The 72,089-nt window shown below is 47.5% G+C and overlaps 1 long non-coding RNA gene across 1 annotated transcript; it reads right to left on the bottom strand.

Annotated features, from left to right (window-relative positions):
• Positions 1-39,358: 39,358 nt before the first annotated feature.
• On the bottom strand, positions 39,359-45,544 carry LOC143958256 (uncharacterized). Its single transcript, XR_013270104.1, has 2 exons — positions 45,468-45,544; positions 39,359-39,687 (listed from the first exon to the last, which is right to left on the bottom strand). It is a non-coding gene; the product is annotated as an uncharacterized LOC143958256 (long non-coding RNA).
• Between the last annotated feature and the right edge of the window lie 26,545 nt (positions 45,545-72,089).

Raw genomic sequence — 72,089 nt, 5'->3', positions numbered from 1 at the left:
AAAGTGGGAAGTTGCAGAAGGTGCGTTCAATTACTTTAAAGGATGCACCAGACTTGGTTGAGTGGCTCGCTCAGCCTTACTCTTCTGCACCCTCCTCATCCTCTCGATCTGCACCCTCTTCTTCACTCTCTGCTATGTGCACCCCCAAAGACACTACCACCAACAACACGACCATCACCACCACCACATACCTTCCGCTTGAGTCACTGGAATTATTTTCCGATCCATATCAAGAGGACATTTCTGATGCGCAGCCACTCTTGGTATTGGATCAGGAAGAGGAGGTAGCAACAAGCGCTACTCAGCAGTCTGACGCCAGTACCCAGATCAGCCCAAGGAGGAGGTTGGTCCCCGGTGTTGCTGCCTACTCCGAGATCTCTACTTATAGCGGTGGGGAAGGTGACGTTGATGATGACGTGTCTAGTGATGTCACGTGGGTGCCCACAAGAGAGGAAGAGGAGGGGAGTTCAGAGGGAGATATGGACCAGCAGATAGGGAGGAGAAGCAGCAATGACTTACATTGCACAGCAGGGACAAAGCAGACTGCAAATGTATCAGGAGCGAGTCATCGACCATGTACGGTCACATCTGGCGCTCCCAGGACACCGGCACATGGCTCCGCAGTGTGGGCTTTTTTTAACGTGTCCGCTGCTGACAATAGCGTTGCCATCTGCAATCTTTGCAGTCAACGCGTTAGTCGCGGTAAGCCCAATACTCACCTAGGGACGACCGCCTTAAGAAGGCACATGAGCAGCCATCACCGAGCCCAGTGGGAGCAACGGAACACACAAAGCCACACTGCAGGCTCTCACCGTCCAGCCTCGTCTTCTACTTCTCCTTCTCCTCTCTCCTCACAATTGTCCTCCACTCCACCTTCCATCACGCCAAGCTCACATTTTTCTGCAAAAAGGCAGGCTTCCGTGGGCCTAATGTTTGAGCGTAAAAAAATGATGACGCCGGATAACCCTCTTGCCCAACGGTTGGCGGCTGGCTTGTCAGAACTCATAGCCCGCCAACTACTGCCATATAAACTGGTGGACTCGGAGGCCTTTCGCAAATTTGTGGCCATTGGAACACCACAATGGAAGGTCCCAGGAAGGAAGTATTTCTCAGAGAAGGGCATCCCAGAGCTATATGGCCATGTTCAGCGGCAAGTGAATGTATCTCTGGCACACAGTGTCGGTGCCAAGATACATCTGACCACAGACACGTGGTCTAGCAAACACGGGCAGGGAAGGTATATCAGTTTTACTGCCCACTGGGTGAACCTTCTGACGGCCGTCAAGCATGTAACCCGTGGCACCCGTGTAGATTTGGTTTTACCGCCACGGATTGCATGCAGGCCTGACTCTTCTTCTCCTCCTCCTACTCCATCCTCCTCCCTCTCCTCCTCAGCTGCCTCCTCCTTTTCCGCTGCTAGCGTCTCTTCCACTGCACCGCCCAAGCTCCCCAGAACCTATTCCACATGCCAGGTGAGACGTTGCCATGCCGTGCTGCGTCTGTTGTGCCTGGAAGCAAAGAGCCACACTGGCCCGGCACTCCTTTCAGCTTTGCGTTCACAGGCAGATGAGTGGCTAACACCGCTCAATTTGACAGTTGGTAAAGTGGTGTGTGACAACGGTGCCAATCTGCTTAGCGCATTGAAACAGGGCAAAATCACGCACGTGCCGTGCATGGCACACGTCTTAAACTTGGTCGTGCAGCGATTCCTTGTCAAATACCCTGGGGTCCAGGACATCTTGCGGCAGGCAAGGAAAATCTCGGCCCATTTCAGAAGATCTTACACGGCCATGGCTCGCCTTGCTGACATTCAGCGGCGACACCATCTGCCGGTCAGACGTCTTATTTGCGATTGCCCGACGCGATGGAACTCAACCTTCTATATGCTTGATAGGCTGCTCCAGCAGAAACGTGCAGTTAACGTCTACCTGTATGAACTCTGCGAAAGAAACGGTTCTGGGGAGCTGGGTTTTTTTTCACCGCGCCAGTGGCTGCTCATGCGCGACACATGCAGACTTCTGCGGCCATTTGAGGAGATCACCAAACTGGTCAGTCGCAGCCATGGCGCCATCAGTGACATGGTACCTTATGCCTTCTTTCTGGAGCGTGCATTGCGTCGTGTCATTGATCAGGCTGTGGAGGAGCAGGAGCGGGAAGATGAGGAAGTCGCAATGCTGGATGAATTCCCAGGGGGGGCTACTCTATCTGAGACAAGTCAACAACAGGAGTCTGATGAGGAGTCAGAGGAGGATGGTGCCGGGGCGGATGAGCAGGAGCAAGAAGAGCATGCTTTAAACCTTTCTGGGATCCCTGTTGTGCGAGGATGGGGAGAGGAGAATGAAGAGGACGACATTATCCTGGATGATGAGCAGGAGCCAGGCCACCACACCGCTTCCACTTTAGTGCAAATGGGGGCCTTCATGCTCCAGTGTTTTAATAGGGACCCCCGTATAAAAAGCATGAGGGTCAAGGACCAGTACTGGGTGGCAACGTACTTAGACCCCCGGTACAAACACAAAATGGCGGAAATGTTACCGCCGTCGCAGAGGGCTGTCAGAATGCAGCACTTCCAGGCCTTGCTTCGAGAAATGCTGCATTCTGCTTTTGCGTGCGCTGGCAGAGGAGCAATTCCCACTCCCAGAGAAGGATTTGCGGGTACCAATCCAACAGCGCCTGCAAGAAGAGGCCGGTTTGAAGATGTGTTGGTGACTTCGGATATGAGGTCATTCTTTCAGCCGACCCATCGACAGGTGTCATCCGGATCCAGCATCAGGGAACGCCTAGACCGTCAGGTGTCCGACTACATTGGGTTAACGGCCGATGTGGACGCTCTGAGGAGTGATGAACCCCTAGACTACTGGGTGGGCAGGCTTGACCTCTGGCCAGAGCTTGCCCAATTTGCAATCGAACTGTTGGCTTGCCCCTCATCCAGTGTCCTGTCCGAAAGGACGTTCAGCGCAGCAGGGGGGATTGTGACCGATAAGCGTACTCGCCTAGCTCACCACAGTGTTAACTACCTCACATTTCTAAAAATGAATGAGGCATGGATCTCGGAGGAATTCAACACATGTGACCAGTAGACCATGTATATGTCTATAAACTATTTTTTTAATCAAGCACACAGACCTTCTTAATTCATTTGGCTCACTTCCTTGACCCAAAAAAGCACACCGTACTATATGCCCCTACCCTCCTCTTTGAAGAGGTTGAGCGGTGTCATATTTCTACTGGGGCTGCTTATGATATCCCTGTGCTGTGCTGACTTCCTCCTGGGGGTTCTTATTATGAAGGGATCACACTATCCCTGTGCTGTGCTGACTTCCTCCTGGGGGTTCTTATTATGAGGGGATCACACCATCCCTGTGCTGTGCTGACTTCCTCCTGGGGCTGCTTACGGTGCTGCTGTCAGCGCTGTATGTCACGGTGCTGCTGTCAGCGCTGTATGTCACGGTGCTGCTGTCAGCGCTGTATGTCACGGTGCTGCTGTCAGCGCTGTATGTCACGGTGCTGCTGTCAGCGCTGTATGTCACGGTGCTGCTGTCAGCGCTGTATGTCACGGTGCTGCTGTCAGCGCTGTATGTCACGGTGCTGCTGTCAGCGCTGTATGTCACGGTGCTGCTGTCAGCGCTGTATGTCACGGTGCTGCTGTCAGTGCTCTGTATTACGGTGCTGCTGTCAGATGCCTCTATCACGGTGCATGTGTCATTCCGGTATGTCACGCTGCTGGTGATCATCTCCTGCACCCTCTTCTTTGCCTACCCTGGTCCCTGACCTTCCCTCTCCTCCATTGCCTTCATTAGCTCCATAGTCCTGAATTGTTAGAACAATTTCCCAAATAAAATAAAAATGCTTGTAGTTATCGATCCCAAATTCACCTCATACATGTATTATGTCATTGTCCAGATGGTGGGACTACGTTTTACCCCCTAATAATTACCACGTGGCCGCAAATTCGACATGAAGGTTTGCAAAGTTCGCCTCCCATTGAAGTCAATGGGGCCCGCGGCGAACGTTCGGTTTCGCGAACGTTTGGGTCCGTTCGCATTTCGCTTTCGCGAAACGTCCCGTCGGAAGTTCGTCCATCACTACTCCTGCACATACCACCCACCCCCATTCACTCCGTGCCCCCCTCCTGCACATACCACCCACCCCCATTCACTCTGTGATCCCTCCTGCACATACCACCCACCCCTAGTGACTCTGTGCCCCTTCCTGCACATACCATCCACCCCTAGTCACTCCGTGCCCCCTCCTGCAAATATCACCCACCCCTAGTCACTCCGTGCTCCTCTCCTGCACATACCACCCACCCCTAGTCACTCCGTGCTCCTCTCCTGCACATACCACCCACCCCTAGTCACTCCGTAACCCCCTCCTGCACATACCACCCACCCCCAGTCACTTTGTGCCCCCTCCTGCACATACCACCCACCCCCATTCACTCCATGCCCCCTCCTTCACATACCACCCACCCCCATTCATTCTGTGCCCCCCTCCTGCACATACCACCCAGCCCCATTCACTCCGTGCCCCCTCTTGCACATACCACCCACCCCTAGTCACTCCGTGCTCCTCTCCTGCACATACCACCCACCTCCATACAATCTGTGCCCCTCTCCTGCACATACCACCCACTGCCATACAATCTGTGCCCCTCTCCTGCACATACTACCCACCGCCATACTACCTTTTCTTTCCTTCTTTCCTTTCTTTCCTTCCTCCTCCCTGCCAGCCCATTTGCTTGGATTATACTATAACTATTCCTCACCAACCTACAGTATCCCCCCCCACTCATGCCAGCACAAATCCTTCTCCTTTTTTTTCCATATACAGACCAGGATCCCGCAGTTTCACTCCAGTTCTCCTCTAAGCATCACTCATCTCCTACCCACACCCCCTTTTTACCACCTCCTTCTTCAGGGGCTAAGGAAGGACCCTGAGGCAGAGCATCTTACTACTGCTGCTGCTTGTGTGGGTGGGATGTGTACTGCGCCAATCCTTGCTGACCCTCCTCTCCTATTCATCCCATGTGATTGGCGCAGTACACATCCCACCCACACAAGCAGCAGCAGTAATAAGATGCTCCACCCCGGGGTTCTTCCTTAACCCCTGCAAAGGGTGTGAGTAGGGCCTCATGTCTAAATTTTGCCTAAGGCCTCACAAAGCCTAGAGCCGCCTCTGCTCCTGTAGTATGTGTATTTATGTGCCCCTTTACTTGCTCAATTATTTAGGATTGCTCCACTGCTCAGTGAGAGGTAATGATGTGTATTAACCTGTAGCAACCAATCAGCGAACAGTAGTGATCTGCTTTAATCTCTAGCAGCCAATCATTAAGTGGTAATGATGTGCATTAACCTCTAGCAACCAATCAGCAAGCAGAAATTATGTGTTGTAACCTCTAGCAACCAGCCAGCGAGCAGTAAGGATAGGCTGTCACCTCTGGCAAACAATTGCAATCACTGCGTGATCTACTGCAGTAAACTGATTTTGAGTCTACCTGCTATTTTTTGTATGTCTCAGAATGGAGGGAGGGCCCCAAGAAAATGTTTGCCCAGGGCCCAATCAAAATTAAAGACGGCCCTGGCCAGAAGAAAGACATTATTTTCAGCAAAAAACAAAATGGCATGTTTTGCGTTCGTGAAAAGGTACGTGGGAGACTCCTAAAATGTATGGAGGAAGGTGCTCTGGTCTGATGAGACTAAAATTTTACTTTTTGGGCATCAAAGAAAACGCTATGTCTGGCGCAAACCCAACACATCACATCACCCAAAGAACACCATCCCCACAGTGAAACATGTTGGTGGCAGCAACATGCTGTGGGGATTTTTTTCAGCAGACGGGACTGGGAAACTGGTCAGAGTTGAGGAAAAGATGGATGGTGCTAAATACAGTGATATTTTTGAGCAAAACCTGTACTACTCTGTGTGTTATTTGAGGCCCTTTAGAATGTGATATTTTTGATTAACCTTAAAACTTAATGTCTACATTTGGACAAACAAGACAATTGGCTGTTCCTAGAAGAAGACTCAACAAAAAGTCTGAGGAACCTTCCCAGGGACCAGGTACGGCTGTACCAACACAGTTCCTTACACTGGTGGCGGCTGCCACTCCAGTAACTTGAGGGACTTCCCATCAGCACTCGATTTCCCTTTCTGCAGCTTCTGAATCACTATCAATATAGTTGGACATGCAGGATAATTGGCTGTTCCTAGAAGAAGACTCGACAAAAAGTCTGAGGAATAATCCCAGGGACCAGGTACAGCTGTACCAACATAGGTTCCTGCTCTAGTGGTGGCTGCCACTCCAGTAACCGGAGGATCCTCCCATCAGCCCTCCATTTTTGTTTTTGGAGCTTCGAAATCACCAACTATCAATGTAGCTGGACAAACAAGAAAATTGGCTGTTCCTAGGAGAAGACTCAACAAAAAGTCTGAGGCACCTTCTCAGGGACCAGGTACAGCTGTACCAACACAGGTCCCTACACTGGTGGCGGCTGCCACTCCAGTAACTAGAGGGACTTCCAATCAGCATTCTATTTCCCTCTCTGCAGCTTCTGAATCACTATCAATATAGTTGGACATGCAGGACAATTGTCTGTTCCTAGAACAAGACTCAACATATAGTCTGAGGGACCAGGTACGTCTGTACCAACACAGGTTCCTACACTGGTGGCTGCTGCCACTCCAGTAACTGGAGGGACTTCCCATCAGCCCTCTATTTACCTTTCTGCAGCTTCTGTAGAAGCTTTAAGGTTAATCAAATATATCACATTCTAAAGGGAAAGGTAGAACAAAGGGAGGGGAAGTATGGAAGAGGGAGAGAGGGAGGAAAAGAGAGGGGGGTTGGGGAAAAGGAAGGTGTGTAGGGGTTCCCCCCAACACTCATCCCCCTTCTTTCCTCCAACCCCCCCTCTCCTTTCCTCCCTCTCTCCCTTTTCCATACTCTCCCTCCTCTTCTACCTTTCCCTTTAGAATGTGATATTTTTGATTAACCTTAAAGCTTAATGTCTACATTTGCACAAACAAGACAATTGTCTGTTCCTAGAAGAAGACTCAACAAAAAGTCTGAGGAACCCTTCCAGGAACCAGGTACGGCTGTACCAACACAGGTCCCTACACTGGTGGCGGCTGCCACTCCAGTAATGGGAGGATCCTCCCATCAGCCCTCCATTTTCATTTTTGGAGCTTCTGAACCACCGACAATCAATGTAGCTGGACAAACAAGACAATTTCTAGAAGAAGACTCAACAAAAAGTCTGGGGAAACCCTCCCAAGGACCCGGTATGGCTGTATCAACACAGGTCCCTACACTGGTGACGGCTGCCACTTCGGTAACCAGAGGATCTTGCCCTCAGCCCTCCATTTTCATTTTTGGCGCTTCTGAATCACCAACCCTCAATACAGTTGGACAAACAAGACAATTGGCTGTTCCTAGAAGACTCAATAAAAAGTCTGAGGAACCCTCCCAGGGACCAGGTACGGCTGTACCAACACAGGTCCCTACACTGATGGCAGCTGCCACTTCAGTAACCGGAGGTTCTTCCCATCAGCCCTCTACTTCCCTTTCTGCAACTTCTGAATCACCAACTATCAAAGTAGTTGGAAAAAGAAGACAATTGGCTTTTTCCTATAAGAAGACTCAACAAAAAGTCTGAGGAACCCTCCCAGGGACCAGGTACAGCTGTACCAACACAGGTCCCTACACTGGTGGCGGCTGCCCCTCCAGTAACTGGAGGGAATTCCCATCAGCACTCGATTTTCCTTTCTGCAGCTTCTGAATCACTATCAATATAATTGGACACGCAGGACAATTGGCTGTTCCTAGAAGAAGACTCATCAAAAAGTCTGAGGGACCAGGTACGGCTGTACCAACACAGGTTCCTACACTGGTGGTGGCTGCCACTCCAGTAACTGGAGGGACTTCCCATCAGCCCTATATTTAATTTTCTGCAGCTTTTGTAGAAGCTTTAAGGTTAAGCTTTAAGATTAATAAAATATATCACATTCTAAAGGGAAAGTGTCAGGAAAGGTTCCCTCCGCTGGTAATATCAATCATTTGGCATGCAGTACTGCGATCCACCAGCAGGTGTCTCCTGCTGGAATTATGTAATCTTTGGTCCGCAGTACTGGTGTCCACCAGCGGAGGGATCCTGGCAGTGTGGAGCAGGTTTTGCCTTCTACAGTCAGGCGTCACATGACTGACAGCAGCCATTATAAATACCCGGCAGGTGCACACACACCTCGCCTTGGTATTGTTCCTTGTGCCCTGACCTGCTGCTGGCGATCCTGATTCTGAACCTATTCCTGTGCCCTGAACCTGTGACCCGTGGTTCTGATCCTGTTTCCCTGTCCTGGTCCCTACCCTGTCCCACCTGTTACCATTATCCCTGTCCTGCAGTCTGATCCGTCCATCCTCTCCCTGTCCTGTGTTCCTTACCCCATTTGCTGATCTCCCCATGTATGACCTTGGCCTGGCTCGTGACTCTGATTCTGGACTGCCCTTGTTTATTTGCTGATCCTCTGTGTATGACCCTGGCCTGCCTATCGTTTACGGTCCTTGCATTTCCCATTTATTGTACATATCTGTCTGTTGTTGTTTGGGGGTCTTGTTGGTTGGTTTATTGCACTGTGTGGTTGTATTTATATTATTAGAGAAAATGGTCACATAGAAAAGTCCATGATCATGTGAGAAAAGTCCAATTGAAATTTTAATTTAATTTTAATTTACCCATTTCAATTGGACTTTTCTCACATGATCATGGACTTTTCTATGTGACCATTTTCTCTATATATACATTTGTTTGTTTATGTGTGTGTTTATCACATTCACTACTGTAGAAGCGCTACACTATTTTTACCCCAAATTGTTGAACTTTGTTTGTTTTAAGTGTTGGCAGCTGTTCTTTTTGTTTAGTTAAGTTACAGCGCAGTGTTTTCCCCCCTTTCCCTGTATTTATATTATTCACTTTCTTTAATAAATCATATTTCTCTTATACACGTTTGGGTTTCCTCTGTTGCAGTCCACACAGTTATGGTCTTATCTGATACATGACAGAAAGGTAGAACAAGGGGAGGGGGAGTATGGAAAAGGGAGAGGGGAGAGGTGGGGGGAAAGGAAGGAGTGTGGGGGTTCCCCCCAACCCTCATCCCTCTTCTTTCCTCCAACCTTCCTCCCCTCCTCCTTTCCTCCCTCTCTCCCCCTTCCATACCCATCCCCCCCCGTTCTACCTTTCCCTTTAGAATGTGATATTTTTGATTAAGCTTAAAGCTTAATGTCTACATTTGGACAAAACAAGACAATTGGCTGTTCCTAGAAGAAGACTCAACAAAAAGTCTGAGGAACTCTCCAAGGGACCAGGTACGAACACAGGTTCCTACACTGGTGGTGGCTGCCACTCCAGGGTCCTCCCATCATCCCTCTATTTCCCTTTTGCACCTTCTATAGAAGCTTTAAGGTAAATTAAAAATATCACATTCTAAAGGGAAAGGTAGAACAAGGTAGGAGGGGGGGTCCAGAAGAGGGAGAGATGGAGGAAAAGAAAGGGGGGAGGTTGGGGGAAATAAAGGGGTGTGAGGGTTCCCGCAACCCTCACCACGCTCCTTTCCTCGCTCTCTCCCTCTTCCATACTCCCCCTACCCCTTGCACTACCTTTCCCTTTAGAATGTTATATGTTTGATTAACCTTAAAGCTTAATGTCTAAATTTGACAACTCTCAGATATAAGGCAGCTTTTGGAAGACTTGGTGCCTAAGATGTTGGTGGTAAACAGCCATGCTAGGCCCAGAGGGAACCTATGGGCCTAGCAGGCTGTTTACCACCAACATCTCAGGCACTTTAACAGGTCATTATGTTTGATTGATGTAATGTCGATCTACAATAAGTAATTGATTATGTTGTGAAGTTTCGAGACCGGTAGGCTTTTGAGGCGTGTGTTGGACCGGCTATAAGAGGAAGTTGGAGGCCTGTATGTTTTTGAGGCGTGTGTTGGACCGGGTATGAGGAGAGGTTGGAGGTCAGTATGTTTTTGAGACGTGTGTTGGACTGGCTATGAGGGAAGTTTGGATGCTGATATGTTTTTGAGGCGTGTGTTGGACCGGCTATGAGGGGAGGTTGAAGGCCGGTATGTTTTTGAGGCATGTGTTGGCCCGGCTATGGGGGGTGGTTTGAACTCTTTTTGTCTTGAGAGACGGGAGGAGTGTTTCCAGCTTTCTTTAGGTTTTCTCTACTGGAGAAATGAGACCTCTTCCCACCAGTGAGGTCCTTCATGGAGAAGTCCAAGGCCTTACTCACATGGGGTGTATGAATCTGTACCCTGTGTGGAGTTAATACCAAAAAGGACATCCATGTGGGTGCAGTTGCGTTCAGGGCTGTGCACCGGCACCCACACAGATGTCACATTGGGTACAGCCGCTGCAACCCAGTTGACAGCAATGGGACTGCCTACATGGGATGCTGGGAACAGCTGTGCATCCCCATTCCAGTAAACATGGCCCTCCCATGGGGTACGGATTCATACCTCAGATGTGAATGAGGCCTATGGGTGAATGGAATATTTAGCTCCATTGTGTTGCTAATTTGGAGACCACTGTACCCCTCTTTATTGTTATTTGGGTGTTTTTTTTTTATAGGAGTGTTATATATTGTAGATTAAGATAAGTTTGTATATGTTGTGGAGGTGTGCATTATTCTTTGGGTGCGTTTTGGAGTGTTATCTATAAATATAGATTGTAGTTTAGGATAAGTTTGGATTTCTTCTGGAGGAGCTTTAAGTGGACATAACTGATTTACTCTGCTCAGCAGGGGTGGGCCTTAGAGAACAGAGGCCGCATATGGGCAGCACAGAGGCTTAGAGGTTAGCCTTGCAGCACTAGGGTCCTTGTTTCAGATTCTGACCAGGACACTATCTGCATGGAGTTTGCAAGTTCTCCCTGTGCTTGTGTGGGTTTCTTCCAGGTACCCCGGTTTCCTCCCACACTACAAAGACATGCTACCTTGTGTTGGTGGTGCAGTGGTGAGCAGAGCTGCCTTCCCAGCAGCTGACCTGGGTTTGATTCCTGGCCAACGCTATCTCCAATACTTGGAGTCCTCAGAGAGAAAAGTACTATACAAGGTCAATGCTGAGTATATATTAGCGGTGGAATAAAGAATGAAGCGAATGTGTGACATGTTTGAGGAAGAAAATGTTCCCCCAGAATCTATAGAAGGTGAACCCAGCAACTGATAGAAGATGCTTAGGCTGTGCTAACACCTAGGCCATCTGGATCGCGGGCAAATTACTGCAATTCCCGAATTGCCGGAAAACACGGGACATGCCTGTGATCCTGTTACTTTCAATGACACCCTAATCATGGGACAATATTGTCACGTGACAAATCATGCAAACAAAATCATGGGATGCCTGTTTCCCAAAAGCAGTCCTGCGATTTGTCAGATGAAAATCGTGGCAAAATCACGCCGCGATTGGGATGATGTTGAAAGTAAACTGATCGCAAGCACGTCCTGCATTTTGCAGTGATTCAGAAGTCTGGAACACCTAGGTGTGAACAGAGCCTCTTCCCTCACTCAGTATCCATGCAGTGAGGGGACAGGAACCGATTGGCTCTGCTGCTACTGACGGCTCCGTTAAGCGGTGGAGACGACAGGATCACTGCAGGAGGGGAGGCCCTCTCCCGCCACCGTTAAAAGTGATCTCTCGGCGAATCCGCCGATGTGACCACTTTTATCCGAAAGAGGACAGTCTGCCGTTTAAAAAAAAACGGGGTTATGGCAGCTAGCTGCTGCCATAACAACAGTATTTAACGTCAAAATAGCGACGTATAACAACGGCGGCTGGTCCGTATGTAGTTAATAAATTTGCAAAGATTTCAAGCAAACTTCTCTCACGTTGTCATTATGGGGGATTGTTTGTAGAATTTTGAGGAAAAGAATACATTTAGTACATTTTGGAATAAGGCTGTAACATAACAAAATGTTATGACATGGATCTATGCCTTCTCCTAGTACAAGCACCTCCCCCACAGTAAGAAAACACCAGCTAGGCACACAGGTAACCCTTTTATCGCCTCTTCTGTTAACCCATTCCCTGCCAGTGTCATTAGTACAGTGACAGTCCATATTTTTAGCACTGATCACTGTATTGGTGTCACTGGTCCCCAAAAAGTGTCACTTACACACAAGCGGAATTTTCGCCATCAAAAGTCCGTGTGTATGCTCGGACTTTTGCTGGCGGAATTAAGATTAAGAGCAGATTCTCTATTTTTCCGATGGAAAAAGTTCCGATCGGAAATTCCGATCGTCTGTGGCAATTCCGATGCGCAAAATTCCAACGCATGCTTGGAAACAATTAGACGCATGCTCGGAAGCATGGAACTTCATTTTCACGGCTCGTCGCAGTGTTGTACATCACCGCGTTCTTGACGGTCGAAAGTTCAGAGAACTTTTGTGTGACCGTGTGTATGCAAGACAAGCTTGAGTGGAATTCTGGCGGAAATACCATCCAAGATTTTTCTGACGGAAATTTCGCTCGTTTGTACGGGACATTAGTGTCTGATTTGTCTGCCGCAATGTCGCAGTCACGTAGATCAGCGCCATTACTAGTAAAAAATAAATAAAAATATCCCATATTTGTAGACTCTATAACTTTTGTGAACCAAAATCAATATACACTTATTGGGATTTTTTTTAACAAAAATATTTACGCTTGTCTGATTTGTTCTCCAATCCTTTCCAGGGAGTTCAATTGCCACACTCGCTTCTAAGCGGACGCCTTCTTCTTTGCACCACCGGTTCACAGTGGCACGATCCATTCTGGTGCTTATAGGGGTGCCCGCTGGGGGGGTTGATTGCAGGATCCCGGACGAGCCCCCACGTGCAGCACTGACCCCTCTAAGGGGCTGCTGGTAATTGATTGGGCCTGCACTCTGCCTCTCAACCCCATAAAATGGCCTCGACCCCCTAGGCACAACTGTGTGTTATAGTGGGTGTAAGACCCAATGGTTAAGAGCAACACAGCAACAACAGAATATACTGTATATTTCCCGTTACCTGAGTATCCGCCACTCCACCAGCTGCAATGAGTAATAGAGTCTCACACACCTTGTAAATTAACCACACAGTTTACAGGAAAACTTGTTCACATATTGGATATAGTAATAATTCTGATATACAGAGTGAGAGTAACATCAATCAACATGTGTGTGTGAACCCAAAACTGTGATGGTCACTTGCTTTAAATATTCAGACAGGCGACAAGTGGGACTTATGCTCAATATGGTAAAACCTTGACTCTGAGCACTTTTCCACCCTCGCCTTAGAGCATACACACACTAAATTAGTAATGCATTATCAGGTGCAACACAACAATACAATACAATGCAGATATTTATATCGCCTACTCAAGGCCCCCCGAGTTGCAATGCAGTTCCAAGATTGTATATCCACAGGTAAAAGTCTCTTGTAGTCCTCTTTCTTCAGATAGCTTATTAGACTGCAGAATTTGTAATCCAAATAGGGAGACAAGTAACTGTAGTTTATGAAGTGAATAATACTCTGATGGTTTTATATTTGTGACAAAAGGGCAATTAGTAGAACTCCTCCTTAGCGGTGTATGTGTTGTAACGTTAACTTATAGCACATGGACAGCAGTCCTGCAGTTCCACTGTGTGTGAGCTATGGCTGAATGAGAATACTTCTGTGGGACTACAAATCCCACCAGCCTTCTGTAACTTTGCAACACAGCAACAGTACTTTCTATTGGTATGGGCAAGTTCCCTCTCACCACTCTAGGTCCAGATGCCTGTAACGTTCCTCTCCTGGGCTCTCAGTCCAGTCCAAGCTGGCATTGTCATACCACACCGCTCCTTCAGATAGCCGGCGGCTGTAATGCAGGAAACCTCAAATGTTCTGTAATGCATACCGATCCTCCTGCTCGATCAGCAGGGCAATTTACAGAGATCCCTCTGGGGTGGGCAGTCAGCGATCCACTCTCTGCTGTAGGCTGCAGGCGCTCTTAGCCCTAGGCACACACACACACACATCCTCCTGCTGTGTCTAAGATGGCGTCTGGAAAGAGAGAGAAAATGTGCCACGACTGTCCCTTTTATTTGCCTACCCAGCTGGCTGTTCTGTGGCCTGGCATTGTGGGTAGGTGAACTGGGCATCGTGGGTAGGTAGTTCCCAAACTGAGTTAAACATATGAGTCACTTCCTCATTGAACTACACAGTCCATAATGCATTTCAGAGCTGTCTCTCAAGCATAGGAAGTTCTAACAGCATTAGCAACAAAAAGGACACTAGAGGGAGCCATTCTCTAACTCATAAACATAAAATTATTCAGCATGATAACTGGTCACAAAACCCCCACTAAATATGTATTAAAGTAAAGGGCCACCCTAAAAAACAAAACAGCATTAATATTCTTAAAAAAAAACACCAGAAATCCCTGTTGCTAGGCAGTCTTCCTAATCTGCCTGTTCCTACTCCGCGGTGATCTTCAGTCTTCTCTCCTCCTCGCGTTGTCTTCTGGGTAATGGGGCGCACTGTGTTCTGCTAACTGTGTGTTTCCTAACACAGCGCGTCCCATTCACAAAGCGCTGCGCGACTCGCGCATGCGCAGTAGGAAACGGGCAGTGAAGCCGCAAGTATCCACTGCCTGCTTCCCATAGTGAGAATGGCGGGGCTGGAATCCGAAAGCCAACAGACAGGTCAGCCTCAGGCGGCCGTTATCGCAGGCGCCCTGGAAAGGTAAGTGTTATTTTTTTTTTTTAAATCAGAGAAAGTTTATTGAATAACAACAAAACATATGAGTACAACTTGCAGCTTACATCTCAAGTACAAATCTTTGTCACAGCGTATAAACTTGTTTACCTCTACAAAAGGAATATGCAGACATTTATTTCACCACTTCACATGCCACATCGTCCCATCCTCCTCATATATTGACACCTTATATTCTAGCTGTACCCTGATTCACCCATACAGAATCATTTACAGTGGGTGTCTAACAGTCACTGCCCCCCCCCCCCTACTCTAATTTCACTTCCCTTGCTCTTATCTCAGCATTCTGTCCATAACTAGATCAAACGGTGAAAGGCCAGGAGTATCCAACCAAAGTGCCCAGAGTTTCTCAAATTTTTCCGGTTGCCCTCTATGTTGAAAAATGTACTTTTCCATCCTAATAGTATCCCCCATTTGGGCGATCCATTCCCCCAGTGTTGGAGGCTCGGTCGTCTTCCAATGCCGAAGAATCATCTTCCGTGCTTGGAACAGGGCCCTGGCCACGGCCTGTCCACTATTGTTCCCCATGGAAACGTCATCTAGGATCCCAAGTAGACATGGTTTCAGGTCTGAGGGTATGGTAATCTGAAACACTCTGTTAATAGTGTCCAGCACCCCTGTCCAGAATAGGTGTAGTTTGGGGCATCTCCACAGCAGTTGGATCAAATCCCCGTGATCTCTTGCGCACCTGGGCAGTCTGGGTCCTGTCGCACCCCCATCCTAAACAGCCTGTCAGGCGTGTAGTGTACTCTGAGCACAATATGTAATTGAGATAGCCGCTGGGCCACATTTAGCGAGCAATATTGTACTGCCTGTAGTGCCTCCTCCCATTGCTCATCCTCAAATGTACCACAATCCCTCTTCCATTTATTTAGTGCAATCTGCGGGAATCCTCCGAGGCAGGCAGTTAGGACCATAGAGTAAGTTCTGGAAATAAAGCTCTGGAACTGTGTTACGTTAGCCATAGATCAGAAGATCGGGGTCGGTGAAAGAGCCCACGGGGTCCCCCCCGCCTGTGCCTTCACTGCATGTTGCAGTTGTAGGTAGTAGAAAAGCATGGACTGCGGTAGGTGAAATCTCTCCCTCAAATCGGGGAAGGGAGTCAGCCTCCCTGCTGTAAAAATTTGTCCCAAATACGTAACCCCGTGTCTCCTCCACCGAGCACCACAATCCAGCAGTAGTAGCTCCTCATAGTGCCTATTCTCCCATATTGGGCTGTACTCAGTGAAGCCCTCCACCCCCTGTATTTGTCGTAGTTTATTCCAGATTTTCTGCATAAGAGCATAGGTGGGCAATCGTTTGTTTGATTTTGCGTAGGCCAAGGCCTCCATTCCCGAGGGTACATCACCGTGGCCAGAGGCCAGGCACATCAGGGCCTTAACTGGGTCCAAGCATATGGTCCCCTCCTCTCCCCCTGTCCCCCCCTGCATAGCCCTTGCTATATGCTGTGCCTGTGCTGCCAGGTAGTAGGCCCAAGGATTAGGGAGGGCGAGGCCCCCCGCCTCCTTGGACCTTTGTAGTTGTTCTAGTTTAATCCGTGGGGGTCTATCTAACCAAATGAACAATCTAAAAATCGAGTTAATAATGCGAAAGAATTTCAGAGGGATTACCATAGGGGTATTGTGCAGAATATATAGAAGTTGGGGCATAAAGATCATTTTTATCAAGTTGACCAAATTTTAGTTTTGTTTCGAATTCTATTTAAAAGTGGGGTTAGGTTAAGGGAAATATAGTCAAGAGGTTCTGACGTGACCTGTATACCCAGGTACTTCATACCCATGGACACAGGCACGCCATGTATTATCCGACCCCCACTGTCCGGATTGGCATCCAGCAGCAGCAGGGAGGATTTGGTCCAGTTTATAGTCAGTCCTGAATAAACACCAAACTTTCCTATTGTCTCCATAGCCTCCCGCAGGGAATCAGATGTGTCTCCCAGAAGTAGCATGGTATCGTCTGCGTATAGCTTGATTTTTTTCCTGAAATCTCCCATACTGGAAGCCACGTATCCTCTGATTTGCTCTAATCAAGGATGCCATGGGTTCGATGGCCACGGCAAAAAGGAGGGGCGACAGTGGGCACCCTTGCTGAGTGCCCCTGTGCAGTGTGAATGGGGCGGAAATGTGTCCCACCTCTCTGATAGTCGCCCGAGGTGAGCAGTATAATAGCTTCACACATGACAAAAACCCTTCGCCGAAGCCAAACTTACCCATGACAGCCCATAAATATTCCCACTCCACGCTGTCAAACGCCTTGTAGGCGTCCAGAGAGAGCAAGGCCCTGTCACCCACATTCTCTACTTGTGTTTGAAGATTTAGGTAAAGCCTACGGAGATTAATGGCTGTAGACTTTTGGGGCATAAAACCTGCCTGGTCCGAGTGTATGATGGAGGTGATAACCCCATTCAGTCTCAAGGCCAAAACCTTGGCCAGGAGTTTGATATCACTCTGTAAAAGTGATATCGGTCTATATGAGCCCGGATCTAAAGGGTCTTTACCTGGTTTTAGGAGGAGAACAATGTTAGCCCTGGTCATGGAGCCAGGCAGGCTCTGGCATTCCCTTGCGTAGTTAAGAACCCTCAACAGGCGAGGCAGAATTGCCTCCCCATATTGTTTGAAGACCTCCATTGGGAGACCGTAGTCCCCTGGGGCCTTTGAGTTCGGAAAGAGGCTAAAAGCCCCTTGTAGTTCCTCCAGACTAATTGGAGAGTCCAGGAGTGCTCTGTGAGAGTCAGAAAGTTTAGGCAGTTAAATTCCCTGCAGGTAATCCCTTAATTCAGTGGTCGAATAAGTCGCCCTGGATTTGTACAAATCAGAGTAAAACCTCACCAGTTCTGCCATAACCTGAGTTTGGGTGTTTACCAGCCTCCCCCCCTTAGTGCGCAACGCTCCAATAGACGGGGACATCTGGGAGACCTTAACAATTTTGGCCAAAAGGCGGCCCGTTTGCTCTCCCTCCTCATAGAAGGCCTGCTTGTTGAAAAATCTTTTCCTGTCAGCTGCCTCCCTGGAAATCCGGGTAACCGCCTCCTGCGCGGCAAGCCACATCACCCTAGCTGCCTCAGAGGGGTCGGCAATGTAATCTGCCTCTAGTCGGCTTACCAGTCGTTCTGTCTGCTCCCTGATAGCATGTGATTTAGATTTAATTTCCGCCACCTTATTGATCATGAGTCCCCTGAGATACGCTTTAGACGTCTCCCATGCAAGCCTTAAATCAGGGTGGTCCTCATGTCGTCTCCAAAACTCAGAGATCTCAGTCAACACCCTGTCATGAGAAGGAAATAGATTAAGCCAAAACGCATTGAGTTTCCATGGTGCCCTCGGCAAATCCGTGGCCGGCTTGGCAAACAAGGAAACCAATAGGGGCGAATGATCTGATATACCCCTCACCAGATATTTAATGTCCTCCAATAAATGTGTCGCTTGAGGTGAGCAGAGACACAGATCAATTCTCAACAGGGAGAGGTGGGTCTTCGAAAAACAAGAAAATTGTTTCTGTAGTGGGTTCCGATTGCGCCACGGATCAGCCCATCCAAATTCCCCCGTAAACTTCCGCAGTGCCGTTCGAGCCCTCGTGCTGGAAGCCGCCAGAGGCGGATGCTTATGCATAACTGGATTCATGTAGCAATTGAAGTCTCCCACATTAATAAAGGGTACATCCGAGTGGCCCAATTGATATGTCAGCAGGACCCTCATCACCTCTGTCGTGAAAGGAGGTGGCACATATACAGCAGCAATTATACAATGCAATTGGTAAATTTTACACAGTAGTATCACATATCGTCCCTCAGCATCTATCAATTTGTCCAACAGTTGGAAATCTATGGCCCGATGCACCAGCACACTCACCCCATGGAATAAGAGGTGTGAGTGGAATGGAATGCACTACCCACCCAGGAAAATCCCAGGCAGGAGATCGTCTCCGGCACTAAGTGAGTCTCCTGCAGTGCATAAATGGCAGGGGAGTATTTCTTAAGGATAGTGGTTACCATGGATCGTTTCAGAGGATTCTGAACGCCCCTAATGTTCCAAGACAACAAAGATACAGTACTCATTAAGATAATCACTCATAGACATAATAGGATAAGGCATCGTGTGTACCCTAGGCGCTTTAGGGTGTGCATATGTGTGGGGCGCCAAGTGTGACAAAATCGTGATACCTGAGTTCCAATTAAAGGAGTCCGCTGTGGCATGAAAGGCGAAACAGCATAAAACACAGTTCCTCCTGTACGCCTGCCGGTTCCTACTCAAGCTGAAGCTGCGGCAATAACAGATCAAAAAAATAAGAATCAGAACTGCAAAAAATCTCCCAGTCCCCGTGGGTGTATAGAGGGTAACACTCTCCAAAGAGTGAGAGTAGTCTCTCCAGCCGACAGAATAGGGGGTAGGTATCATTCAGTTGAATGGGGGAAAACCGAGATAAAAAGTATACAAAAAAACGTGGGTTGAACATACCCAAAACTCCAAATGTCTCTTTGGTTAAACTACTAAATGTTCCAATCCAAAGTGCTACTTAACTGTATTCAAGTTAACTTCACTTGCTCTCATCGCTTGTGGAATAACAGTAGGTAATGGCTTCCCAGCCCAATTGTGTGATGATAACCGCTATACGATCGTGCTTAGATGGAGGTCTGGTCAGTCTCCTTCTGCTGCATTTCTTCCCGCTTGTCTGATAATGTGTTCATTGGCATCCAACCACGCGGACGCCTTGGCAGCTGCCTTAAAAAAGTGGGATTGGCCCCCCACCGTAATCCGCAGTTTCGCCGGGAACAACATGGCGTATGTCGCTCTAAGCCTTTGCAATAGTTTTTTAACATCAGTGAATCTTGCTCTGCGCTTCTGTATCTCCGCTGAGTAGTCAGGATAGAATGAGATGCGTGCCCCGTTATATTGGACATTGCGTCGCTCTCTTGCCTGGCACAGCACTATTTCTTTATCTTTAAAGTTAAGTAACCTGGCTATTATAGTGCGGGGCGGGTGCCCTGGCTGAAGGGGCCTGGGCGGTACCCTGTGCGCGCGTTCAACCGAGTACAATGGTGTGAACACATCTATCCCAAACACCTCCAATAGCCATTGTTCAACAAAGTCTGTGGGGTCCCTACCCTCCGTCTTCTCGGGGAGCCCCACAATACGGATATTATTCCGTCTCAGGCGATTTTCAATTTCCTCAGATTTAAGTTCATTTGCTCTAGCAATCCTGGCTGTAATTTGCGTATCTCTCAGCAGGGGTGTCAGCTTGTCCTCTATCTCGCTGATGCGGCCTTCCGCCGCGGTGGTGCGCTCCCTCGTTTTCTGTAGATCATGCCTAATAAACCCCAGTTCTTCCTTCAGACCACCAAACTGATCCTGCAGAGTATGAACTGAAGCTGTGCATCGCTGTACTGCCCTTAGTATGTCTGCTAGGGAGGGCTGAACTGCTTCTTCTCCCTCATCCTCCTCCTCCATGTCAGGAAGGCTCTGGCTGGGGGAAGCTACAGGGCCCTGTGCGTTGCTCCCCTCCTCCTGCTGAGTGTGAAACACCGCAGGGGTGGCAGACATGTCCTCCCCACTCCCCTGGGCCGTCTGGGGCACTATTTTCTGAGCGTAGTATAGCATGTCCCTCGGAGGGTCTTTCACTGTACTTGTAGGGGTCTTAGGAGTCTTACCGGAATCTTTATGCTTCTCCTTGCCACGAGCACGCTGTGAGAGAGGAGCTGCGGCGCCATGTTGGGAATCTGGCGTCCCGGCCTCCGCGTGTTTTCGGGTCATCATGATCTCCACAGACCTTGGCAGCGACTCCAGGCACACCAGTGGGTACCCCTGTGCTGAGTTCAGCCCGATTTCGGGTGTTTTAGCTGGCTGGGAAGAGGATCTTTGCAGGATCAGTGCGGGAGCTCCGTGATGCACGTCCTCTCACATGCCAGTCTCGGCCACGCCCCAAGTGTCATTCTTAAAAGTCAGCAGGTACTTTTGTTTAGCTGCTGACTTTTTTTTTAAAAATGTCCCCGCTGGAACACCCCTTTAAATTAGCCAGCATCTAGGACAAAGAGGGATATCTTTACGCTACCATTTAAACAAATACCTTATGGGTATGATAAGTCCTGTGTGAAATAAATAATTGGGTTACTTTCTGTGTGGAAGATAAAGAGACCATGGGCAGTGTGGACAATGCCGCCTCCCACTGACCATCCGATATGGGACCTAGATCTCTTTTCCACGGAGGAAGTGGCAGGCGTCCATGCATCTGTGCGTTCTAATAATTTTCAATGGACTGCCTGCATGTAGCACCTGAAAGTTACAGACATGCCCCAGGCAAGGCCACTCTGCCAGAGTGTGCCCCAGGTGATGTCACTCCACCAGAGTGAGCCCCAGACGAGGCCACTCCACCAGAGTGCACCATGCCTGTCGTTCATAACATTCAGACTCCACCAGAGTGCGCCCCAGGCGAGGCCACTTCACCAGAGTGTGCCCCAGGCGAGGCCACTCCACCAGAGTGCACCCCAGACGAGGCCACTCCAGCAGAGTGCACCATACCTGTCGTTCATAACATTCACACTCCACCAGAGTGCGCCCCAGGCGAGGCCACTCCACCAGAGTGCGCCCCAGGCGAGGCCACTCCACCAGAGTGCGCCCCAGGCGAGGCCACTCCACCAGAGTGCACCATGCCTGTCGTTCATAACATTCAGACTCCACCAGAGTGCGCCCCAGGCGAGGCCACTTCACCAGAGTGTGCCCCAGGCAAGGCCACTCCACCAGAGTGCGCCCCAGATGAGGCCACTCCACCAGAGTGCACCATGCCTGTCGTTCATCACATTCACACTCCACCAGAGTGCGCCTCAGGTGAGGCCACTTCACCAGAGTGTGCCCCAGGCGAGGCCACTCCACCAGAGTGCGCCCCGGATGAGGCCACTCCACCAGAGTTCGACTTCCACAAGGAGCCTCCACCAGAAAAACCCTCGATCATCACAGAGCTGGACAAAGGAAAACGAACCAGAAAAAGAAACAAAAATAGAAAAAATAAAAGACAGTATGAGTGCGCCCCAGGCGAGGCCACTCCACCAGAGTGTGCAAGGCCACTCCACCAGAAAAAGAAACAAAAATAGAAAAAATAAAAGACATTATGATTGCGCCCCAGGCGAGGCCACTACACCAGAGTGTGCCATAGATGAGGCCACTCCACCAGAGTGCGCCTCAGACGAGGCCACTCCACCAGAGTGCACCATGCCCATCGTTCATCACATTCAGACTCCACCAGGGTGCGCCACAGGCGAGGCCAATCCACCAGAGTGCGCCCCAGACGAGGCTACTCCACCAGAGTGCGCCCTAGACATGGCCACTCCACCAGAGTTCGACTTCCACAAGGAGACTCCACAAGTAGAACCCTCGATCATCACAGAATCGCACAAAGGAAAAAGAACCAGGCCACTCCACCAGAGCGTGACCCAGGCGATGCCACTCCACCAGAGTGTACCCCAGGCGAGGCTACTCCACCAGATTGTGCCCCAGACGAGGCCACTCCTCCAGAGTGCACCCGAGACGAGGCCACACCACCAGAGTGCGCCCCAGACGAGGCCACTCCACCAGAGTGCGCCCCAGACGAGGCCACTCCACCAGAGTGCACCCCAGATTAGACCACTCCACCAGAGTGCGCCCCAGACGAGACCACTCCACCAGAGTGCACTCCAGTCAAGGCCACTCCACCAGAGTGCGCCCGAAATGAGGCCACCTGACCAGAGTGTGCCCCAGACATGGCCACTTCACCAGAGTGTGCCCCAGATGAGGCCACTCCACCAGAGTGCGACCTAGACATGGCCACTCCACCAGAGTGCAACTTCTACATAGAGAAACCAAAATGTCATATTCACTTTATGCTTCCTCCAGAGCATGATACTGATACTCGACTAAAACATAGCCGTCTCTTTCAGAAAGCATCAAAGAAAAATCTTCACCTGAGGGTTCCACTAAAACGTTTTGATCTCTCTTCGATTCCTCCAGAAAGCGATGATGACGATGAGACTCCACGAAAAAGTGGCGCTCGCTGTCAGAAAGAAAAAAAGATGAAAATTCTAAGACCCCCCCCCCCCCCCCGCAGAAGAACCCTCGATGACCATGGACAAAAGAACCAGAAAAAGAAACAAAAATAGAAAAAATAAAAGACAGTACAAGTGGGAGGGGCTGTGAAGGGAGGTTGGAAGCCAGTAGATTTTTTCTTTCCTGCTGGCATATGTTGGACCAGCTTTGAGGAGAGGTTGGAGGCCGGAAGACTTTTTCTTTTCTGCAGGCATGTGTTGGACAGGCTGTGAAGGGAGGTTGGAAGCCGGTAGATTTTTACTTTTCTGCAGGTGTGTGGTGGATCGGCTGTGAGGGGAGGATGGAGGCTGGTAGACTAGTAGCCTTTTGTGCAGGCATGTGTTGGACCAGTTATGAGGGGAGGTTGGAGGTCAGTAGGGGAGGCCAAGGGGTGTTTGAACTGGGTAAGGTACCCTCAAAAGGCCGATGAGGCAGGGAACATAAGGAGAAAGTTTTGGCGCTGTGAGGCACTCCAAAAGTCCAATTAGAGAGGGCCGAGTCTGTCAGAGAGAGCTTCCTGAAAGTGAGAGGTCTGAAAAAAATCGGCCTGGGTTTGTACCTGGAGAAAATAATCTGTTACATAAAGTTGGGTACAGATGGAATGGGACCAGGGAAAGTTTGTATTTCTAGAGTGCCCTGGCAGAACAAGAGATTGTGGGGCTGAGTAGAGGAGGGGCTTTCAAGGATGCGAGGGAGGAAGAATGTGAGGGAAGCACCAGGGTAGACAGCTCAGAAAGGAGCTAGTTGTGGATTGTTCCAGAGGGACCCACTCTTTCAGGTCTCCATGTTTGTGCCAGTCCAACAGTCATGTAAAGCGTTCTGCAGCTTGGTATTTGTAGATGTCAGGGAACGCCAGGCCTCCATAGCTTTTGAGGAGGGCCAGGGTGCTTGATTTAGGTCTGGGGAGTTTCTGGGCCCACATGAAATTCAAATAAAGGGAGTTTACTGATTTAAGGAAGGAGGGAGGGATGTGGATCAAGAGGGTCATAAGTAAGTGACTTATGAATGAGTCACTGAGGAATTTTTTGAGGATTGTCATTTTAAGACTATTGCAGGGACCAAACCAGGAAAAGGGGCCAGTGTTTCATTTTTGTAGAAGTTGATGGGTCCTGATTTAAGAGGAGGCCAGTAGTTTTTTCAGTCATGTTTTGGAACTTTTTTTTGCTAAAATGGAAGGTGATTTCTTTTTTTTGCAAATATAATTTTTATTAAATTTCAAGAAATGGCAAGGCCCAAATACTACAGCAACAACATTCAAACCGATGTGGTCGCAGCCTCGTATTAGCATATCACATTGAGTGGAGATGTACACTAGAGCTATTTAGGAATCTTAAAGTCTGTAAATTTTTGGGAGAAATCTCTCAGTTTATTGCAGGCCCAGAAAATGTGCAAGATTGTCCCTACTTTCTTCTGGCATCACCAGCAATGATCTGTTGCGTCGGGGAAGATAGTATGTAATTGATTGGGCATTAGATACCATCTTGTGTGACAGTAGGAGATGTTGTCAAGATAAAATTGATAGTTTGGGGGACACAGGGTATGCACATTTGGCTACAGAGTATAGGTGTGGACTGTAGAAAACTGCTTTTGCAGCTTTCTCCAGGTTTTGGTATTCCGGCATAGGGCTCTGTAGTTTGGAGATTCCATAGTGTCTTAGGTGGGACAGGATCTCCCAACCCTGTGTCCAGACTTTATAGATTCTTCCTTTTTCTAGTCCCGTCGTACATGCTGTACGTCATCGCGCTAGCAAACGCCGGACTTTCTGTGTGTCCGTGTGTGGCTAAGTCCGTTCGGTAGAAAGTCTGCCGGACTATCCGCCGGATTGTTTGCCGGACAAAGTACGCTCGACAATTCAATCGTGTGTACGCGGCATTATTCTTCCCAGATTTCAGGAGAAAGAGAGGGAAGTTGAGGGGACGCAATATATTCCTCCATAGCCGTTTGAGGTGTTGGCTCATGTGGTAGGTTGTATAGATGGGAATAAAAATCTTTGAATTCCCGTGTGATTTGTGTGGGGAGGACCACTTTTTGACCTCTGGGCATGATGATTTAAGGGGTTTATGTGGCAAGCTCTTGTCCCCTGACCATTTTCGCCAACAGTTTCCCACATTTATCCCTTGATTCGTAACTGTATAGCAGTTTTAGCCTTGTAATGTAGTAGATCTGTAATCTGTTTGCGCTTTGACGCAAGTTCATTCTCTGTAGACGGGGAGGGGGCGTGTTTGTAGCCAGCTTCAGCAGTGGACAATTTATGTAGTAACCGGGAAAGTTGTTCATTGCTGTCAGGGCTGGCTTAGCCCTTCCATCTCTGGGCCCAGCTGTCGGCTAATTGCCAGCTCTCATCTCTCTCCACAGTTACCCAGCTGTTCCTGATCCTTGTCTGACCTGCCTACTTAAAGCTGTCCAGCTCACTTCATCTCTGCCTTCGCCTTGGTCACATCACAAGAAACTAGACATGTGCAGAGTAAAATATTTCGTTTCGGAATTTCGTTTTCGTCCGAAAACTTAATTTATTTAGTTACTCCCGAAATTCGTTTTTATTTATTTTGTTTTTCGTTCAAAAATTGCATTCGTCCGAAAATCCACATGAATTACGGTCGAATCTGTCTTGGAAGGCTTATGGTGTCTGTCGAATGTATAAAGAAGATTCGACGGAGCTAACTATATAGCATACTTTAGAACCCTATTAAAGTCTATGGGACTCCAACGTTCAAAATCTAAAGTGCTAATTTTAAAGGCTAATTTGCAAGTTACTGTCCTAAAAAGTGTTTGGGGACCCGGGTCCTGCCCCAGGGGACATGTATCAATGCAAAAAAAAGTTTTAAAAACGGCCGTTTTTTCGGGAGCAGTGATTTTAATAATGATTAAAGTGAAACAATAAAAGTGTAATATTCCTTTAAATTTCGTAGGGGGGGGGTTGTCTATAGTGTGCCTGTGAAGGGGCGCATGTTTCCCGTGCTTAGAACTGTCCCAGCACAAAGTGTCATTTATGCAGGAAAAAAAGTCCTTTAAAATCACTCGCAGCTATTATGAATTGTCGGCTCCGTAATACAGAGAACACTCATTGAAAGTCATTGATAAAAAAATAAATAAATAAATAAAACAAAAAGCGTGGGGGTCCCCCAAATTCAATTACCAGGCCCTTCAGGTCTGGTATGGATATTAAGGGGAACCTTGTAAGGGGAACCTTGTAAGGGGAACCCTGCCTCAAATTTAAGAAAAAATTTGACGTGGGGTTCCCCCTAAATATCCATAACCAGACCCTTCAGGTCTGGTATGGATACTAAGGGGAACCCCGCGTCAAATTAAAAAAAAAATTGACGTGGGGTTCCCCCTAAAAATCCATACCAGACCCTTTATCCGAGCACGCAACCTGGCAGGCCGCAGGAAAAGAGGGGGGACGAGAGAGCGGCCCCCCCTCCCTCCTGAACCGTACCAGGCCACATGCCCTCAACATTGGGAGGATGCTTTGGGGGTCCGTGACCCCTCAAAGCACCTTGTCCCCATGTTGATGAGGACAAGGGCCTCATCCCCACAACCCTGGCCGGTGGTTGTGGAGGTCTGCGGGCGGGGGGCTTATCAGAATCTGGAAGCCCCCTTTAACAAGGGGACCCCCAGATCCCGGCCCCCCCCCTGTTTGAAATGGTAAGGGGGTACTTTTGTACCCCTACCATTTCACAAAGAAAGTGTAAAAAATGGTTAAATAAAACAAACACACTTTTGAAAAATTCCTTTATTAAAAATAAAAAATAAAAAAAAGATTCCAGCGGCGGTAATCCACTCTTGTTATCCAGCGACGGACGATCATCTCTCCAGCGATGTCTCATCTCATCCAGCGCAGCGATCTTCCATCCTTCTTCTGTCTCCTCCACGGAGACACTGCAGGCATTCCGGCGGCTGACGTTTCTTATATACGGAGGGCGAGGCCACCCGTCACCTGACCCCGCCCCCCTCTGACGCAAGGGGAAACCCGGGGTTCCGGAATGCCTGCAGTGTCTCCGTGGAGGAGACAGAAGAAGGATGTATTCACTGCGCTGGATGACATGAGACATCGCTGGAGAGATGATCGTCCGTTTTTACACTTTCTTTGTGAAATGGTAGGGGTACAAAAGTACCCCCTTACCATTTCAAACAGGGGGGGGGCCGGGATCTGGGGGTCCCCTTGTTAAAGGGGGCTTCCAGATTCTGATAAGCCCCCTGCCCGCAGACCTCCACAACCACCATCCAGGGTTGTGGGGATGAGGCCCTTGTCCTCATCAACATGGGGACAAGGTGCTTTGAGGGGTCACAGACCCCCAAAGCATCCTCCCAATGTTGAGGGCATGTGGCCTGGTACGGTTCAGGAGGGAGGGGGGGCCGCTCTCTCGTCCCCCCCTCTTTTCCTGCGGCCTGCCAGGTTGCGTGCTCGGATAAAGGGTCTGGTATGGATTTTTAGGGGGAACCCCACGTCAATTTTTTTTTAAATTTGATGCGGGGTTCCCCTGAATATCCATACCAGACCTGAAGAGTCTGGTTATGGATATTTAGGGGGAACCCCACGTCAAATTTTTTCTTAAATTTGAGGCAGGGTTCCCCTTAATATCCATACCAGACCTGAAGGGCCTGGTAATTGAATTTGGGGGACCCCCACGCTTTTTTTTAAATTTATTTATTTATTTTTTTATCAATGACTTTCAATGAGTGTTCTCTGTATTACGGAGCCGACAATTCATAATAGCTGCGAGTGATTTTAAAGGACTTTTTTTCCTGCATAAATGACACTTTGTGCAGGGACAGTTCTAAGCACGGGAAACATGCGCCCCTTCACAGGCATACTATAGACAACCCCCCCCCCCCCTACGAAATTTAAAGGAATATTACACTTTTATTGTTTCACTTTAAACATTATTAAAATCACTGCTCCCGAAAAAACGGCCGTTTTTAAAACTTTTTTTTGCATTGATACATGTCCCCTGGGGCAGGACCCGGGTCCCCAAACACTTTTTAGGACAGTAACTTGCAGAATCTTTTCTCTCTGTCAAATCTTTTTTCTCTGTCGAATATTTTCTCTATATAATCTTGGACTAATAGAGGTAAGGTTAAGCACATTCGACCACAGGTTCTATAGACACAGATTGTTGTCAGAGTCATGTCGAATCTCCTATTCTATATCGAACTGTTGTAACAATGAAAACGAAAATAAAGCATTTATTTATGTCGGATCTTTCGTTTTTCGGATTTTGTGCTTTCGTTATCGTTTGTCAAAACGAAAACGAAAATAGCTGAAATTCGGACGAAAATGCATTCGGACGAAAACGAATGCACATGTCTACAAGAAACCATCTCCTGCGTTCCTTTTTAAAGACTGGTTTGCTCACATCCGTTCTGGCTCCTTATCCTGTTTGCTGTTCCTCTACTTGGATCCCTGACTTCTGGCTTGGCTGATTACCCAATTTGGTTACTGAACTCTGGTCTGGCTGACTACTTGATCTGGTTACTGGGCTCTGGCTATGCTTTGACTACGCTTACTCTGTTTACCTTTTTATTTTTTATTAATAAACAAGAGTGATTTAATTGTACTTCTGTCTCGGTCTGGTTCATGGTTTCTGACAATTGCGTTCCCATTTAATACGTGATCCATGCTTAATGAGAACCCCTCTAAGGACCACTTTATGGGCTTCCCATAAATAGCTCGTGTCACAGTCCAGTTGATTATTCATTTGAAAATAAAAGTTTAGCTCCCTAGTCACATCTGCTAGCACCTTGGGGGTCTGCAAGAGGCCCTCATTAAGACGGCAAAAGCGGCGTTTGGGCGATGATGTCCCGGATAGTGTGTATGTAAAAAAAAAATAGGTGTGTGGTCAGATCATGTTATATTGCCTATCCACGAGTCACTCACAGTATGTAGTTAAGTGTGGGGGATCAAAAAATAGTCTATTCCGGTGTAACTTTTGTGGGGGAGTAGAGTAGAATGTGTAATCATGTTCTCCTGAGTCCTATAGATGCCTTACATTGGGCTCTGTGTAATGATTTAGCTATAAGTTTCAGGAGGCGGGTGGGATGGATGAGGTACCCGAAGAGGTATCCGTCGAGGGGATTAGGGGGGTATTAAAGTCCCAACCAAGGATCAATTGTCTCACTGTAAATCCCAGGAGCTTTTCTATCACACCATTGAGGAAAGTGTCTTGGCGTTCGTTGGGGGCATATATAGTTGCTAAGGTCACTTGAATTTCACCTAGGAGTCCCTTAAGGAAGACATAGCGTCCCACCGGGTCTATAAGAGAGTCCTGGCATTTCCATGGGAGTTTACTGGACAACAATATGGAGACCCCTTTTGACTTGGCTGTCGGGTTAGTAGAATGATATGCTAGAGGATAGAATCTATTTTTAAGGAATGGGAGTTTGTCGTTTTTAAAGTGAGTCTCTTGTATGAAAGTGATATCTGTATGTGATCGCTTTAGGTCATGGAGCAGCATGCGTCTTTTCTCGGGTGTGTTGAGACCTTTTGCATTAAGTGACATCACTTTAATGCGGTCCATTGCCATAGTGCGGCAAGGGGGGGGGGGGTAAGTTAGTAAGGGTGGAAGGGGAAGGAGTGGGAGGGTGGGGGAGGGAGGGTAGGAAGAAGGGTTTAGAGAAGAAGCAATTAAAGATTTGAGAAAAGGAGTTGTAAGGAGCAGGGCCTAATGCCCTAAATTCTTTTTATTTGTTTTGTCAGCATATAACCCCTAGGAGGCGATAAAGGCCCCCCCCAAGAGGATAAGCTATCCTATGTGGGAGAGATGTTGGACAAGGCCCAAAAGGTGAGGTCCCAGCCCTCCCACCCAACCCAGCAAAAAAAGAAAAAAGATAATAGTGCAAGTTTTGTCAACATGTAAGAAGAGAACAAAGGCAAACATTTGAACATAGTAATGCAAGTAACTGAGGGTCCACTCATAGTCTCCGTGTGTCTGGTGAGGTGCATTTCTTTGGTGCTCCTGGCAGTTAAATCCCGTGTAGGGGTCTGTAGTGACCCCCAAGTAGGTCACGACCCTGGGTAGGTAGTCATTTCCAAAATTGGGCACCTCGCAATGGTGTAGGGCTATGAATGGAGGCTCATTTCCCCCCTGTGTATGCATACAGTTTAGAACATACATTTTGTCATAAGCATGTCAACATATTAGTATGGCATATTAGTTATCCACTTTAAAACATCTGAGAGATGGGTGCACCCTCTCTCACCGTATGCAATTTCCCGCTCTCCCAGCAAGTCTGACAGTGAGCCGGCCCTCTCCCGGGTGACCATGACTGGTAGCAGTCACTGAGAGGGGGGCATCCTCTCCATCACCCTCTTGGGGCAACGTCAGTACCCCTCCAGACCCCCCGGTCTCTGGAAGTTAATTCCCCAACAGATTAAGTGTATACTAGTCCTGTCTCCTCCAGTGCGGTTCCAGCAGAGAGGGTGGTGTGGGGCACCTCATTCCGCCTCCCAGGAGGGTCACCCCACTCAGCATTCTCTGGTGTATGCAGTAGTCTACAGTTTAAGTCCCATTATTGTTAACATTTTGCATTGCTTAATGTGATAGGTAGCGTGGCAGTTCTGCAGGCAAAGTTCCATGTCTCAGAGTGTCTCTGGCAAGGTACCAGATGGAAAATTGAGGCATAAAAGACCTCCAAGATGGTTGCATGGGGTAGGGGGGAGTGGGGGTGTGATCTCTGTTGATTACAGTGGGCGATGGGATTCAGTGCCTGCGGGAGATGATCTGTGGTGTGTAGTCAGGGGCAGCCACCCGGTTACCAGCAACAGAGGGTGTCTCTCCAGGAGGGGGTTCTCAGTATTGGAGATTGTTCTAGCATCTCGCACGAAGGGTCAGCACATCAGCTAGGGTAGTATTCCAGTGGAAGGGGGGTCAAATGGGTCAGGGGATAACTGGATCAAGCGCAGTGTAAGTGATGGGTTTGGGCGGCCACAGAATCTTGGGAGGAGGGTCAGCCAATTCGGGGACCGCAATCGGCTCTGCACCTAAGGCAATGAGCCGGTAAGGAGTCCGGTGTGCGGAGGGTGAAAGATCTATGGTCTTTGCAAAAAGTCACTGACAGGGGGTATCCCCATCCATCCTTCTGGCAAGGTCCAGGAGCGGTCTTAGCAAGGCCTGGCTCTGCAGAGTGGCCCTTGAGAGATTTGGAAGGACTTTAACAGAAACCCCATCAAATTCCGGCTCTCCTGCATCCCATGCCTTGCGTATGATGTGTTCATTTTGGATATTGTGATGGAGCCTGCAGATCACATCACGGGGCCTCATGGGATTGGTCGGTCTGGGGCCCAGCGCCCTGTGGATCCAGTCCAGTTCCATATGGTCTGGCAGTTCGACCCCCGCTATGCTCCTGAAAATGGCAATAGCTGTGTCGGCCAGATCTTCCTCCTTGGGCAGGCCACGGAGCCGCAGGTTGTTTCTGCGACTCCGGTCCTCCATGTCCTCGAAGTGTAGCTGTTGGTTCACCAACGCCTCTACATGGGAGTTTGAGTTCTTCCAGCGCGGACACCTCGTGATGCAGTGAGGATAGCGAGGACTCTCCTTTGGTAAGCCTAGTGGAGAGTTTCACTGCGCTCAATTCCTTTCTGTGGGCCACCTCCACTTTCCTGATGAGGGCTTCTATGTCGGCTTTGGTTGAGAGCACCTGCAGAAGGGATCGCAGCACCGTGCCTGCCCGATAGGTCAGGGATGGGGAGTGTAATAGTCCCCCGGGGGCCGAGTGGAAGGCTGGTGGGATGCTGTGGTATGTATCGGAGCCTGAAGAAACCACGGGTGAAGCAGGCAAGTCATGGGAGGCCTGGCCCCTCGACAGGTTGACACTTGCGTCTGCTATCTTGAGCTCTGGTGAGTTCATTTGTGAGAGAGTTTAAATAAACACAGAATTTTGCTCTCTGAATGAACTGGAGGTGGAGGTTTTGCAAGTATATTGTTCCTTTTCGCCATTATCTTTTTCGAGGAGTACATAGTTTGCAATATCTAGCTGAAAAAGCCTGGGTGGATAGGAGACGGTCAGGAGCTCAGCAGACACACGTCTCTATCCGGCCATGTCCAGACCACACTCGGAAGGGGATTTCACATATAACTGCAAATATATGCAACCAATACCTCCTGTTTTTTTATGAATTTGTTAAACAAGTTTAGACTCTCAATGAATTTCTTTTTATGTATGTCTCCATTTGGAAACAATGTTAGAGTAGAGTTAGGGACCGTACTTTGCAGAGGAGCCTTGAATTGGCAGTGCGGCTTCACATATATTTGCAAATGTATCCAACGTAAACCAAACACAAACTGTTCAAACACTGTAAAAAAATATATATATATTTTGCTGACTGGCTGGTAAGTGTTCCGGTGGATTCTGTGTATTGTATTGTTCTGTGAACTGCCATGCTCAAGCACTGAATCACACTTTTGAGCATTAATTGCAATACAATATCACATGTTACATGTCACATGTTACATGCTTAGTGTGTTGCAGTGCCATTCATGGTCAATGGTACCTTAGCACATTAACCCAGCGCAATTCCAACACATACAGTGCCTTGAAAAAGTATACCCCTTGAAATTTTCCACATTTTGTCATGTTGCAACCAAAAACTTAAATGCATTTTATTGGGATTTTATGTGATCGACCAACACAAAGTGGCACAGAATTGTGAAGTGGAAGGAAAATGATAAATAGTTTTCAATTTGTTTTACAAATAAATATGTGAAAAGTGTGGGGGGGTACATTTGTATGGCGCCCCCCGGAGTCAATACTTTGTAGAACCCCCTTTCGCTGCAATTACAGCTGCAAGTCTTTTTGAGGATGTCTCTACCAGCTTTGCACATCTAGAGAGGACATTTGTGCCCATTGTTCTCTGCAGAATATCTCAAGCTCTGTCAGATTGGATGGAGAGCGTCTGTGAACAGCAATTCTCAAGTCTTGCCACAGATTCTCAATTGGATTTAGGTCTGGACTGTGACTGGGCCATTCTAACACATGAATATGCTTTGATCGAAACCATTCCATTGTAGCTCTGGTTGTATTTTTAGGGTCGTTGTCCTGCTGGAAGGTAAACTTCTGCCCAAGTCTTTTGCAGACTCTAACAGGTTTTCTTCTAAGATTGTCCTGTATTTGGCTCCATCCATCTTCTCATCAACTCTGACCAGCTTCCCTGTCCCTGCTGAAGAAAAGCATCCCTACAACAGGATGCTGCCACCACCATGTTTCACAGTGGGGATGGTGTGTTCAGGGTGATGTGCAGTGTTATTTTTCCGCCACACATAGCGTTTTGCTTTTAGGCCACAAACAGTGGCGGAATTATAGGGGTCGCCAAGATCGCTATGGCGACCGGGTCCCCTGTACTCTACCATAGGAGGGGAGGCTGAGAGGAGCTCCCCGATCATCAGCCGAACTGAAATCGGCTCTGTGCGGGAGCTCCTCACATTAGCCTAAGTGAAAGCACAGTGTGTGCTCTTTGTCTCCCCCTAGAGTGCAGTACCCGGCAGGAAGAGCCAAGGTAAATTTCTGCCGTTTTTTTTTAAATAAGACTATCTACTGTATTTGTGTTTGTATGTGTGTGTGTGTGAGCATGCTTGTATGTTTGTGAGCATGCTTGTATGTGCGTGTGTGTGAGCATGCTTGTATGTGCGTGTGTGTGAGCATGCTTGTATGTGTGTGAGCATGCATGCATGGATGTGTGTGTGTGAGCATGCTTGTGTGTGTGTGTGCATGCTTGTGTGTGTGTGTGTGTGTGAGCATGCTTGTGTGTGTGTGTGAGCATGCTTGTATGTGTGTGTGTGAACATGCTTGTATGTGCGTTTGAGCATGCTTGTATGTGTGTGTGTGTGTGAGCATGCTTGTATGTGCGTGTGTGAACATGCTTGTATGTGCGTTTGAGCATGCTTGTATGTGTGTGTGTGTGTGAGCATGATTGTATGTGCGTGTGTGTGTGAGCATGCTTGTATGTGCGTGTGAGCATGCTTGTGTGTGTGTGTGTGTGTGTGTGAGCATGCTTGTGTGTGTGTGTGTGTGTGTGTGTGTGTGTGTGTGTGTGTGTGAGCATACTTGTATGTGCGTGTGTGTGAGCATGCTTGTATGTGCATGTGTGTGAGCATGCTTGTATGTGTGTGTGTGAGCATGCTTGTATGTGTGTGAGCATGCATGCATGGATGTGTGTGTGTGAGCATGCTTGTGTGTGTGTGTGTGAGCATGCTTGTGTGTGTGTGTGTGTGAGCATGCTTGTGTGTGTGTGTGTGTGTGTGAGCATGCTTGTGTGTGTGTGTGTGTGTGAGCATGCTTGTATGTGCGTGTGTGTGTGAGCATGCTTGTGTGTGTGTGTGAGCATGCTTGTGTGTGTAAGCATGCTTGTATGTGTGTGTGTGAGCATGCTTGTATGTGTGTGTGTGAGCATGCTTGTATGTGTGTGTGTGTGTGTGTGTGTGTTAGCATGCTTGTATGTGCATGTGTGTGTGTGAGCATGCTTGTATGTGCATGTGTGTGTGTGAGCATGCTTGTATGTGTGTGTGTGTGTGTGTGTGTGTGTGTGTGTGTGTGTGTGTATGTGTGTGTGTGTGTATGTGTGTGTGTGTGTGTGTGTGTGTGTGTGTGTGTGTGTGTGTGTGTGTGTGTGTGTGTGTGTGTATGTGTGTGTGTGTGTGTGTGTGTGTGTGTGTGTGTGTGTGTGTGTGTGTGTGTGTGTGTGTGTGTGTGAGCATGCTTGTGTGTGTGTGTGTGTGTGAGCATGCTTGTATGTGCGTGTGTGTGTGAGCATGCTTGTGTGTGTGTGTGAGCATGCTTGTGTGTGTGTGCAGGGCTGGTGCAAGGAATTTTGACACCCTAGGCGAAACCTCATTTTGGTGCCCCCTGGCTCGACCTCCAACCCCACCCCTTTGCCCTACAGTGGCTATGGCTGGCGGCTGCAGATGGCTGTTCTGTGGGTAGGTACAACTGGTGGGTATCCCTGGTGGTTGCTCTCTCAGGAGAGGGAGGAGGAGGAGGAGAGGGGCAGGGTGGATAGGGGGAGGAGGAGAAGGAGAGGAGGAGAGGGAGGAAGAGGAGGAAACGGGAGAGGGGGGAGGAGGATGAAGAGAGGGGGGAGGAGGAGAAGATGGAGGAGGAGTGGGGAGAGGAGGAGAGGGATGAGGAGTGTGGGGGAGGAGGAGGGAAGAGGAGGAGGAGTTGAGTGGTTTTAGGAGAGGAGGAGGGGAGAGAAGGAGGGGAGAGAAGAGGAGGAGGTGGAAGAGAGGGGGCAGAGGGGAGGAGAAGTGGGGGAAGACAGGAGGAGAGGGGGTAGGAGGAGAAGAGGAGGAAGGGGAATAGAGGGGAAGGGGAGAAGGAGGAGAGGGGGAGGATTGGAAGGGAGGATTGGGAGGGAGGAGGAGTGTGGGGGAGGAGAGGTGCTAGAAGAGGAAGAGGAGAGGGGGAGGAGGAGGAGGAGGAGAGGGGGGGATTGGGAGGGAGGAGGAGAGGGATGAGGAGTGTGAGGGAGGAGGAGAGGGGGGAAAGGATGAGGAGAGGAGGGGAGAAGAGGTGTTAGGAGAGCAGGAGGAGGAGAGGGATGAGGAGTGTGAGGGAGGAGGAGAGGGGGGAGGTGTGTGGAGAGGGGGGAAAGGATGAGGAGAGAAGGGGGAGAAGAGGTGTTAGGAAAGGAGGAGGAGAGGGACTCTTACATTCAGGCCATGTGCTGGGACAATCATGACATCACACATGTGAGGAGTCTGAGGACAGATGCATACATACACACTATACAGTGTAGTTGAAGTTCACTCACTTGGGTTCTGCTCTGCAGACTGCCTCCGATGAATCTGTCCAGAACAAACCCCGCCTCCAAGCCTCCAGATATCACCACTGACCAGGCACTGACTACTCCGATCGGCTGTAGCATGTCTGCATGTGAGTGACACCTTCCGCTGTATAGGAGAGGTGATAGAACACCGGGAGGGAGAGCTGGCCTCTGCAAGTGACACAGGGGTCAGGGGTCACATGATTAGACTCGGATACAAATCTCAGTCACTGAAATTCAGTGACTGAATCATGTATGGGCAGAGCTGGCAGGACTGAAAGAGACCAGAGACACAGGTCACTGGTGTAACCATAGTGGCGCGCAGCAGCAGGGGAAATGTTTGTTTTCATTCTGTCGGCAGACTCAGGACACGTCCCCCAGTGCTGCGCTGCGCCTCTAATGATACTACAGGTGGACGGAGCGCCTGCCTGAGTACATCTGACATTCTGCAGGGGCGCCGGGCGGCATCCCCTGCATTATACAGCACCGCACCTCCACCGAACACTTACATAACACGGAGACTGGTGGGGAACAGGGATTAGAGAAACCAGCAGCCAGGCGCCCTAGGCGATTGCCTAATTCGCCTAGTGGTAGCACCGGCCCTGTGTGTGTGTGTGTGTGTGTGTGTGTGTGTGTGAGAGCATGCTTGTATGTGTGTGTGTGAGCATGCTTGTGTGTGTGTGTGTGTGTGTGTGTGAGCATGCTTGTATGTGCATGTGTGTGTGTGAGCATGCTTGTATGTGCATGTGTGTGTGTGAGCATGCTTGTATGTGCATGTGTGTGTGTGAGCATGCTTGTATGTGTGTGTGTGTGAGCATGCTTGTATGTGCGTGTGTGAGCATGCTTGTATGTGCGTGTGTGAGCATGCATGTGTGTGTGTGTGTGTTCATATATGTATGTGTATGTATACATGTGTGTGCGTATACATGTGTGTGCGCATGTATGTGAGTGTGCATGTATGCATATGTATGTATGTGCATGTGTTTATCAGTGGCAGTGCATCCAAAAGGGTGCACAGGTTCCACCCTCTCTATGACCAATGGATAAATTCATGCATAGCATAGCATGAATCTATCCATGGCCACCGCTGCCACCCCCATATTTAGGTGTCTGATGGATTGAACAGAGCACCGTGAGATGTTCAAACCTTGGCATATTTTTTATAACCTAACCCTGCTTTACACTTCTCCACAACTTTATCCCTGACCTGTCTGGTATGTTCCTTGGCCTTCATGATGCTATTTGTTGCTGCCTCATCGGTGCCCATCAGTGTCGCCTCGTCAGTGCCCATCAGTGTCGCCTCGTCAGTGCCCATCAGTGTCGCCTCGTCAGTGCCCATCAATGCGCCTCATCCATGCACATCAGTGCAGCCTCATCAGAGCTCATCAGTGCAGCCTCATCAGAGCTCATCAGTGCAGCCTCATCAGTGCCCATCAGTGCAGCTTCATCAGTGCCCATCAGTGCAGCCTCATCATTGCCCATCAGTGCAGCCTCATCATTGCCCATCAGTGCAGCCTCATCAGCGCCGATCAGTGAAGGAGAAAAATTACTTATTTACAAAATTTTATAGCAGAAACTAAGAAACCAGTGGAATTTCTTCACTGGGGAGATCTGCACAGATAATCAGTGAAAAATTGAGTAAGCTGCGCTAAATTATAAACCCACATAAAATTCAATGAAATAAAAAACATTAGACAAAATTTCAATAATAATGTGCAAAATTATGCCCATTACCCCCAGTCCCAAAGAATAAGGGTTATAGGATAATTGATCACAGTGAACAACGGAAAAAGAAAAGAGTGCCCTGATTTTCAGTGGAGCCCCAACAGTGCCCAGCAGTGATGCCAGTCAGTGTTGTCTTTCAGTGCCTGTTAATGAGTGCCACCCATTAGTGCTGCCAATCAGTGCCCATCAGTGCAGCCTCATCAGTGCCTATCAGTGCTGCCTCATCAATGCCCAACAGTGCAGCCTCATCAGTGCAGCCTTATCAGTGTCCATCAGTGCCACCTCATCAGTGCACATCAGTGCAGCCTCATCAGCGCCCATCAGTGAAGGAGAAAAGTCACTTATTTACAACATTTTATAGCAGAAACTAAGAAACCAGTTGAATTTCTTCACAGGGGAGATCTGCACAGATAATCAGTGCCCTGGTTTTTTTTTCGGATGATGGATTGAACAGAGCTTCGTGAGATGTTCAAAGGTTGGGATTTTTTTTATAACCTAACCCTGCTTTATATTTCTCCACAACTTTATCCCTGACCTGTCTGGTGTGTCCCTTGGCCTTCATGATGCTGTTTGTTGCCTCATCAGTGCCGCCTCATCAGTGCCCATCAGTGCCGCCTTATCAGTGGACATCAGTGCAGCCTCATCAGTGTCCATCAGTGCCGCCTCATCAGTGCCACCTCATCAGTACCCATCAGTGCCGCCTCATCAGTGTCCATCAGTGCCGCCTTATCAGTGGCCATCAGTGCCGCCTCATTAGTGTCCATCAGTGCCACCTTATCCATGGCCATCTGTGCAGCCTCATCACTGCCCATGAGTGCAGCCTCATCAGTGCCCATCAGTGAAGGAGAAAAATCTGTTACTTACAAAATTTTATAGCAGAAACTAAGAAACTTTTTTTTCAGACGTTTTTGTTTTTTTTCTAACAAAATAAAAACCCCAGTGGTGATTAAATACCACCAAAAGAAAGCTCTATCTGTCTCAAAAATATATAATATATGAAAAAAAATGTCATTTGGGTACAGTGTTGCATGGCCGCGCATTTGTCATTCAAAGTGTGACAGCGCTGAAAGCTGAAAATTGGCCTGGGGCAGGAAAGGGGGTGAAAGTGCCCGGTAGGCAAGGGGTTAAAGCTCTAGGCCTTGAGATTGAAACAAAATCTGACTGTGCAGACAATACACGGCTATGATGACACACATTGCAGTTTGATCCCCTGAATCGGCCTCTGTCTATTCTTCTGATGAAAGGACGGCGCTTTCAGCTTATGTGAAAAGATTTGCCATTATCCATTACAAGAGGCACCGAATCTCATAATCAGAAAACAAAAAAAAAATGAAAAATGAAACAAAGCAAATCCCTCTATAGTGTGTACTTGCCTCAATCCTAAGCACTAAGTGTAATTTCTCTCTGCTATCTCCTTCCTCTGCCTTCGGCTAGACGTGTGTGGTTCATTTCGGTCTGAATTGAAATTCAGACAAATTTTTCATTGTTTCGAAATTCCAATGTATCCGAATTTCCGAATTATAATAGTAACGAATTTAAACAAATTTGAAATAATGAATCAAAATTTCAGACGAAATTCGAATTCGTAGAGTTCCCAAATCGAATTTGAATTTCCAAAGAAAAGAAAATAGAATAGAAAATAAACTAATAGAATAGAAAATAATATCAATAGAAAGATAAAAATAAGTGAATATAATATAATAGTAAAACAAACGGAATAGAAAAAATAGACTGTAAAAAAAAAGGATGGATCAGAAAATAAAAAGAATAGAGTAACACAGAACAAAATAAAATAGAAAATAAAAGAACAGAATAAAATAGAATAGAAAATAAAGGCATAGAATAGAAAACAATATCATAGAATAGAAAAAAAATGTGAATATAATTTAATAGTAAAACAGAACAGAATAGAAAATAAAAAAACAGAAAAAAATAGAATTAAAAAAATACACTATATAAAAAAAGGATGGAACAGAAAATAAAAAGAATAGAGTAACACAGAACAAAATAAAATCGAAAATTGTCAGATACCATGAATCAGACCGAGACAGAAGTATAATTAAATCACACTTGTTTATTAAATAAAAAGGTAAATAGAAAAAGCGGAGTCAGAGCATAGCCAGAGTTCAGTAACCGGATTGAGTAGTCAGCCAGTCCAGAGTTCAATAACCAGATCGGGTAATCAGCCAGGCCAGAAGTCAGGGATCCAAGTAGAGCAACAGCAAGCAGGATAAGGAGCCAGAAGGGATGTCAGCAATCAAGTCTTGAACAGAACAGCAGGAGATGGTTTCTTGTGATGTGACCAAGGCGAAGGCAGAGGTGAAGTGAGCTGGACAGCTTTAAGTAGGCAGGTCAGACGAGCTGGATAAGGAACAGCTGGTAACTGTGGATAGAGATGGGAGCTGGCAATTAGCTGACAGCTGAGCAGCCAGCCCAGAGAAGGAAGGGCTAAGCCAGCCCTGACAAAAATACAAGAACGGAATAAAATAGAATAGAAAATAAACAAATAGAATAGAAAACAATATCATAGAATAGAAAAAAAATTTGAATATAATATAATAGTAAAACAGAACAGAATAGAAAATAAAAAAACTGAAAAAAAATAGAATGACAAAAATAGACTATAAAAAAAAAGGATGGAACAGAAAATAAAAAGAATAGAGTAACACAGAACAAAATAAAATAGAAAATAAAAGAACGGAATAAAATAGAATAGAAAATAAACAAATAGAATAGAAAACAATTTCATAGAATAGAAAAAACACGTGACTATAATATAATATAATAGTAAAACAGAACAGAATAGAAAATAGAATGAAAAAAAAAAGAATAAAAAAATAAAAGAATGGAACAGAAAATAAAAAGAATATAGTAACACAGAACAAAATAAAATATAAAATAAAAGAACAGAATAAAATACAATATAAAATGAAGAAATAGAATAGAATAAAAAATAGAACAGAATAGAAAAACTATAACCATCTTCCGACATTCAAATTTTGAATAGAAAAAAATTCTAATTTGAATCGAATAGAAAAGAAAAGAATATAAAATAAGATAATAGAATAGAAAATAATAGAACAGAATAGAACAAACCATAGAAAGAATTTAACAATATAACCAGTTTCCAAAATTCGAATAAAGTAGAAAGACTATAAACATCTTCCGAAATTCGAATTTTGAATAGAATAAATTAAAATTCAGATAGAATAGAAAATGATTTAATATAATAGGAAACAATAGAATATAAAAGAAAATAATAAAATAGAAAATAAAAGAATAGAATAGAAAAAGCTATATTCAGAGGAGCAATGAAGGTGGGACTTTACATTAAGTGCGTGAGTGCCATAAGATCAAATTTGGTGAACAATTGGGAAAATTTTTTATTAATTGGTTCATAAAATTAATCAATATAATTACAGTATACATTTACTATTATCGATTCCATATTCAAGGATATTGAGTACAATCAAGTGAAAATGATAAACGTTTATACAGAGTAGTATAAACACAAGAAAATTTTCCACTATACACCAAATTATATTCATAAAAAACCATAGATTTAAGGTAGTGCTTGCCCGACAAATGACTCAGATATCCAATTGAAAAGAATGTTGATAGAATATATATAAAAAAGTTGGTCATTATTGAAGATAAATACGACAGTTGATAGCTCTACGCGTTTCGTGGCTGAGGTACCGCTCGTCAGGAGCAAGCGCGTGTCTTCTCTAAAGATAAAAACATGAAAAATAGAGTAGAAATAGTCTGTTATTAGCAGACTAACAATAAAGGTGGGGCAATGAGAAAAGAACCCACCCGGAGTACCTTCTTACGTAAAATGGTGAAGCATGGCAGTAGCCGGATGTCGGTCACCGCCAGCCCCTTAGGGGCACCATCCCCGGGAGCCGAGGCGGACAAATCAGCAGAGGCAACCCACACGGCACCATCCGGCCAGCACAGACCCTCGAGGCAAATCTGCATGTAAAGTGAAAGGTTAAACAACCCTGAAAAAACAATAAGTGTCCTCAAGAAATGAACTGTAGTGATTGTGTGAAGAGGAGGCAGTGTGTGTGGATTAGAAGGGAGAAGTTGAATAGAAAAGTTTTTGATTTGAAGAGAGTGCAACCATGAATGAAATTCCCAAGAGTAAAAGCAACAAGATTGCTAAATATAAAGAAAAGAACCAAACACAACTATGGCACAATAAGTGCAGGTATAAGAGAATAAAAAGAGAAAAGAAGTGAAGAAAGGGAGATTTAAAATAGTGAGCAGCACCTGGTAAAGTGAGTGATCCTAAAAAGAAAGGAAAGTCAACGTCCAATTTAAAAGACGTCCGGTGTGTTGGGAGCCTCGAGAGCCGGCACAGCCGAAATGATGCCCTTATAGGCGCCCCCACAAAGACCGCCCACCAACGTCACGCCGCACACGGGGGGGGGGGGGAGAGCGGTCTTTGTGGGGGCGCCTATAAGGGCATAATTTCGGCTGTGCCGGCTCTCGAGGCTCCCAACACACCGGACGTCTTTTAAATTGGACGTTGACTTTCCTTTCTTTTTAGGATCACTCACTTTACCAGGTGCTGCTCACTATTTTAAATCTCCCTTTCTTCACTTCTTTTCTCTTTTTATTCTCTTATACCTGCACTTATTGTGCCATAGTTGTGTTTGGTTCTTTTCTTTATATTTAGCAATCTTGTTGCTTTTACTCTTGGGAATTTCATTCATGGTTGCACTCTCTTCAAATCAAAAACTTTTCTATTCAACTTCTCCCTTCTAATCCACACACACTGCCTCCTCTTCACACAATCACTACAGTTCATTTCTTGAGGACACTTATTGTTTTTTCAGGGTTGTTTAACCTTTCACTTTACATGCAGATTTGCCTCGAGGGTCTGTGCTGGCCGGATGGTGCCGTGTGGGTTGCCTCTGCTGATTTGTCTGCCTCGGCTCCCGGGGATGGTGCCCCTAAGGGGCTGGCGGTGACCGACATCCGGCTACTGCCATGCTTCACCATTTTACGTAAGAAGGTACTCCGGGTGGGTTCTTTTCTCATTGCCCCACCTTTATTGTTAGTCTGCTAATAACAGACTATTTCTACTCTATTTTTCATGTTTTTATCTTTAGAGAAGACACGCGCTTGCTCCTGACGAGCGGTACCTCAGCCACGAAGCGCGTAGAGCTATCAACTGTCGTGTTTATCTTCAATTATGACCAACTTTTTTATATATATTCTATCAACATTCTTTTCAATTGGATATCTGAGTCATTTGTCGGGCAAGGACTACCTTAAATCTATGGTTTTTTATGAATATAATTTGGTGTACGGTGGAAAATTTTCTTGTGTTCATACTACTCTGTATAAACATTTATCATTTTCACTTGATTGTACTCAATATCCTTGAATAAAGAATGGATAATAGTAAATGTATACTGTAATTATATTGATTAATTTTATGAACCAATTAATAAAAAAATTTCCCAATTGTTCACCAAATTTGATCTTATGGCACTCACGCACTTCATGTAAAGTCCCACCTTCATTGCTCCTCTGAATATATCTTTACAGGGATGGAAACATAGGATTTTACTGAACCTTTGTTTCATTCAAAGTCCCATAGGATGGCAATGTCCCCAATTTTTCTTTTTTTTAGAATAGAAAAAGCAATAGAATAGAATGGAATTAAAAGCATATAACCATCTACCAAAATTCAAATTTCGAATAGAATGAATTGGATTTAGAGTGGAATTAGATTCGAATTCGAATGCAATTCGAAAAATTTAAATCAATACGAATTTGAATAGATGAAATGAATTCCAAAAACAAATTAAATTAATTTAACTACATGAATATGTAAATAGCTGTCAGGGCTGGCTCAGCCCTTCCTTTTCTTGGCTGGCTGCTCAGCTGTCGGCTAATTGCCAGCTCTCATCTCTCTCCACAGTTATCAGCTGTTCCCGATCATGCTCGTCTGATCCGCCTACTTAAAGCCATCCAGCTCACTTCACCTCTGCCTTCGCCTTGGTCGCATCACAAGAAACCATCTCCTGTGGTTCTGTTTAAAAACTGGCTTGCTGACATCCCTTCTGACTCCTTATCCTGCTTGCTGTTGCTCTACTTGGATCCCTGACTTCTGGCCTGGCTGATTACCCAATCTGGTTATTGAACTCTGGCCTGGCTGACTACTCAATCCGGTTACTGGACTCTGGCTATGCTCTGACTCCGCTTTTTCTATTTACCTTTTTATTTGTATTAATAAACAAGTGTATTTTAATTGTACTTCTGTCTCAGTCTGATTCATTAATGCACATGAGGGAAAAACTAGGGGACATGGGGGACAAGGGGACTTTATATGAAATACAACACTCAGGGTAGGCTGAGACATTAATTATAGTATAAATGATGTTCTGAGGTGACAATAATGGGCATAAAGCAATAAATAATCAAATGTTTAATTGAAATCAGTAGGTAAGATATAAAATAAGAGATAATTAATACAAATACAATATATTAATACATAATTAATTAAATCAATAATATAAGTAAATAAAATATTATTAGTATAATATCTCATAATATAATTTTATATCATACAATATATCATAATAAAAATAGATATAGTAACATAATAAATGATGTATCACATAGTAAAAATAAATAGCAGCAGTACACCCAAAATAGACACCACCATGATGAACATATTGTAATAAAAAATCAATGTCTCCGCCCTTTTAATAGAGCCCATGGTATAAACTATGGATACTGTGATGTAGCAGCAAGGGTAAAAGCTCGACGCGTTTCGTGGACTTATATCCACTCATCAGGAGCAGCTGGTTGGGAATATCTACAATGAATTATATGCAAAAAGTTAATAATAGTTTAAAATTGGTTGATACAGGAAAGAGAGGGAGCAACACCTATGGTCCTAGCCCTCTGCTGCTATTTATTTTAACTATGTGATACATCATTTATTATGTTACTATATTTATTTTTATTATGATATATTGTATGATATAAAATTATATTATGAGATATTATACTAATCATATTTTATTTACTTATATTACTGATTTAATTAATTATGTATTAATATATTGTATTTGTATTAATTATCTCTTATTTTATATCTTACCTACTGATTTCAATTAAACATTCGATTATTTATTGCTTTATGCCCATTATTGTCACCTCAGAACATCATTTATACTATAATTAATGTCTCAGCCTACCCTGAGTGTTGTATTTCATATAAAGTCCCCTTGTCCCCCATGACCCCTAGTTTTTCCCTCATGTGCATTAATAGATTAGGGATGGAGACCTTTGTACGGGATATCCAAGGTCTCATATAAAGTCCCAACATTTTTCTCCTTTTATCTCAGTCTGATTCATGGTTTCTGACAATAGCGAATCCAAAAAAAAAAAAAAAATCTGCACATGTCTACATGACCCGTTTCTTACAGTCTAACTCGACACCAGACAATCCTGGGAAATAAACCCACCCCCCAGCACATAACAGGTGATTGATTGCCTCAGCTGTACACGAGCTTGAGCTGTACACTGAGTTTGAGCTGGAGGAACTTGAATGGACTGCACAGAGTCCTGATCTCAACCCGATAGAACACCTTTGGGATGAATTAGAGCAGAGACTGTGAGCCAGGCCTTCTCATCCAACATCAGTGCCTGACCTCACAAATGCGCTTCTGGAAGAATGGTCAAACATTCCCATAGACACACTCCTAAACCTTGTGGACGGCCTTCCCAGAAGAGTTGAAGCTGTTATAGCTGCAAAGGGTGGGCCAACTCAATATTGAACCCTACGGACTAAGACTGGGATGCCATTAAAGTTCATGAGCGTGTAAAGGCAGGTGTCAAAATACTTTTGGCAATATAGTGTAGACTTAATGGTAAAACCTGGTTACTTTTGCGTTCATTTTTTATTCTGATTATTTTTTAATCCTTCAATCTCAGCTGGTTTAGCAGATTAGATGGAAGAAGATAGGTAACCTGTGAAGTGTTGTATTCCTGATTTGAGACACATAGGGCTCAATTCACTAAATTATAATGGTCATTATTTGTCAGAACAACTATTTTTTTTTTTATGTCAGCAGAAAATAGCAATGATATGACTGAAAATAGCCATAGTAATGACAGAACACATACATTGCTTACCAGCTAGTGGATTGAAGCAATACTGTAGAGAGAGATCTCAGCTTCAAATTGCTAAAAAATACATCTGGAAGGACATCTAGTGGACAAATAAAGAAAAGACAAGTTATTAATATTTCATGTCTTACATATGGAAGTGTACTGCTACATGCAAAGACTTTCAATGTGACTGTGTGATCACAGATGTTTGTTACATTGTTACATATCAGCCATAAAAAAAAAACACATGTCCATCTAGTACAACTAATAGAAAAATAAATATAAATATAAAACCTCCATATACAGAATTTTATACCCACTGTTTATTTCGAAGAAAGCAAAAAAAACAAACAAACAATAAAGCTAGCTCCAGTAGGGAAAAAAATCCTTCCTTATCCTTCAGGAGGCTATTGGATATTCCCTGGATCAACTACCCCAGTATTATTACCTAGAAATTTTAGTATTTATATCCCCCCTTATGTATTTATACATGGATATCATATCCCCCCCTTATGTATTTTTATACGTGGAGATCATATCCCCCCCTATGTATTTATACAGGGTGATCATATCCCCCCTTATGTATTTATACATGGATATCATATCCCCCTTTATGTATTTATACATGGTGATTATATCCCCCCCTTATGTATTTATACATGGTGATCATATCCCCTTTATGTATTTATACATGGAGATGGTATCCCCCCCTTATGTATTTATACATGGATATCGTATCCCCCTTTATGTATTTATACATGGTGATCATATCCCCCCCCCCCCCTTATGTATTTATACATGGATATCGTATCCCCCTTATGTATTTATATATTTGCATGGACACAAATTAGCATGATGTGGACATTTTGCAGGTTTCCAGGGAAAATGACACTTGTTTATATGACTGTTAAGCAGTAAACATCTGGGGATGAATTTGGAAGACCTGTCCCATCGCCAAGACCCTATGCACCTCTGTAGCAACAGAACTCTACTAATAGTGATCTATTTCTGATTATTACCAACAAGCATTACATCATTGCAGCTGATGGAGAAGTGCTAGTACATTGACTTCTTCTGTAAACACAATTACATTACATTGTATTGCACTTCCCTGTTGTAGAGCGCTTGATAGAATGCTATGTAGTAGGATTCCAAGCCCAGTAGTTGCTAGTGTTAGTGCTGGACCTCAGCTGGACCTCTGTGGTCCCCGATAGCCAGCAGTTTGGGGATCTGCCAGAACTGCTGAGCCTTAGTGCTGTTTTATAACAGTGCTGAGAAAAACAGCAGCTATAACAGCACCATTTTGAAACTGCAGCTAGTACACAAGGGGTGCTAATGCACTTGTGTCAATGGCTCTTCAACTTTATGGTCAGTCAACAGCAATAGGGGGTTATAGCTAGGGGCCTTGTCACCTGCTCAACCTAAGAAACTAAGCTAAGAATTATAGTATAAAAGGTGGTGCTGCGCTGTCAAATAATAATGTGAGCCCCTGATAAAGTCACGTGGGCCTGACGATATGCGTCGGGACTAAGCGACAGGCTACCGGAAGTGACGCGGGAGTAGGAGCTCGCCACTCATGGAGTTTATGTTTTTATTTGCTCTCTGAAAAGTGAGTAACTTATCAGCTGTTTTTATAATAATAAATTGGTTAAACGTTATCACTCTATTGCATTCTTTCTCATGCAACGCAATTGAGTAGACTATTGGGGTGGGATCCCCAGGGAGCATCATTCACCATGAAGACCTACAAGCTGGATAAACTTCTGTAGGACCCTTTGAAATAAATGGAGACGCATGGATCCCAAATAGAGAGCCATCCATCCTATGCTGTTACCTTACAGCAGTGAGGTGAGAGGCTTGAGAGCACAGAGGTGTCACCACAACGGGAAGGAAAAGGCACCAGTCACTTTATTCACTATTACTAACTGAGGAAGGAAATCACTCATTGCCCTTTATTCATCAGACCTATAGAGTTTGTCTTTTGGACGTTTATTTTATTGATGTTTTCATTTATTATTTATATCACATTAGCCACTGCACTTTCATGATGTTGGCGGATTTTTTATTTGTATATTAAGTACGGCACTTGACAAATTTATTATCATTGCTATATTTGCACTTGTTCATATTTATTTCACCATTGATCATATTACTTGATCACATTATTATTTGACAGCACAGCACCACCTTTACACTATATTCACCTCATTAGCTACAGATCAGCTTACCGGCATCTGCAGCAGTCAGCATTCTTCCACTTAAAGCGGAGGTCCACCCTAAAATGGACCTTCCGCTCATCGGAATCCTCCCCCCCTCCGGCGCCACAATTGGCACCTTTCAGGGGGGAGGGGGGTGCAGTTACCTGGATAATCCAGGTAACTGCACCCACTTCCGGGCTAGCTCTCTGCGGAAAGGGGCGTCGATTACGCCCCTTTCCGCAAGTGCCCGCCCCCTTCCGCAAGTGCCCCGCTGCCTGCTGGGAAACACACAGATCCCAGAGGCAGCGGGGACCGTCCTCATTGCGCAGCGCGGCTCGCGCATGCGCAGTAGGGAACCGGGAAATGAACCCGAAAGGCTCCATTTCCTGATTCCCATACCCAAGTGACGATCTAGGGATCGGCTTCGGGTGCCGACATCGCGGGCGCGCTGGACAGGTAAGTGTCACTATTTTAAAAGTCAGCAGCTGCAGTATTTGTAGCTGCTGACTTTAAAAAAAAAAAAAAAAACGCGGAGTCCCGGCGGACTCCCGCTTTAAAGTGATAGCGTGGGAGAATTATCTTTTAAGATAAGAAATATATTATTTGTATTAGTATTTGTCAGGACCTGGATCACCTGCTGGTGGCATTGTGGCTCCCTGGGAAGAGGGTTGTAGTTGCAGTGTCCACCAGCGGGTGTCTCCAACTAGCCAGCAGTTTCCAGTTATCAGTCTCCACCTGATGCTGGTTGCTGGGAGGGTATTTAGGTCTTTCCATTTTGGTGCCTTTTGCTTCAGTGTTTTGCTGCTGGCAGATCTTGTTGTCAGTAATCCTGATCTTGTTTCTGCTCTGTACCTTGTGCCCAGTACCCTACTGCCTTGTTCCTGCTGTCCTTTATTCCTTTTCTCAGTTTTCACCCCCCATTTCCCATCTGCTTTCTGCACCTCCAGTGTTAACCATTTTGTTGTATATACAGTAGTTAGCTGTAGTTAGGCTCTCTGTTTGGTTTAGAAGTCAAGTATTCTGTTATTGGGATTTTTGGTGCACTTGTATTTTTATGTTTACTGTGTACTAGTGTTTGAATGGATTTTGTTTCACTTTGAATAAATCTCACTTAACCAGTTCCTGTCTGGCCTATAGTACAATGACGGCCAGGCGGGACCTCTGCGGCACGATCTGTCATCCACTGGATGACAGATCTGTGTATCGGCCCGGCCCGCTGCCAGTACCATGTGATCACTGTGACCAGTAACAGCAGATCACATGACAATTGTACAGGCCTGACTTTGTGTGGTGAACCCATCCAGAGGGTCACACACAACCGTTGCCGAGCTAACCCCCTCACAGTATATATAAGAGGGCCAGTATGGTGGCCCGTAATTATGGGAGGAGCCCGGAGGGTATATAACCAGACCTCGCACACCGCTCAGTGTCGATTCCAGTGCGCGGTACAACGTCACCAGGCCGACCTTTCCTTCTTACTTCGTTTTCGTAAGTGCGTACAGCACCATCGCTATCCCGTCTCCATTCGTAAACTTTCGTCGACCGTTACGCCTCGTCGTCGCAGGTAGGACTATTCTCGTTATCTTTTACTCAAGTTGGTATCAGTTCGTTAGCATGTTTTTCTTTGCTGAATTGTCGCACTTTCAGCTAGTATCTCTTTCGCGCTATCCTTCACGTATGTTGTCTTCTACCTGCCGTATTCACCCGTACGTTCTCATCCGGTTCTCGTTCACAGCTTTCGTTAAAAATCGTCACGCATTTCCGTCACAGGCAGGGTCATCTTGCTTCCTTTACTCTGAATTCGTATCAATTCGTTAGCATGTTTACTTTTCAAAATTATTGCTCAGCTAGTACCCCCCCCCCCCCCCCTTTTTCTAACAGCATCTTTCATATATGTTAAATTTTTCTGCCTGCCGCAAAGTAAACCGAAACCAGTCGCTACCCTTACACGGTTTCAAACATGCACCCCGCCTCAAATTGGCCTTCTACTCTTTCGTTCAGGTCAAATACGCACCCCAGTCTGCCGATTCGAATCTGATCGTCAAACTGTACGATTCGAATATTTTAGGCATTCGTCAAATACCCCAAAAAAAAATTCAAAAAAAAAGGGGGGGGGGGCAGCCATCTACACTTAGTCAGTCCGAACCCTTGTCACCGACTGATTCAGCTTGACTCACAACCGGTTACGTAGGATTCGCACCTAGTCGCAGCATCAGCGCTATGATTCGAATCCACACGGAACCAATTGTTAAACTACCGCACCGAGTCTTTATCGCATCATCGACCCAAACGGGCCAAATCTTTCACCAACCGTTCTTTCAGGGCTCGCATCCAGCCCGGTTCTACTAGTCACAGCACAAGCTCTACGATACTTTCTTTCACCTTTCTCTAATCTAATTGCATGTTCATTCACAACTTCTGCACCAAATCGCTCGAAGTACGCATGGTCAACCCCACATAATCATTTTTTCTTACCTTTTATCTTTCTAACTAAACCATCTTGCAACCACGGCAAGTCTTTCTGCATTTGGCTCACAAAACAGCCAACGTCTCCAGTAGCAACATGGCTACTCATACGTTTTCTCTATCCCTGTTCCTCTTTTTAGGTCAGTAAGTTTGCCATTTGGTCCATCCTGCAACAGGCTCGGACCACCCATTCCAGGTAAAAAAAAAAAAAAGAAAAAAGAAAAAAAAAAAGGGGGGTAGAACACAGGGTAACCTGGCTAGGGTTTGAATTTCTTCACCAGGGGGTCGGCTATGGCCCCGAAACAGCTTGTAAACCCACCTTATTACTACTCCCATGTCACCCCGCTGTAGGTTTTCACGCAAACTCAGTCCTTGACCCCAACAGAGACGCCAGCACCAGGGCTTCAAGGCAGGTGCATCGTTAGAAGGTATGGAACGATAAGATTTATAAATTTCCTTTCTCTTACACACTTTCACAACATATTTAACTTCACACGCATAATTTTATTTTGGTTCCGAGGCGTTAGCAACTGTCACATACTTCTACGCATCTCATTCTGTTTTCGGAGCACAAGCCTCCACTACGCAGACAAGGTCACTTAAACCAACATTCTTGCTGGCAGTGCAAGCATTTAGCCGACCGAACACACGTAAAGTTACTACAGACCGCAACATTCCTACTTAGCACACCAGACTTCCGTTACCCTCCCCGGTCCGCCCCGGGGACTCTGGTGCACTAGTCTGTGCCGAGCACAGTCGGACACCCGAGCTATCGGTTACCTAGCCAGTCACCTTCTGGCTCACCTCGGTTGTCACGCATTCTTATGAGTTTTAAAAATTTCACTCAACAGCGCTCAAGCGCAAACCAACTGTCGCTATGGCTGTCACTCCCCCTGATTCTTCCTACTTTGTGCTTTCCTCGAAATACCTTTCTGTCCCCTCCTGTATCCCCAACCTTTTCTTAAAACATATGCATTTCCCCTCTCGTTTAGCGGACGCCATGTCGTTGGCCGGCAGCGACATCCCTTCCCCCGACCCGTCATCACCCGGGGCGGGCTCAACCTCAATCTCGCATCCCTCCTTATTTCAGTACACGACGCAGCGGAGAACAAAGCCTATACATGGGGGGATGTCTCCGTCGTCCTAAAAGCAAAAGACCGGAGGCTCACACGTAAGCTCACAGTCACTGAGTTCGTGCTCGCCTTCGGCATGGTCAGAGACATAATTTGCTCCCTCAACCCCAACAAGAGGGAAGAACTAGATCTGTATTTACACGCAGTGACGGATCTAGGTTATAGGTATGGAGGTAGCGCGTTTTATGACTACCACCGCTCCTTTTCAGCCAAAGCAGCTGCCAGGCCCAGCCAGTTTCAGTTGGCTACCGACTGGAGCGCAGTCGATACAGAACTATTCTGTCGCCATTTCGCTGGTCTACGCTCCCCACTGTGCACCAACTGCCAGTCGGCCACCCACACAGCTAGCTGGTGTTCGGAAAACGAGGGCAGAAGCCCTCCGTACTTTCCCCCCTTCTCAAACACAGCTCAGAGCTCAGGAACATCTACACAGCGCCCACAAGAAGACAAGTTAGGTCGACCCATTAAAACGCTAGGAGGGGCTCAAATTTGTAATAACTTCAACATCAGGGGTTGCCATTTCCCTCAATGTAGACTCCTCCACGTCTGCCTCTCTTGCCACCAAGCTCACCCCAGAATCGCCTGTGGGATCAAAAAACCTAACCACACATGACTGAGCCGCATACACATCAGATGGCTGCACTTCTACCTTCTTTCACACCCGTCACCCTCACTAGCAGCCTTCCTACTGCAGGGTTTCACCATAGGTTTCCACACGGGGTTTATCACTCTTCCAGACACCACCCACGAATGCAGAAATCTACTGTCAGCAGCCACAGACGAAGAAGCGATCAGCACCTTGCTGCAAAATGAACTTGACCGGGGATACATGATCGGCCCCTTCTCACACCCACCTTTTTCTGTTTGGAGAGTCAGCCCTATTGGGCTTGTGAAAGGAAAATTCTCTAATAAACTTTGTTTAGTCTATGATTTGTCCGCGCCTCATTTTTCTCACGTACCTAGTTTAAATTCCCTTATACCCTCAGAGGAATTCGGCCTCAAATATTCCTCCGTAGACCTTGCCATCCAAACCATCCTCAGCCTAGGAGCTGGCGCCTGGCTGTCCAAGGCCGACATCGCGGACGCTTTTAAGTTATTACCGATTCATCCATGCCTATGGCAATGGCACGGTGTCAAATGGAAGGACCAGTACTATTTCGCCACAAAATTAACCTTCGCTCCAAAAGCAGTCCGTGGCTCTTCGACACGTTCGCCCAGTGCCTGTCCTGGATTCTTTCACACCACACGTCCTGTCAGAAAGTGATCCACTACTTGGACGACTTTCTGCTTATTGAGGAACCTGGGGAACCTCCAGTAGATCTAAATAGCCTTAGGGAAGTTTTTGCCAAACTCAATATACCCATAGCAGAGAAGAAGGTGGAAGGCCCTGCACAACGCATCACCTTCTTGGGTATCATCCTCGACACTCAAACCATGCAGGCTAGCTTACCTCTCGACAAACTAACCCGCATCAGGGAGGTCATCCATACCTTTACAGTTACCCAAGGGTGCACCAAGAGACAACTTCAGTCTTTGCTCGGGATGCTCAACTTCGCGGTAAGGATTATCCCCCAGGGTCGATCTTTTGTCTCCCGCCTCTTGGTATTTCTTTCTCAAGTCCAAGACCCCGACCATGTCTTCAGGCTAGATCAAGCAGCGACAGCCGATCTCAACATGTGGGACGATTTCTTAGCAAATTGGAACGGCATCTCAATGTTTATCCCATCAGTATCCCCCTCTTCACCCCAGATAGTCACTGATGCTGCAGCCTCCACAGGCTTTGCAGCGATTTTTGACCGTCACTGGTTCGCAGGCCGATGGCCGCCAGAAATTCTCGCAATCCCCGGGTTCAGTCTATCATCCTCGTTATTCGAGCTATATCCTATAGTGGCTGCAACGCAAGCCTGGGGCAGTAGCTGGGCGGGACAGACAGTTACTGTCGTTACAGACAATCAAGCCACAGCCAACATCATAAACAAAGGCCGTTCCAAGTCACTGGCCATAATGTCATTTCTACGCAGGCTGGTACAATTGTCCCTTCAGCACCAATTTTTTTTTTTTGTAAAATCTTTTTTTATTGAATTTTCGGTGACATACAAAATCGCCCACGCAGGGGCCAAACATTTCCCACACAGGGGTAATCTTCCAAATGTGGCAACAGGCCACAAAAAGGCACATTACATAACATATATTCTGCCTCTGATGCAGCAACCGACCGCAACAGGGCAAATGAACACAAACATAAACTTATATATCTATACCCCACTGTGGGGAGAGGATATTGTAGGATAATGCGTGCTAAGTATTAAAATGACCGGATAAGGTGTCATAAGAGCAGGTGGGTCAGCCTATAACCGTACTACATCCATAACGAACTATGGGTTATTCACTACATCCGTTGCCGTAGTGTTATCATCCAACCAGCAGTTCCACACCTTCTCAAATTTCTGTGGGCAACCCCTGTTCAAGTAGGTGGCCCTATAGAGGGGTAAGCTAGCGTTCACCAGGTTTTTCCAGAATTTAATAGAGGGGGGAGACGATTGTTTCCAGGTCATGGTGATGGCCTTGCGTGCATAGTAGAGCAACAGGGATATGAGTGTTTTCCTAGCCCGGAGGATCGACATTTGTTCCACCAGCCCCAGCAGGCAATATTTAGGATCGTAAGGAATATTAACCTCAGTGGTCTGAACTATCACCAGGAGAACCTCTTTCCAAAAGCATACAATCGCTGGGCAAGCCCAGAAAATGTGAATGAAGTCTCCCGGCTGATAGGAGCAGCGCCAGCACTCCGGGGAGTGCGTTGGCGACATCTTGTGCAGTCTGTGGGGCGTGTAGTGGACTCTGTGTACAATTTTGTATTGGATCAATTTGTCCCTGGCTGAAACCAAAGGGGAGAACGGAAAATCCCAAATCTCCCTCCAGTCATCGTCATCCAGCTCCGGTATGTCCACCACCCATTTCCTGCGGAGGGAGGACAGCTCGGGGACGGCAGCAACCAGTAGGGACCCGTAAATCTGAGACATGGGTTTCTCCAGGTCTTTTACCCGAAGGATGAACTCAAGCTCAGAGTACTCCAGTACGACCGGTTGTCCCAAAAATTGACAGGGATAAGCATGCGCGACTTGAAGATAACGGAAGTGGGCCCATGTAGGCACATTAAATTTATCACGCAGGATATGAAAGGGAGTAAGTTCCCCGTTGGTAACGACATGCTCGAGCGTCAGTATTTTACACTTGGCCCAGGCCTGAGGGTCCGGGATGGTATTAAACTGCGGAAGGCTAGGATTCAGCCACAGGGGGGTGTGAGGAGACCAGGAGTTCGGCAGGGAAGCCCTCAGTGCCTCTCCCGCCCTCCACGCCCTTAAAGTGGTGCGCATAGAAGGGGTGAGGCAGTGAGGTGTTTTTGGCCCCCTGAACTTCAGCACCAATTTAATCTTCTCTGCATCCACATCCCAGGCAAGTGTAATACCTTAGCTGATGCCCTGTCCCGCCTTAATTTCGAATCGTTCTTTTCACAGGAACCTGGAGCCGACCCAACCATGACTACCATCCCACACTGGTCTCAGCTAACTCTGCATTGAATCCATACCTACGCAATGCTACCAAGCTCATAACCTTTCGTTATCTCACAACACGATCAAGGCCTATCGTGCTGCCTGGAAAATGTACAACAGATTCCTAGCGGCCTTTCCCGGGGCAAGCCCAGGCGATCTCCATCATATCCTCGCTTTCATTTCATACTGCCACACGCAGATGACTTTGGCTCACAATACTATCAGACTCTATCTGGCGGGCATCCAACACTTTATTTCTTTACAAGACCCCGCCAAGCCGTCCTTATTCGCCGCTCACGCAGTCAAGACAATTCTGCGTGGTATTCTCAAACAACAGCCGCCAATCAGCAGCAAACGTCTTTCCGTGACCGGCGCCATCTTTCGTGAGATATCGCTCATCCTCTCTCGTTCCCCTTTTGGCCCCTTTCCTAGCCTGGTCATTAAAGCAGCCATTTACCTAGCCTTCTATGGTTTTCTGCGCCCCAGCGAATTTACAGTCACCAGCTCCCGCTGTAAGACGCTATGCAGACGGCACCTCACTCGCCACCAAACCTTCTTCACCCTACATCTAGAGGTGTCTAAAACACAACAGGTGGGCCCAGGGACGGACATCAAGTTTTTCTAAACCTTCAATACCTGGTGCCCCGTGGCCGTCTTGGACCAATTACTAGCGCACTTGTCCGATCCATCACCCGACAGCCCGTTATTACCATTTCTGGTTAAACCTCTTAGCTGTAATCAGTTTATCAGTCACATCAAGATCCTCCTACGCAATATAGGCCTCGACCCAGCTCGTTATTCAGGACATTCTTTCCGTATTGGAGCAGCATCAGCAGCCTCACGCAACGGAGTTCCAGCACACGTGATCAGGAAGTTGGGAAGATGGAAATCCACCTGCTTTGCTCAGTACATTCCCGACCCACAGTCAGGAATGTCTCAAGCCTTCTGCGGCCTTGTTCTCTAATTATATTGTCTTGCTATAATAAACTACTTTGTCCCTAAATCAAGTCTTTTGCGCCCTTCTCTTAGCATACCGCCCAGTAGCACAGGGCTCACTGCCCAGCTCACCTGGATTTACCTTACCGCAGACCAGGGCACACTTCAGGTCTATTTTATGTTGTTCGTCATGTGGCGTGTTTATGTTTTCCTTCCATATCTTTGAGGACGAATGGTTTTGACCACAAATATATATATATATATATATATATATATATATATATATATTGACAAGCCAAGGTAAGATTCATAGGGATTGGTTGTTTTTTTTGGTGGATAATTTGCTCATTGCCTGCCCATGTGCCCTGCTCAGCGCTGTCTCACTCACCCTGACCTAGTAGGCGGCAGCCACTCGTCTGTCGCTCTCCAGGCTCCGCTAGTCCGCTGCTTCTAAGGGAGAGAGAGGCCGGAGGAGGGACGGAGTGCAGATGTAGATCACGCCGCCCTGCAGCCGGAACTACAGAAGCTGCATCGGCAAATGAGACTGGGTTACTCCACGGCTGTGGTCCTAGTTCCCTGCTCAATCACCTCCCACTCGCAGCACAACTGTTTTTGCTGGCCGGATCCCTCTCCAGTGGCGGTGACTGAGTTACACAGGGAAGGGGCAGACATTTTTGCAGGCATTCAGCACTAACAAAAGGTGTGAAACACCGACAGAGCACAGGGATGATTATGGTGTGCCTGGGCACACCCGGCACACCACGTGGGCACGCCTATGCCTGACAGTATTATATGTTAAAGTAGAAATATAGGCAATTTATTTTTTATTTTTGGATAGAGCAAGGGAGGGTTATAACCCCAGTCAGTTTTTTTTTTTGCCATCTCTGTCCCATTGCGAAGATTTCCCTTCACTTTCTGTCCTATAGGCAAACAGGAAGTGAGAGGAAATCCCTGCAAATGAAGGGAATTCCTTGCCCCCCCCCCCCAGGCCACCAGAACTAGTGTCCCTGTTGGAACTTATATAATTGCCACAAGAGCAGGCGCGTGTGTGTGCCCGTGACCCCCGCCGGCCAACCGCGAATGGGGGCACGCAAATCCCTGTCCTGTCAGGAGAGGAGAAACAGATCATGTGTTCCTAAACACACAAATCCCTGTCCTGTCAGGAGAGGAGAAACAGATTGTGTGTTCCTACTAAATTTGTCTTCTCTCCCAGTTAGAACACACTGAGGGAACACAGTTAACCACTTGATCGCCCCTTGATCGCCCCCTAGTGTTAACCCCTTCCCTGCCAGTGATATTTATACAGTAATCAGTGGCTATTTTTAGCTCTGATCACTGTATAAATGTCAATGGTCCCAAAAAAGTTTCAAAAGTGTCCACTGAAATGTCGCAGTCCTGATAAAAATCGCTGATCGCCGCCATTACTAGTAAAAAAAAAATTAATAAAAAAATGCCTAAAATCTATCCCATATTTTGTAGATGCTATAACTTTTGCACAAACCACTCAATATACGCGCGCTTATTGTAATTTTTTTTTTTTACAAAAAATATGTAGGAGAATACAAACTGGCTGTCAGGAAAGGTTCCACCCGCTGATGATACTGTCTGACATTTGGCGTGCAGTACTGTGGTCCACCAGCAGGTGTCTCCTGGCAGTCTGGAACTGCCTGGGGAGCCTTCCCCTGTTGATAGTATTATATGATCCTTGGGCCGCAGTACTGGTGTCCACCAGCGGGTGGTTCCTGGCAGTGTGGGGCCGACATCATCTCCTGCAATTAGGTATCACCTGAGTAATTGCAGGAGGTGTGTATAAGTACTATAGATTATTTGTTTAGCTCACTCTGTGGTTGATCAGGGCAGTGTACTGTTTGAGGATGTTCAGCCTTTGATTGGAATGTGTACAGAGCTGGCTCTGCCCTGTATCCCAAAGGGCCATAATAACTTTTCTCCCCCCTTCACCATTAACCAGGTAGCGTCCTTAGTATGGCTGTTGGAGGATGACTCTGCATCCTTTTTTGAGCACTATACAGTTTGTCCCAAACAGTTGTTGAAAGATTGTATAGATGAAGTGCAGTCCCTGGTCAGACAGAGGGTATGTGAGCCCACTTTTGTGCTACCTGTTCTTCAGGCATGGTCAGACCTGTTATGCCCAGCTTCTGTCAGCTCTCCACAACCCAGACCTGCTACTAAAAACCCACCTGCCTCTTCTCTAATACCTGCAACTTCCCCAGAAAAACTTCCTCTGGCCGCTGTTCCCCCTTCCTTGCCATATCCCAGCCCTTCGTTCCAGTCCGATGCCTGCCAGTCTGATGTCCCGGCCTTCCAGTCCGATGCCTGCCAGTCTAATGTCCCGGCCTTCCAGTCCGATGCCTGCCAGTCTGATGTCCCGGCCTTCCAGTCTGATGCCTGCCAGTCCGATGCCTTCCAGTCCGATGTCCCAGCCTGTTGCCCATCTTGATGGGCCCGTTGCCCGGCTTGATGTACCTCCATCCGTTGTCCAGCTTGATATCATGGATTTTTCTCAGCAACGGCTAGTTGGAGCGTCCGGCGACCGCTCCTTTGAGAGGGGGTACTGTCAGGAAAGGTTCCACCCGCTGATGATACTGTCTGACATTTGGTGTGCAGTACTGTGGTCCACCAGCAGGTGTCTCCTGGCAGTCTGGAACTGCCTGGGGAGCCTTCCCTTGTTGATAGTATTATATGATCCTTGGGCCGCAGTACTGGTGTCCACCAGTGGGTGGTTCCTGGCAGTGTGGGGCCGACATCATCTCCTGCAATTAGGTGTCACCTGAGTAATTGCAGGAGGTGTGTATAAGTACCCGGCAGACACACTGATGCCTTGCCTTGGTATCTTCCTTGCGCTCTGAACCTGTTTGTTCCCTGGACCCTGGACCCTGGACCCTGGACCCTGGACCCTGAGCCTTGTACCTAATCCGTCCCTCCTGTGACCCATCCATCCTCTCCTTGTCCTGTTTGTCTTCCATCCCCAGCTGCTCACCGCCCCTCCGTTGTCGACCATGGCCTGGCCCTGTTGATGATTCTGGTATTCCCCTTTACTTGTATATATTTGTCTGTTACTATTTGTGGGTTTCTGTTGGTGGTTGTTTGGTTGCACATGACAGTATATTGGAGGCGGTTGTATTTATTCACTTATCTTAATAAATTATATATATTCACCTTATCTGCGTTTGTTCCTCTGTTGCTGTCCACACAGCTCTGGTCACACCAGATACGTGACACCGGCTTAAACTGAGGAAAAATTTGTTTTTTTGTTTTTTTTAATTTGGATATTTATTATAGCAAAAAGTTAAAAATATTGTGTTTCTTTTCAAAATTGTTGCTCTTCTTTTGTTTATAGCGCAAAAAATTAAAACTGCAGATCAAATGCCACCAAAAGAAAGCTCTATTTATGGGGAAAAAAAAGGTCGTAACTTTTGTTCGGGTAAAGCGTTGCACGACCGCGCAATTGTTAGTTAAATCGATGCAGTGCGGTATCGCAAAAAGTGGCCTGGTCGGGAAGGGGGTAAATTCTTCCTGAGCTGAAGTGGTTAAGAGAACAATAAATACTTCTGAATGCAGGAGATGAAAAACCCCTGTATACCATGGGACCATGGCTGAATGGTGGTCGACCGTGTGCCGGCGGTTGTGGAAGTAATCACTTCCATCAGAAGCTGTATGCCTTTTAACACATGCACTGGTTAGTGATGGCCGAACGGTTCGCCCGGCGGTCGTTTCGCTGCGAATTTCGGCTGTTCGCAGTCCGCCCGTTCGGCGGACTATTGGCGCCGTTCGCCCGGCAGACTTCCGTGTTTACTGTGTAAAAGAACTTTGACCTATGATGACACATCCATCATGGGGTACAGGACAGCCAATTGAGACATTACAGCACATGGACACTTGGACATTCCCCCTAACTTATAAATACACCCGATCCGGTGGCCATTTTACATTCTTTCTTCTGTCACTATAGGGAGAGGTTGCTGTGTGGAGCAGGGAGAGATTGCAGTGACCCAAATCGCTAGCTATTTGGTACACAAAAGTTCTTTTCAGGACTGGTATAGGTGTTAGGTGTAGTTCAGGATAGGCAGTGCTGTGCTAGTGATTGTTGCAGAAGCCTGAGTGTCTTTTGTCAGTTTAGAGAAAGGGACAGGACGGTGTGTGCTGCAGGGACAGCCAGTTTAGTCATTAGCTGTTACTATCAGGTCCACAAAAGTGCTATTTCAATTATTGTTCCAGTAGCCTCTGTTTTGTCAGTTTATATAGGGACAGGCAGGAAGCAGTGTGTGAGGCAGTGAGGGTCAGTTTAATCAGTAGCTGTTACTATTAGTTCCACAAAGGTTCTTTTCAGGACTGGTATCAGTGGTATGGTAATAGGCTTGTACACGTATAATATTCTTTCTTCCAAATATAGAAAGAATATTATACTTGACTGCTGCCCTTCTGCTGCAGTCTGCTAATCATTCACAACCCACTTGTTCCACAAAGCTCCTTATAAGGACTGGTAACTTGGTCTGTCTAGGGTGCTACAGTACATAGGGTTGAGTGAGGTACAGTCTGCCATTCTATAAGGACTGTTATCGGTCCACAGTACATAGGGTTGAGGTGCACTACTGCTGACCGCTGCCCTATACTGCAGCAGTCCTTCATCGGTATAGGGACTGACGTACAGTCTGCTAATCACTCACACACAACCTACTTGGTCCACAAAAGTCCTTATAAGGACTGGTAAGGTATAGGGTGCTACAGTACATAGGGTTGAGTGAGGTACAGTCTGCTACTCTATAAGGACTGGTATAGGTCCACAATACATAGGGTTGAGGTGCACTACTGCTGACCGCTGCCCTATACTGCAGCAGTCCTTCATCGGTATAGGGACTGACGTACAGTCTGCTAATCACTCACACACAACCTACTTGGTCCACAAAAGTCCTTATAAGGACTGGTAAGGTATATGGTGCTACAGTACATAGGGCTGAGTGAGGTACAGTCTGCTACTCTATAAGGACTGGTATAGGTCCACAATACATAGGGTTGAGGTGCACTACTGATGACCGCTGCCCTATACTGCAGCAGTCCTTTATCGGTATAGGGACTGACGTACAGTCTGCTAATCACTCACACACAACCTACTTGGTCCACAAAAGTCCTTATAAGGACTGGTAAGGTATAGGGTGCTACAGTACATAGGGTTGAATGAGGTACAGTCTGCTACACTATAAGGACTGGTATAGGTCCACAATACATAGGGTTGAGGTGCACTACTGCTGACCGCTGCCCTATACTGCAGCAGTCCTTCATCGGTATAGGGACTGACGTACAGTCTGCTAATCACTCACACACAACCTACTTGGTCCACAAAAGTCCTTATAAGGACTGGTAAGGTATAGGGTACTACAGTACATAGGGTTGAGTGAGGTACAGTCTGCCATTCTATAAGGACTAGTATAGGTCCACAATACATAGGGTTGTGGTGCACTACTGTTGACCGCTGCCCTATACTGCAGCAGTCCTTCATCGGTATAGGGACTGAGAGTTTTGTCACAGGGTCATTTAAAAAATGACAGGCAGAGGAAGAGGCAGGCCCTTCCGCAGGGGTGGTAGGGGTAGGGCAGGAGCAACAGGCTTGAGCCAAAGTGAGAAGTTGCAGAAGGTGCGTTCAATTACTTTAAAGGACGCACCAGACTTGGTTGAGTGGCTCGCTCAGCCTTACTCTTCTGCACCCTCCTCATCCTCTCGATCTGCACCCTCTTCTTCACTCTCTGCTATGTGCACCCCCAAAGACACTACTACCACCACCACATACCTTCCGCTTGAGTCACAGGAATTATTTTCCGATCCATATCAAGACATTTCTGATGCGCAGCCACTCTTGGTATTGGATCAGGAAGAGGAGGTAGCAACAACCGCTACTCAGCAGTCTGACGTCAGTACCCAGATCAGCCCAAGGAGGAGGTTGGTCCCCGGTGTTGCTGCCTACTCCGAGATCTCTACTTATAGCGGTGGGGAAGGTGACATTGATGATGATGTGTCTAGTGATGTCACGTGGGTGCCCACAAGAGAGGAAGAGGAGGGGAGTTCAGAGGGAGATATGGACCAGCAGATAGGGAGGAGAAGCAGGAATAACTTACATTGCACAGGAGGGACAAAGCAGACTGCAAATGTATCAGGAGCGAGTCATCGACCATGTACGGTCACATCTGGCGCTCCCAAGACACCGGCACATGGCTCCGCAGTGTGGGCTTTTTTTAACGTGTTCGCTGCTGACAATAGCGTTGCCATCTGCAATCTTTGCAGTCAACGCATTAGTCGCGGTAAGCCCAACACTCACCTAGGGACGACCTCCTTAAGAAGGCACATGAGCAGCCATCACCGAGCCGAGTGGGAGCAACGGAACACACAAAGCCACACTCCAGGCTCTCACCGTCCAGCCTCGTCTTCTACTTCTCCTTCTACTCTCTCCTCACAATTGTCCTCCACTCCACCTTCCATCACGCCAAGCTCACGTTTTTCTGCAAAAAGGCAGGCTTCCGTGGGCCTAATGTTCGAGCGTAAAAAAATGATGACGCCGGATAACCCTCTTGCCCAACGGTTGAAGGCTGGCTTGTCAGAACTCATAGCCCGCCAACTACTGCCATAAAACTGGTGGACTCGGAGGCCTTTCGCAAATTTGTGGCCATTGAAACACCACAATGGAAGGTCCCAGGAAGGAAGTATTTCTCAGAGAAGGGCTATATGGCCATGTTCAGCAGCAAGTGAATGTATCTCTGGCACACAGTGTCGGTGCCAAGATACATCTGACCACAGACACGTGGTCTAGCAAACACGGGCAGGGAAGGTATATCACTTTTACTGCCCACTGGGTGAACCTTCTGACAGCCGTCAAGCATGTAACCCGTGGCACTCGTGTAGATTTGGTTTTACCGCCACGGATTGCATGCAGGCCTGACTCTTCTTCTCCTCCTCCTCCTCCTACTCCATCCTCCTCCCTCTCCTCCTCGGCTGACTCCTTCTTTTCCGCTGCTAGCGTCTCTTCCGCTGCGCCGCCCAAGCTCCCCAGAACCTATTCGACATGCCAGGTGAGACGTTGCCATGCCGTGCTGCGTCTGTTGTGCCTGGAAGCCAAGAGCCACACTGGCCCGGCACTCCTTTCAGCTTTGCATTCACAGGCAGATCAGTGGCTAACACCGCTCAATTTGACAGTTGGTAAAGTGGTGTGTGACAACGGTACCAATCTGCTTAGCGCATTGAAACAGGGCAAAATCATGCACGTGCCATGCACGGATTCACTCAAAATCCACCCTGTTTTTCACGTCTCCCTGTTGAAACCCTTTGTCGCCAATTCTTTTCCTGACCGGAATGTGAATCCTCTGGATCCTGTAATAGTGAATGGGGAGGAGGAATTTGAAGTTGAAGCTATCCTGGATTGTAGGAAAAGGAATAACCAAGCTCAATTTTTAATTAAATGGAAAGGCTATGGCCCGGAGGAGAATTCTTGGGAGCCTGTGGAGAATATCCATGCAAAGACTTTAATCCAAGCTTTCAGGAGATTGCACCCTGAAAGATGGGCCCGGTTGGGCATCCGGAGGCTGCCCCTTGAGGGGGGGCAATGTCACGAGGATCCTGGCAGCAGTGGTCAGTTTGGACCTTCCGCCGCGCGTCCGCGGGTGCGCGCGCGCGGTCGTGCGCGCGTGTGTGCGCTCGTTGGCGCCAGGCGGGCTATTTAACTCAGTTGATCACATCCAGTTCTTGCTGTCTGATCTACAGCGTGCGAGTACCCTGATTCCGAGAACCTGCCTTCTGTGACCTGTTGACCCGGCTTGTTTACTTACTGCTCCTGCTATCCGCCTCCGATCAGTGGCTAACAACGCTCAATTTGACAGTTGGTAAAGTGGTGTGTAACAACGGTGCCAATCTGCTTAGCGCATTGAAACAGGGCAAAATCATGCACGTGCCATGCATGGCACACGTCTTAAACTTGGTCGTGCAGCGATTCGTTGTCAAATACCCTGGGGTCCAGGACATCTTGCGGCAGGCAAGGAAAATCTCGGCCCATTTCAGAAGATCTTACACTGCCATGGCTCGCCTTGCTGACATTCAGCGGCGACACAATCTGCCGGTCAGACGTCTTATTTGCGATTGCCCGACGCGATGGAACTCAACCTTCTATATGTTTGATAGGCTGCTCCAGCAGAAATGTGCAGTTAACGTCTACCTGTATGAACTCTGCGGCAGAACCGGTTCTGGGGAGCTGGGTTTTTTTTCACTGCGACAGTGGCTGCTCATGCGCAACGCATGCAGACTTCTGCGGCCATTTGAGGAGATCACCAAACTGGTCAGTCGCAGCCATGGCGCCATCAGTGACATGGTACCTTATGCCTTCTTTATGGAGCGTGCATTGTGTCGTGTCATTGATCAAGCTGTGGAGGAGCAGTGTCACGAGGATCCTGGCAGCAGTGGTCAGTTTGGACCTTCCGCCGCGCGCTCGCGGGTGCGTGCGTGTGCGCGCGGGTGCGCGCACGCGCGTGTGTGCGCTCGTTGGCGCCAGGCGGGCTATTTAACTCAGTTGATCACATCCAGTTCTTGCTGTCTGATCTACAGCGTGCGAGTACCCTGATTCCGAGAACCTGCCTTCTGTGACCTGTTGACCCGGCTTGTTTACTTACTGCTCCTGCTATCCGCCTGCATCTGACCCCGGCCTGCCTGACCTCCCCTCTGCTTGATCCTTCGGTGCCTTGCTGCCTGCCCGTTTACCGACCCGGCTCGTCCGACCATCCACCTGCTTGATCCTTGGTACCTTTGCTGACCGTCTGACCTCCGACCCGGCTTGTCTGACTACTCTGCTTCCAGCCTCCTGTTCCGGTTCCGTCTGCTGCTCTACCTCCAGTAGTGGTTCCAGCACCTGCCTGAAGTCCTGCCTCTGCCAGAGTTCCTGCATTGGTGTCCTGGCCCAGCCTCTCTGCCTGCTGCTCTGCTTCAGCTTCCTGCACCTGCCTGCTGATCCTGTTTCCCTCCGATTCCAGTCATTCCCTGATCCAGCCGTTGATCCTGCCAGACACTCGTACCCCTCTTGACTCTTGTGTTACCTTTATACACTACCAGGGCCCTTGAGTCGGAGCCGCAAGAGAGGTCTCCTCCTGCAAGTCGGGCTCTACCACCAGGTACGTGACAGTATCAGACAGCCATGTCCGAGCCCGCGCAGGGAGATCTCCCATGGACAAACTTTGTTTGCATCTGGCTGGCCTCACCCAGGCTGTTAAGAGTCTCCAGGAGGGATACACTCGTTTGGAGGAAAAGGTCCAAGCTCTCACTTCACCCACAACCACTCAGGGGCCTCTTCCGTCCGCTGCCGTCTCCAGCACCTCTTCTCCGACAGTGGTAATGTTGCCTCCCGAACCCAGGGTTCCCACGCCTGAAAAGTTTTCTGGAGAGCGAAGTAAATTCAGAGCATTCCGGAACTCTTGTGAACTGTACTTTGCCCTACAGCCTCGCACCTTCTCACTTGAGGCCACCAAGGTGGGGTTTGTGGTGTCCTTGCTCCTGGGAGATCCTCAAGCTTGGGCTCATCGTTTGCTGGAACAGAAAGCAGAGGTCCTAACCAACCTGACCACCTTCTTTGATACGATGGCCCAGCTCTACGAGGACCCTCAACTCTCCGCCACGGCCGAAGCCGCTCTGCATACCCTTCAACAGGGGCGTAGGGCCGTTGAGGACTATGTCGCTGAGTTCCGCCGTTGGAGTACAGATACGGACTGGAATGATGCGGCTCTTCGTTACCAGTTTCGTATGGGGCTCTCAGACCCACTGAAAGATGAACTGGCTCGTGTGGGAGTCCCACAAACTCTGGATGCCCTGATTAATCTGGCCATTCAAATTGATCGACGGCTGAGGGAGCGAAGAGCTGAAAGAGGTGCTGGGTCTACTCGTCCCTCCTGGATGCTGCCTCGGGTACCTAACTACTCTCATCCGGCTCCCACTCCTAGTCCTGTTTCAGCACCTGATACTTCCGAACCTATGCAGCTCAGAGTCCTTCGCCCTGCTCTCACGATGGAGGAACGCCAACGTCGTCGGGTCAACAACTTGTGCCTTTACTACGGGGAACCTGGGCACTATGTCAGGAACTGTCCTGCCAAGCTCCGTAAGTGCATGTCTGTCTCGTCTGGCTCTACTACTGCTTGGCTTAAGACCTCTTCTCACCTCGCCCTTTCTGTCTCATTGCAGCTCCCAGGAAGGACTTTGCAGGTCCCCGCTATCATTGACTCGGGGGCTTGTAGCTGTTTCATAGACTCTTCTTTTGCCAGTAAACACCAAATCCCTTTGCTGTACAAGGCTCAAGGACTCTCTATCCACCTGGCCGATGGCTCAACAATAAAATCTGGACCAGTTACGCAAGAGACTACCCCCCTTTCAGTTTCTGTCTCCAATCTGCATCAGGAACTGCTTCGCTTGGACATTATCCCATCTCCTTTGTTTCCCATCATCCTTGGCATGCCATGGTTGCAGGCCCATAACCCTGCTATAAACTGGGTGACCGGGGAGATCACATTTTTCTCTCCTTATTGCCAGCAGTACTGTCTCCTGAAGAATCCTGGCGAATCCTCTGCCTTACTATGTCTGGACTCTGATTCTGAGCTTCGCCGAGCAGTTCCTGAAGTATATCATGACTACCTAGACGTCTTCAGTAAGAAGGGGGCGGAAACTCTGCCGCCCCATCGGGCATATGACTGCCCCATTGAACTCCTTCCCGGGGCTGAAATTCCCTTTGGTAGGATCTTTCCACTGACCGAACTGGAACAGGAGACTCTGAAAATCTACATAGACGAAAACCTGAAGAAAGGCTTCATTCGACCCTCCACTTCCCCAGCGGGTGCAGGCATCTTCTTTGTGGAAAAGAAAGACCATACCCTCCGGCCCTGTGTTGACTACAGAGAGTTAAATAAGATAACAGTAAAGAATCGATACCCGCTTCCTCTGGTACCAGAATTATTTCAGAGACTGGGAACTGCCTCTACCTTCACTAAGCTGGATCTCAGAGGGACCTACAATCTGGTTCGTATCAGAAGTGGGGATGAGTGGAAGACAGCTTTTCGTACCCGCTTTGGGCATTTCAAATATCTGGGGATGCCCTTCGGATTGTGCAATGCTCCCGCTACCTTCCAGTATTTCATTAATGATGTCTTCCGGGACTATTTAGACTTGTTTGTCATTGTCTACCTTGACGATATCCTAATTTTTTCCCCTTCTCTGGACTCTCATCGCAAACATGTTAAATGTGTCCTGGACCGGCTCCGGCAACACGGGCTGTACGCTAAGGCTGAAAAATGTGCTTTTGAACAAGAAAGTATCTCATTTCTGGGCCTAGTTATTTCTGTGGAAGTAATAAGGATGGATCCACAAAAGATTTCTGCAATTCTTGACTGGCCAGCTCCCACTGACAAGAAAGGGGTCCAACGTTTTGTTGGCTTCGCCAATTTTTACAGGAAATTTATCAAGGGGTTCTCCGCTATCATCTGCCCAATCACGCAACTGACCAAGCAAGGGGTGCGTTTTTTCATTGGTCCCCGGAAGCTCAAGTCGCTTTTGAGTCCCTCAAGAGACTGTTTACCTCCGCGGATGTCTTAAAACATCCCGATTCTTCTCTACCATTTGTCCTGGAAGTAGACGCCTCTGAAATCGCTGTTGGAGCTGTCCTCTCCCAACGACAAGGTACCAAAGCTTCATTTTTTCCAGTTGCCTTCTTTTCCCGAAAGCTGTCCCCCGCGGAGAGAAATTATGACGTAGGTGATCGCGAATTACTGCCCATAAAATCTGCCCTGGAAGAATGGCGATACCTGTTAGAAGGAGCTGCTCATCCTATCCTGATCTACACAGATCACAAGAACCTGGAATACCTGAAGTCTGCAAAGAGGCTGAGACCGCGACAAGCTAGGTGGGCCTTGTTCTTTTCCAGGTTCTCATTCCATGTTACTTACCGGCCCGGCTCCAAGAACACGAAACCCGATGCCCTCTCTAGGATGTTTCACAAATCCGAAGAAACTTCGCCCCCTGACACTATCCTGGCCCCAGGGAACTTTCTCCTGCTACAGGAAGATCTGCTCTCGCGGTTGAAACAAGCTTCCATGGGGTCAACACCCACCGTTGGAACTGAGTTACAGGTCAGGGATGGACTGTTTTGGTACGGCAGCAAAATCTTTGTACCCGAATGCTTACGGGTGGCCATTCTCGAACTTTGCCATGATCATGCACTAGCAGGGCACTTTGGTGCCTACAAGACTGCTGATCTTGTCCAGCGTACTTTCTGGTGGCCCCAAGTACTTAAGGACTGTAGGAGTTACGTGGAGTCCTGCACCACCTGTGCTCGGAGCAAAACCCGTAGGTCCAGAGCCTGGGGGTTACTGAAACCTCTGCCCATTCCAGACAGGCCTTGGAAGATGTTGTCTATGGACTTCATTGTCGATCTACTCCCTGCAGCTGGGCATACTGCCATCTTTGTGGTGGTAGATCGGCTGTCTAAAATGGCCCATTTCATTCCGATGAAGGGTACCCCCTCTGCTTCCGAGACTGCCCAGATGTTTATCAGGGAAATAATTCGACTTCATGGAATCCCGACCAATATAGTTTCTGACCGCGGAGTGCAATTTACCTCACGGTTTTGGAAAGCGATGTGTAAAGTCCTGGGAATTACGCTATCATTCTCCACCGCTTACCATCCTCAGACGAATGGTCAGACCGAGAGGACCAATCAGACCCTCGAGCAATACCTGCGTTGTTTTTCATCCTTTTCTCAAGATGACTGGATCACACTGCTTCCGTTGGCCGAATTTGCTTATAACAATTCCATGCATTCTGCTACCAAGCAAAGTCAGTTTTTTGCTAATTATGGTTTTCATCCAGCTTTCCTTCCTAATGCCATTCCCGAATGTTCTGTGCCAGCAGTCTTGGAAACTATAAATTTTTTCTCCTCGAACAACCAATTATTACAGAAGACAATGGCAAGATCCCAGAAGCAGAATAAGGAAGTGTTCGACAGGAAGAAGCGGGGTGAATTGTTGCTCGAACCAGGTGACCGTGTATGGTTATCCTCTGCGAACCTTAGATTGTCTTGTCCTTCCAGGAAATTGGGTCCCAAATTCCTGGGCCCTTTCCCTGTAAAGAGGAGAATTAACGAGGTGGCTTATGAGCTGGAGCTCCCGGATTCACTCAAAATCCACCCTGTTTTTCACGTCTCCCTGTTGAAACCCTTTGTCGCCAATCCTTTTCCTGACCGGAATGTGAATCCTCCGGATCCTGTAATAGTGAATGGGGAGGAGGAATTTGAAGTTGAAGCTATCCTGGATTGTAGGAAAAGGAATAACCAAGCTCAATTTTTAATTAAATGGAAAGGCTATGGCCCGGAGGAGAATTCTTGGGAGCCTGTGGAGAATATCCATGCAAAGACTTTAATCCAAGCTTTCAGGAGATTGCACCCTGAAAGATGGGCCCGGTTGGGCATCCGGAGGCTGCCCCTTGAGGGGGGGCAATGTCACGAGGATCCTGGCAGCAGTGGTCAGTTTGGACCTTCCGCCGCGCGTCCGCGGGTGCGAGCGCGTGGTCGTGCGCGCGTGTGTGCGCTCGTTGGCGCCAGGCGGGCTATTTAACTCAGTTGATCACATCCAGTTCTTGCTGTCTGATCTACAGCGTGCGAGTACCCTGATTCCGAGAACCTGCCTTCTGTGACCTGTTGACCCGGCTTGTTTACTTACTGCTCCTGCTATCCGCCTGCATCTGACCCCGGCTTGCCTGACCTCCCCTCTGCTTGATCCTTCGGTGCCTTGCTGCCTGCCCGTTTACCGACCCGGCTCGTCCGACCATCCACCTGCTTGATCCTTGGTACCTTTGCTGACCGTCTGACCTCCGACCCGGCTTGTCTGACTGCTCTGCTTCCAGCCTCCTGTTCCGGTGCCGTCTGCTGCTCTACCTCCAGTAGTGGTTCCAGCACCTGCCTGAAGTCCTGCCTCTGCCAGAGTTCCTGCATTGGTGTCCTGGCCCAGCCTCTCTGCCTGCCGCTCTGCTTCAGCTTCCTGCACCTGCCTGCTGATCCTGTTTCCCTCCGATTCCAGTCATTCCCTGATCCAGCCGTTGATCCTGCCAGACACTCGTGCCCCTCTTGACTCTTGTGTTACCTGTATACACTACCAGGGCCCTTGAGTTGGAGCCGCAAGAGAGGTCTCCTCCTGCAAGTCGGGCTCTACCACCAGGTACGTGACAAGCAGGAGCGGGAAGATGAGGAAGTCGCAATGCTGGATGAATTCCCAGGGGGGGCTACTCTATCTGAGACAAGTGAACAACAGGAGTCTGAAGAGGAGTCAGAGGAGGATGGTGCCGGGGCGGATGAGGAGAAGCAAGAAGAGCATGCTTTAAACCTTTCTGGGATCCCTGTTGTGCGTGGATGGGGAGAGGAGAATGAAGAGGACAATATTATACTGGATGATGAGCAGGAGCCAGGCCAGCACACCGCTTCCACTTTAGTGCAAATGGGGGCCTTCATGCTCCAGTGTTTTAATAGGGACCCCCGTATAAAAAGCATAAGGGTCAAGGACCAGTACTGGGTGGCAATGTACTTAGACCCCCGGTACAAACACAAAATGGCGGAAATGTTACCGCCGTCACAGAGGGCTGTCAGAATGCAGCACTTCCAGGCCTTGCTTCGAGAAATGCTGCATTCTGCTTTTGCGTGCGCTGGCAGAGGAGCAATTCCCACTCCCAGAGAAGGAGTTGCGGGTGCCAATCCAACAGCGCCTGCAAGAAGAGGCCGGTTTGAAGATGTGTTGGTGACTTCGGATATGAGGTAATTTTTTCAGCCGACCCATCGACAGGTGTCATCCGGATCCAGCATCAGGGAACGCCTAGACCGTCAGGTGTCCGACTACATCGGGTTAACGGCCGATGTGGACGCTCTGAGGAGTGATGAACCCCTGGACTACTGGGTGGGCAGGCTTGACCTCTGGCCAGATTTTGCAAAATTTGCAATCGAACTGTTGGCTTGCCCCTCATCCAGTGTCCTGTCCGAAAGGACGTTCAGCGCAGCAGGGGGGATCGTGACCGATAAGCGTACTCGCCTAGCTCACGACAGTGTTAACTACCTCACATTTCTAAAAATGAATGAGGCATGGATCTCGGAGGAATTCAACACATGTGACCAGTAGACCATGTATATGTCTATAAACAATTTTTTTTAATCGAGCACAGAGACCTTCTTTCTTCATTTGGCTTACTTCCTTGTCCAAAAAAAGCACACCATACTATATGCCCGTACCCTCCTCTTTGAAGAGGTTGAGCAGTGTCATATTTTTACTGGGGCTGCTTAATATGAGGTGCTCCCACCATCCCTGTGCTGTGCTGACATCCTCCTGGGGCTGTACCTCTGCTGTGCATATTATGAGGGGCTCCCACCATCCCTGTGCTGTGCGGACTTCCTCCTGGGGCTGTACCTCTGCTGTGCATATTATAAGGGGCTCCCACCATCCCTGTGCTGTGCTGACTTCCTCCTGGGGCTGTACCTCTGCTGTGCATATTATGAGGGGCTCCCACCATCCCTGTGCTGACATCCTCCTGGGGCTGTACCTCTGCTGTGCATATTATGAGGGTCTCCCACCATCCCTGTGCTGTGCTGACTTCCTCCTGGGGCTGTACCTCTGCCGTGCATATTTTTAGGTGCTCCCACCATCCCTGTGCTATGCTCATTATGAGGGGCTCCCACCATCCCTGTGCTGTGCTGACTTACTCCTGGGGCTGCTTATTATGAGGGGCTCACACCATCCCTGTGCTATGCTGACATCCTCCTGGGGCTGCTTATTATGAGGGGCTCCCACCATCCCTGTGCTATGCTGACATCCTCCTGGGGCTGCTTATTATGAGGGACTCCCACCATCCCTGTGCTATGCTCATTATTAAGGGGCTCCCACCATCCCTGTGCTATGCTGACTTCCTCCTGGGGCTGCTTACGGTGCAGGTGTCAGTGCTGTATATCACGGTGCTGATGTCAGTGCTCTCTGTCACGGTGCTGCTGTCAGTGCTGTATATCACGGTGCTGGTGTGAGTGCTTTATGCCACGCTGCTGATGTCAGTGCTCTCTATCACGGTGCTGCTGTCAGATCACTCTATCACGGTGCAGGTGTCATTGCTGTATGTCACGCTGCTGATGTCAGTGCTCTCTATCACGGTGCTGCTGTCAGTGCTGTATATCGCGGTGCTGGTGTTAGTGCTTTATGTCACGCTGCTGATGTCAGTGCTCTCTATCACGGTGCTGCTGTCAGTGCTGTATATCACGGTGCTGGTGTGAGTGCTTTATGTCACGCTGCTGATGTCAGTGCTCTCTATCAC

The sequence above is a fragment of the Lithobates pipiens genome, unplaced genomic scaffold, assembly GCF_037356315.1.
Source record: "Lithobates pipiens isolate NorthernLeopardFrog02 unplaced genomic scaffold, aLitPip1_a1.2 Scaffold_6, whole genome shotgun sequence".
In the NCBI taxonomy this organism is placed as follows: domain Eukaryota; kingdom Metazoa; phylum Chordata; class Amphibia; order Anura; family Ranidae; genus Lithobates; species Lithobates pipiens.
The sequence above is the reverse complement of the archived record's forward strand: the minus strand, read 5'-3'. Positions and strand labels throughout refer to the sequence as shown.